This window comes from Talpa europaea, assembly GCF_964194135.1.
Source record: "Talpa europaea genome assembly, chromosome: 12".
Taxonomy (NCBI): Eukaryota; Metazoa; Chordata; class Mammalia; order Eulipotyphla; family Talpidae; genus Talpa; species Talpa europaea.
Window position 1 is genome coordinate 32,050,930 of NC_140079.1, and position 71,461 is coordinate 32,122,390.

Consider the following 71,461-nt stretch of genomic DNA (forward strand, 5'->3'; position numbering starts at 1 on the left):
AAGACCTCTGACTTCCCACCGATTGGCATGTGGACGTCCTAGGAAACTCACTAATGCTCATCCAATGGTCCGAAGGCAGGGGACAAAGGACATATGTTCCCTAGAAATGGCTGCAGCCCGATCACGCGCATACACCCACACCCTCACACGCCTGCACACAGCCAGCAACGTGTGTGTCTGGGACATCCTTGGCCTGCATCACAAGGAGAGAGGGGACCATATCCTTCCACTGCAGTTCTTAAAGGAAGGAGTAAAACAGCTCCTGGGGACGCAGGAAGGCTGCTGGCCTCCAAGGACACCATTGCAAGAAAGAACCCCTCTTTGGAGGAGAAATGAATGTGAGGCCACTGGGAGACAGATTGGCCTTTCCCGAGCCTGGGGCTGCCCCAGCACAGCTGCTACCCAGCAGCCACCAGAAAGCATAGGCTTCCCTAATTTGGTCTGAAGTGCTGAGGTAAGGGGCACTGCCAGAGAAAGGAACAAGTCAGCACCAGTGTTAGCACTGGGGACAGCTTGAGGTGGTGCATCCCCAGGGAACACACGGACAGCATCTGAGGCACCACAGTCCTTATAACATCCTAAGGAAGCAAAGCATTCCACCTCATTTTCTCTTCCTGTGAAACCTCAGGGCCTAGAATTCGCAGCATGAGGCTCAGAAAGCTTGGCCAAATTTTCCTGATGTTCTGCAGACCTGATATCTCACAATTCACATTCCAGCAGAAATCCACCTTGCTGGAGGAACCATGCTGTGAGGTTACAAAGGCCACCTGGTGTGAGACCCCACCTCCAAGCCTGCACCCCACAAGAGGTACTCAGTGAGTCATTTTATGTGGGCATAGTGGCAGAGGTAATGCTACCTCAAGAGGATGGAGTCTTCCAGCCTCTGCTTTTCCACTCACTGGAATTGCTGGCCCAGCAGTAATGTGAGTTGGACCCCCAGAGGAGTTCTCCCACACAGGCACCTGGCCCAACCTCGGGGAATGGGGCAGGAACTCTTTCGTTATGACTGTCAAGTTCAAAAATGAGCTGTGGTCATGTAACTTGCATGCAGTATCCCAAGGGTGGAGTTGGTCCCCGCTCACCAGGTGAGAGAAAGGAAGCACCGGGGTCTGTTTGGCAGAGAAGATTTCCTAAGATGGAAGCTCCCAGAAAGAGCAGTTCTGGGTTCTCAGGGCCTTCCTTGTCTAGGTCATTGGACTGAGCCATTGGCAAACTGCAGCGAGACTAGTTAAAGCCTCCAATGCTTTGACTTGGCCAATGTCCAAGCAGGTAGAAGGGGAGCAGTGAATGTCCCCTCACCCATTGAGACAGCAGCACCAAGAAGGAAATACTTCAAGGAAGCTCAGCGCCACCTTTACTGCAGGGCAGCTGGAAGGATGGCTCCTTTCACAGGAAGAGAGCCCATGCAGCCCCATCCCCCATCAGGGCCTCTGCCCTTTTCTTGGGCAGCACCATTATCTTATTGGAAGAATCACTGTAAGGTAACCTCACAGAAGCTCTGGGTGCTAACAGTTTGAACTAGAACAAGATTTTGGCAGAGAAAGGATCAGAGCCCATGCCCCCAGCTACCACCCCTGTCACAAGCCATCCCCATGCCTCAGCCAGGTCCACATAAATAGAACTGGACAAAGAGGGGGGGATCCAGAGCACCCCAGAAAACAGAGGCTTCCTAGCTTCGTCTGCTCCCATCCCATTGGAGCGTGGGTCCATGGGGTGGAGGAGGCCCCAGGGCAAAGAGGAGTCGGCAGGCGGCACGTGGAGAGCAAGGAAGGGAGCCACAGGCGGGCTCCCCACAAGTGGCAATTAATCAATCTGGGGAATTAGCTCCCACAAAAGAAAAGGAGGAATCCAATCAGCGGCTTTGGAACAGCACTCCAGAGGGTGCCGAGCCAGAGGCAGATATAAATAGAGCTGCAGCAGCTCAGTGCTGAGCACAGATGGTTCCAGAATGGGAGGCCCTTTGGCCACAAGGCCGCTGGCTCCGGCTGGACCAAAAGGGACTGGCAGATGAGCTTGGGTTTGGGCCTGTCTCTCAGGCCTACTCTGAAGCAACTTCTGCTTCTGAAGCATGAGCCAAATGGTGGAAGGAGGAAAGATGCCAGTCTGGCCCTCTGCCTACCCACCCTTTGTCATCCAGGAGGCAAGAAATAAAGGCTTGGTTTAGTTCTCATTGCTGGACCCCCAAAGCAGATAGCCAGTAATGGTGGGAAGCCCACACTTAGGCTCTGCATGGGAGAAGGTAGAGACAGAGAGTGAATTCGGCTGAGAAGGCATGAATTCTGTTTCAGGGAGAACAGCCAAGACAGAGACAGGGGGCACCCAGCCACAAGCCCCACGTCTGCTGCCTCTTCCTCCTCCTCTCATTGGCCACAGAAATCCATAGCACTTTGCTTCAATGTACATATATATACACATAGAGAAACCCACCAACTACATACATGTGCATTTGTATCTATATCTATATATATGTAGGGTCTGGAAGACCGCATGGAAGGCCAACCCACTTCCGAGACTTGAAAAACAGAAACAGAAGCAGAGAGCAGTAAAAGTCATTGCTTTCCTCTTCTTCACTTTCAAAGGTGTTTGAAGAGGTGAGAAAAACCAATCTAGTGAAGAAGGGAGAGGTGGGAGGAGGCAGATCTCCCTGTCCCCAGTTCACTTCTCGATCTCTACCTACAGAGAGAGCTCTGCCCCGAACCCCTGTCCTGGAAACGAGGACTCAGAGGAGACCCCCCTACTCTGGCAGGAGCGGGGGCAAGCTGAGGTCTAAGGCCCTCCTCTGAGAAGAAGGATGAGGGGGGGCAGCACACCCTTCATCGTACACCCCGCCTCCCCTCAGCCTGGCATCCTTGCTCTGGGGGCGCTCAGAATCGTGTGGTGTCACAGCAGAGTAGCGTGGCCGGGGTCGTCCTGGTCCATGCTGTTGAGAATTGCCGTCTGGTCTTCTGGAAGCTGGCGGTGATACAAGTCTGAGAGCCGGGCAAAAGGGTCAGGCCGGGAATGTCTCTTCTTCTTTCGGAGGCAGACAGCTTCTTCGGGCCACAGAACCTGAGAGTTTGGAAGCTGCTGAGCCTGGGAGGCAGAACCGTCTAGGAGAAGGGGTTGGGCACGCGGGAAAATGAAAAGAAAAGAAAGTGGGTGACAGGCAGAGCACAGCCTCACACACTCATCTCCCTCTGCCTGGGCCACTACTCGGGATGTCTAGCATTAAGACAAAGAATCCCGAGCGTCTGGGAGACCAAAGCAAACTGCAGTGAAAGAACCACCTTCTTCACCACAGTGAACCCACCTCTGCTCCACTGGCTCCACAGCCATCCAAGAAGTACAATGGACATGACTTTCTATAGATCCATAGTTCTGGTCAGTCAATATTTCTTTTCTATCTTTTATTTAGTATTTAGTACATTTATTTAAAATCTTTTATCTATCTTTTTTCTTTTAATAAAGAAGTATCAATGCCTACTACCAGGTATCACCCTAGGTATCAGGGGTCAGGGTTTCTAACAGGTGGGAGTGCAGTGCATCTTTTCCATCTTTTCCCAAGCAGTGATCAGCTTTACCCAAGACTCTCTTAAGTGCCACCAAGCCAGACCCTGCCCTTCCCGCACTGCAGGGTCTCCTCTCTGTCACATGGCCAGTCTTGAGACACAGTGGGACACCCTTGCTTTCTAGATTATACTTCAAAGTGACAGCAAAAAGGAAGAGGCAAACTGTAAAGACAAAAAAATACAAAAATAAAATTTTCAGATAAGAAAAGTGCTATGAAAAAAGACAAAATAGGGTCACGTGAGAGCAAATGACTAAGTCACTGCTTCTGCTCTCAGAAAGAGTAACACTTGAGTTCAGTCTTGAATATGCGCCTCCCGAAGATCTGAGGGAAAAGTGTTCCCAACAAAAAGAACAGTCAGAATGAAAGCCCAAGTTAAGAGCAAATCTGGCAGGTTCCCCCAACAGAAGGAAGGCATCACAGCGGAAGCAGAGAGAACAGAGGATGGTGAAGCAGAAGAGACTGACAAGTCATTACCAGAAGTTTGAAATCTGTTCTGGCTACAGCAAGAAGCTTCTGGAAGGTTTTAATCAGAATTGTGCATGCATATGTAGGTGCACGCATGCATAACTGAAAGAGAGAGGATGTTATAACGTTTCCTAAACATCACCCTGGTTGCTATGTGTAGAATATGCTGTAGAAGAAGCAAGGAGGAAGCCACAACAGTCAAGGCAAGAGATAACAATGACTCAGAAGTTAGTTTTAGCAGCTGAGACAGAAACAAGCAGTCAGATACAGAATACATTTTATAAATTGACCCAACAGACCTTACCAGGTGTTCTGGATGAAAGATGCAAGAGCAAGAACCAAGGTTGAAGTAGCCTGCACAACTGGGTAGGTAGTAGTGCTATTTATGAAACTGGGGAGGAGCTGAAGATAAACAGATTTAGAGAGGATAATCAATAACTCTATTTTGGACATTTTAAAGGCTTATAAAGCATCGAAGAGCATGTTCAGCAGGCAGCTAGAAACATGAGACTTGAGCTTAGGGAAGAGATCAGGGCAAAAACAGACTTATGAGAGTTGTTAGACCAGGGAACAGAACAGGAAAGAATATAGGCACTTATATGATGTGACCTTTGTAAAACAAAGATGACAGATAGACAGACAGATGGACCTTAAATTAAAATGGCTTTGCCTCAATTTCTCACACAAATTCTAAAAAAAAAAACACATTTTCTTTTTCTCTCTCAGCAATCCTGTCTGCAAAATAATAGGAAACAGCACCACCCAAAAGGCTAAGTGAGAAATAAGCACTCAGCATCTCCCGAAGCTTCAAGGAGCCTCTGGGTAGCATTTTTCCATAAGTCCATCTCTAAAGAAAGTCCCTCTGCAGGGGTCACTCAGATTGCAAGGATGCTGTTCAGCAGTCTCCTTTGACAGCCTATCACAACATGTCTGAAGCCACTGGTACAAAAGGCGTCTATGATAAACAGTGAGAAATTTTCTAGGTCTAGAAAACAACTGAGTTATTTTACACTATCTTAGAAGCTACCTATTACTGCTAGATAAACTTAGACATAGTTCAATAGAGGTGTCTTGTCTACAAGATAAGGAGATTTCACTTTCTCACTAAGAAAAGCCAACCTGTAGGGGTTGCCATGGTGCCTCGGCACTGAGTAGGGTCCAATAATCACCATGTCCAACAAGAAGACCCAAAATAATAAAGAAAACTATAAGGAGCTAAGCTGGAACAAGTCATATTGCTGAGCGAAAAAAATAAGATACTAAGAGACTACTTTCATTGTTCAAAAATAAAAATCCATTCAAAGAACAGGGTATATTGCATGTCTAGGATGTTCCTAAAAGGATGCACAGCACCAAGTGGGAGGAGACACAATCAGGAGGGCAATCAGAGCATTTAACTATATCCGCATTTTTATAGGAAAATTATATTGGAAAGTCACGTTGAGAAGAACAAGATAAGCTGGTGGATGCAATTCTAGAGAAAACCCAAGGTTGGGCTCCTGAGCCAATAATCCCATAATAATGGCAGGGCGAGGTGGAGAGAGGAGCAGGGCGCTTCCTGCCATTTACCGGATCGTTTCTTTGACTTCGAAGAGCCCTTAGATGACTTTTTGGGCTTCTTTATCCGTTGGTATTTCAGAGCCTCCAGCCTCTCAGGTGCAGCAGCATTCCCGGGTGCAGGTGGATGTGTTCTGGAAGGGACAATTAGAGAGGCACAGGTAAGCTCCCCAAGAGGGAGCTTTGGAAGAGAGGCTGGAAGGAATCCAACTAGTGGGCCCAGAGGAAGACAGGACAGTTCTGTGGGGTCCCAGGGTCCACGACGGTTCCTTGCCACCTGCCTTTCTATCACTCCTGGAAGGAAGAAAACCCAGTAGAACGTTCCAGCAGCAGGAGGCCTACCTCAGATGGAAACCAGGCTGCAGGGCAATCAGAAGACCTAGGAAAGGGAGAGAGACTTTAATACGAGCCCCATGGCGTAGAACTCAAGCTGCGAGGAATAAAGTCGGAGAAGGGAACAGCGCCAATGTCTGAAGTTCTTAGAAACCAACACAATCAAGACCTTTAAAAACGAAAAATAAAATGGCAAATTAAAGTGGGTGGTGATCAACCCCAACCCCAATTAACTGTCCTCCTCCAAACAAGAGAAAGTCAGAACTAAATAAGAAACCCAACGCCCAGTGAGATGGAGGAACCTCAAACCCAGTTTCAAGGGGCTTCTCCCTTCAGCCCCTGGATTTGGGCAGAACCCCAATAGCCAAGTGCAGCAAATCCTTTAGGAGGGGTGTCTCCCTGACCCTCTGCAGACAGGGCTGAGATTTCATCAGTCATGTCAGAGAACAGGAGAGGGTAGAAGCAGATTGTGATGGTTACAGTGTCCAAACCTGGCAACCTTGCAAAGCCCTGGCCATTGGTAGTGAGCATCCAGTGAACCTCTATATTTTAAGATTCAATGGAGAAATGGGGGTTGGTGGGAAGGGAGACCATATAGATGATCTCTTTCTCCTCCACTTAAAGAGTGGATGTTGCCATTTGCCTGACAGATCAATTTTGCATGGTTTAGACAAAGTCAGCACATTAGAGGGAGTCGTACAGACCAGGTAACAAAGGGTACCAGGCTGAAAGGAGGGACTGTCTGTGACAATCGTGCATATTGGAGAGAATTTTCCAAGAGTCATAAAAGAAGAAAATCTAGAAGATATGTTCTCAAAGCCATTTCTTGTCAAAGGAAGCCAAACTTGAAGCCTGAGGAATAAAAGCAGAAAGAGAGAGACAGATTGCTCTTTCTTTCCCATGGGTGCTGCCATTAGCACAAGGTCGGGGGTGCAGGCACTCTGCCTCCACCCCCACATCTCCCTCTTCCATCTCCATCACAACTGGTTTGGGTATATCCTGATTAATAGAAGTAGGCCAGCCAGCCCTGTGAGGGAGAGGAAATCCCCAATGTTGAGCAGCAGTCTGAGGTATAAAAAAATGACCAAGGGATACAAAGACTGCAGCCCCACCTCCCCAACACCAGATAGCTTTACTGGGATGAGGGAAGAAAAAAAAACTTACAGACTAATTGCAGACAAGCCTCTGGTCTCTGGGGGTTGACAATGAAGCAACCTCCATCTTCTTTGATGGATGTCATCATTCCACAGCCCTTTAGTAAATAAAGTATCAAGAATCTGCTCCAAAGTTCAGATCAGAGACAACTTCTGGGTTGGAAAAGGTCACCTGAGCGCACAGAGCTAAGAAGTCCCACCTACACGTGCACTGCACACGCACAGTCTCGTAGGAAAGTCATCCAACTCACCATTGGAAGTCAGGTCTTCCACCCCCATAGACCCAATCTGCCAACACCCCATTCCTTCCTCTTTCACAAACTCCAGAGTCTACCTACAGAGTCCTCAGCAGTGGCAGTAGCTGGAAGGGAGTTTGGAAGGTAGGCAAAGGATGAAGCTGGCTAGGGTGTGAGGAAGCATGATTTCCAATGCTGGTCAAATGTCCTCACCCCATTCTCATCCTTGACTATTGCTTCTTCACGCTGCCTAAAAGGAAAATCAAAGATATGAATCTATTGTTGATCTGTCCCCCAGGCCTGGCCAGCCTTTGAAGAGAGACATACAAGAAGAGGGTGACATCTGACCCGAGGAGACGTGTGGGTGCTACAACACAATCCGGGGTGGATGAGGCATGAGATTAACTGGCACAGGGCACCCCTGAAAGTTCTATGGATTCTCCAAGACATTATATTCCAGATAGGCTATTATTGTTACATTCAATATGTTATCACTATTATTATTTTTATCATGTAGCATTTATTCACCACTTACCAAGCCAGGCAATATTCTATGTTCTCTACAACCATTTTCTTCCATCCTTACAACTCTAAGGGGTAAGAACTACACTGACCCCATTTTTCATATTGAGACACTGAAATGGGAGTGGTTCAGTAGCTTGGCCAATCATCCATTATGTGATGGAGCCAAGACTCTCCATCCATTATGTGATGGAGCCAAGACTCTCTTCTAATTTCTTCCTGAAGTAATAGGCACAGCAGCCACACAGAAGAAAAGCACTGCATCCGCCCTCACAAAGACGCCTGCGGCCCTGGGCCCGCACACAGCAACCACCCCAATGTTCCCTGCGGCAGTGGCAGAGCCAGTAAGACAGACAGGGCTGGGGAAAGCTGGCTCAAGTTAGGTCTGAAGGCAAAAAATTCCCAAACTGGAATGATCCATCCAGGGTGGGTTGCCAATTTGTGCTGGTGAAAGAGCCAAGCTCCAGGCCTTCCAGGACACCTGCTGTCCACCTGCCCCCACGTTGGACCCAGTGCTCCCAGACAGGACAAAAGAAGACTCCTGGCTGTACCAAGCCACTCCCAATGCAGGAGAGAAAAATAAAAACAAGTTTCTGGCAGGATAGGAGGGAGGGAAGGGAAGAAGGAGAAAGAAAAAGGCAGGGGAAGGAGGGGACCAAAAGGGGTCTCTATGTTTAGCCAATCATACAGAAAAGACACAGGAAATGTGTTCCAACAGACTTTACCTGCAGCCTACAAAGCCCACTGGAATCAAATTGCCACCCTTTCTAGGAAGGGTGCCCATGTTCCCCAGTCAATGTCAAGCTCACCTGGGGAACTTTCCGGTAATGGAGTTTTTGGTGCTGACATGTCTCAGACAGTAGGAAGTTTGGGTTAAGCGACTCTATCCCAGCCTGGGAATAAAGCCTCAACGTGAACCTGGGACTGGCCGGTAGCCTACCCTATTAGAACATCACCCAGCCCTGGACAACCCAGGGTCACATTCTCTTCTGAGTCAACCTCAATTCTTCTAAAACATACAACAAATTCAGCAAACTCAGGGGTTCTCCTCCCAGGAAGTAAGAAAGGTAAAGTTTTAAAGCCCAGAGTGTGCTCTGGATCTTCCACAACATATTCCCCATAAATTCTCAGTCTCCATCCCACTGGTATTTCTTTACACACAAGAACTAGCAGTAAATGCCTAGAATTTGCTTTAATACTTGCTTTCTCTTTTCATAAAATCCATGCAAAACCCAAATCACAACTATTTAGCCCAAGAGCCCATAGCTGCTTAGCTCTCTGCTTATCCAGAGCAGCAGAGGCAAGACACAGCCAAGTTCACACTTGGCAAAAGCACAGGACAGAAAGTTCAAACTCCAGGGCCCTCGGAGCCGACCGTCACACCCGGCCACCAGGCAGAAGTGATTTAAAGAGCACGCTGTCCTCCTCACTGCCTGCTCACCTGTGTACTGTGGATGAGAGGTCGGGAAAGATCCCCTGGGGTTCGAGGTGCAGCCAGGACAAAGGTGAACCCATGGTCCATATCCAAAATAGAAGAACAGGACCTGCAGCCAGCTCCTGCCCAGTTTTGACCAGATGGCACCTTTTTAGTGGGATCAGGGTACAAAGCAGTGCCGGGCAGGGTTATTTCCCTAGGGGAAAATAACCCTTCCTAGGGCTCACCTGGTAAAAGGGGGCACAACCCACACTCCCAGACCCACCTGCGTCATCCAGGCCACGGTCGCTATTAACAGGAAAAGGAATTCAGGGAGATGTGAGAACAGGGCTGCTGCGGGCCTCAGACAGGGAGCCCAGAAAACCACCAGGCAAGGGACAGGGCCACGCAGTACAACTCCCAGGTTTGAGGTGGGAGTTGGGAAGAGGAGCAGAGGGGAGAGAGAAAGGAGGAGAGGAGGGAAACAACTGTGGGTCTGGGGAGAAGGAACAGGAGAGAATTGAAGGAAACAGGAACAGAGCGAGAACGAACGTAGACGAGACGTGTCACATCTCCAAGCCAGACCGAGTGGAGACACATGCAAAGGCGCAGCATGAAGACAGCGTCTGAAGAGGAGCCGGACGCCTCCCAATGGCCCCAGCAGCTACGGCAACCGGCAACCAGGAGGCTCTCAGCAAGCAGGTGAGCAGCGTGGCTCCTGCCGCCCAGCACAGGGATGGTCTAACCTGAGGCTGCAAGGAGGATCTCATTCTCCTAGGCTGGGGATGCTGGCCAGGCCCCGGAGGAAACAAGGCTCCCTCCTCGCTGCCCTTGGTTTCTGGGTTTGCCACAGCAGTGAGAGGACAGCTCGGCAGTCTCGGCGCTGGCGCGAGGGGCGAGGGGGCTCGATGTGGAAGAAGGGTCACAGGTCCAGTGGGGGGAGGGGTGGGGACGGAGGGTGACAATAACAGTAATAAATGAGAAGAGGTCCAGGTCCTTATCAGGACTGGAATGAGAGTGGTCCTGGGACATCACACCTCTGGGGGCCACAGAGGGGTCATAATTGGGGAACAAGGAGGGAGAGCAGGGGACAGGGGGGGCGGTCCAGTCACTGTCACTTTGGAGAGTCCAGCCAGCGAGATGCAGGAGCAGGTGGGCTCAAAACTATTTTCTACGCCCTCCATGCTCTCTCCAGTGCTAACAGCCACAATGCACCTGGTCGGCCTCGTACACAATCTCAGGCTTTTTCGGCTGCTGACAGTTTTATAGCTGCAGATCATAAAGTAACAGCAAGGCCGTCCTCCCTATGGGAGGCAGTACTTGTGACTGAAGGAGATTTGGAGTTTCAAGTTAGGATCACTGGCCTAGCTAACAGCTCCCCTGGGACCTCCAGGGAGGCTCTGTTCCCAGCCAAGTGCCCCGCGCCTGCAGCTGCACAAGCTAGGGTGTCCATGGCAAAAAGCAGCGTCTTCTTGGTCACCCTCAGAGACAGAAAGCCTCAGGGAGCTCTAAAAGCCTCCTGAAAAGAATTGACACCCTATAAAATGCCCATTCCCGAGACCTCCACTGGAAGGCTAGAGCAGGCATCGAGGAGGGCAGGCAGGGCCTCAAGTTTGGGTTTTTGTGCCTCTCACCAGCAAGACTTTCTTCTGCTTAGGAAGTCTGTTCTCTCCACTCCCCCAACACCCACCCAGTGCCTCCCAAGACCCTTTCCCTAAACTGTGACCCAAGGGCCTGGCCTGCCCCTGTCCTAGCAGGACTGCAGGGGACATATCCTGAGGACCTGGCTACTGTGGGAAGGTGCTGGGCCCCACCCCACCCCCATGCTCCTTGAGAGGGCTGAATATTGGTAAGATCCCAAGAAGACAGTGAGGGACCAGCAACCCCAGGGGAAGAGCTGGGGGATGGGAAGTGGGGATGGGAGAGGGTTAGGGAGGAAGCAGAGCACTCTGCCTGAGGCTACTGGGAAAACTAGGCAGAAGACGTGGGGGAGCGGTGCAGGTGTTTCTGGTCACCATCGTGGCCCCAGACAGATCTCCAAGGGTGCAGAGATGCAAAGCAGATCTCAGGCATTCTAGGTCCCTCAGGGTGCATGCAGAGTCCCAGGGGCCTCTGTGGGAAGCTCTAGGTGTGTCAGCAGCAGGATGGCGAGGTGTCTGAGTGAGGAAAACTGCAAGGAGGCTCCGGGGGGAGGGCTTGACATGGGGGTGGAGGGTCAGAAGCTGCAGCTAGGCAGTGCCCGAGCGTGGCCTGGTGGGGCTGTTGGAGCAGCATGATGTGGGGAACCCAGAAGCCATGGGGAATTGAGGAGCGGAGGCTGCTGCCCCCACAAAGGGGGTGAGGGGACATGGTTTGGATTCCCCTGTCAAGGAAGCGATGGCCCTGCCAAAGCCCCATCCGCCTGTCCACCCCCCGCCCCACCCCAGCCGTGGAGCTCCCTTACCTATTGAGCTGAGGAGAGGCTTGTCTCGACAACACTGCCCAGATAGCTGAGATCAATCAGAAACAAAGCAGTTATCAACACGGGCCATGGGGGGACCACCCACGCACACCCAGAGGGGAGGAGGGGGGGAGCACAGGGACCAGAGAACCGACAAGCGAGGCCAGAGAATGGGGTGAGGGGAAGGAGAGGAGAGAGACAGAAAATCAGACGGCACGATGGGACGAAGCAGATGAGAGCGCGGTACAAGCACAGACGACAGGGCTGCGCGCACAGCATCTCCTGCACAGACACAGGTGCCCGAGGCTCGGCGCCTGCCTGGGCGCCCACCTGGCTCTCCGCTGGGGCTGGAGCTTGCTGGAGCTCTCCTGTTCCCTGGGCCCACTCCCCTCTCCCCCCCACCAGGAGCAGGGTGGGGGTGGGAGGTGAGGCTTGCACTTCCAGGTACCAGAGAGGGTGGGAGTGAGTGGGGCAGGGGAAGGGCACTGGGCTCCCTCCTCCTCAACCGCCTCCCATCCTGCCTACCACCAGGCCGGCCTCCTCTGGAACTCTCTGCTCCCTGCACAGGCGGCCACATCAAGAAGAGACCGAAGGACTGACTGAACCAGAAAGACAGGGGGAAGGCTGAGGAGCACTACAGAGACATTGCAGGCTCTTCTGGCAACCCAAGGAAGACGGAGAAGGAAGAAAGACAGACAGAGAAAGACGGACTTGAGGAGGAAGGAAGGGCAGGAGGAGGAGAAAGGAGGAAGGAAAGGGAAGAAAGACAAGAGAAAAAGAGGCGCAGACAGGCGTCCAGGCCGACTCTGGGACTCTGGTACCTGGAATACCAGCTGCTACAGTTTAGAGTGTGCTCTCTCAGGCAGGCTGATCGCAGGAGTGTGTCTGTCTGTCTGTCTGTCTGCAGCTCCCTGCGAGGCACACAGGTTGGGGTGGGGTATGTGGCTCCAGACACAAGGTTCACAGGCCTGAGATTTTGTTCCAGCTCCAGGATGCCCTGGTGGAGAGGCCGTGGGAGGGGCTGGTGCCCACTGGGCAGCTAAGGGCAGCAATGGGGAACAGGAGCCCCTGGCCTGGGAAGTCAGGGAAGTCCAGGGAAGTCAGGCTTCCGGGTCCTGCTTAGCGAGGAGGAGGGGCCGGGGAAGGCAAGGAAGGCTGGACACGAGGTCTCTGTGCAAACCACCCCCATGCCAGGACCACAGGGATGTGAAGAACTATCACTCCAAGAGGAACTGGTGGACCACTCACTCGGGTGCACCACACTCCCCTTGTCCAAGTGTGCCCGCGCCCCATCACCCCAAGGCCTCTGAGAGCTCTGGCCTGGGTGGAGAAGAGCCCTCCAGCTCCTGGCAGGATACCTGGGCAGGTAAGCCCCACCCCCACCCCAGAAACTACATCCCACCAATGTGGAGACCAGAATCCCGTCCCCCCTCCAAAGGGATGCTGCAGCATGTCCAGACAAGCCCGGTCATTCGGGTTGATGGAGGGAGTGGAGGGCAGGGTAAGAGATGGGGAGAGGGAGATGACCAGGTGGAGGTGGGCAGGAGAAACCAGCACACACTCACCCTGAAGTAGGTAATGGTGGTGGGGGGGCCTCAGGTCTGAGCAGCTCCTCCCCCATCCTTCGAGGGGAAGGCGCCTGTCCAAACACATCCAAGTTGTCCCCAGGTCCTGTGGGACCAGGCGGAGGGGAGGGGTAGCCTGTGGCCAGAGTAGTGAAGCCCATGGTGGGCCGGAAGCTGGGGCTCCCGCTGCGGCTGCTCTGGGAGGGAGAGCCGGTGGACGAGGGCGTAGACTTTCGAGAGAAGCTGACAGCGGCCGGCGGCTGGAGAGTGATCTCAGACATCTCCGCCTGCTGCAAGAGCCCCGGGCGGGGCCGGGCCCGGGCGGCCAGCTCAGGGGAGCCAGTACGGGAGCTGAGGGGACTTTGGGTCAGAGGCGAGAGCCGGGAGGGCTGTAGCACCACTTGATGTAAACTGGGCTCGGTGCGCCTGGCCTGCCGGGGGCTGGGCCGGGGCCGGGGCTGGGGCTCATACCACCGAGTGTCCAGGCCAAATGTGCTGGGGCCACCGTGCCCCCCGGGCTCAGCCGGCTCGGGGTAAGGCAACACGGGTATGCCCATACCTTGGCTGGTATGTCTTAGCTGCCCTTGGCTCACCAGAGGTTGCATAGGTCTATCCTGCCACTTGGTGGCGGCGGGCACTGGGACGGGGCCTCTGCCTGGCGACTTGCCTGCCCAACCCTTTGGTGCCTCCAGAGACAGGATGCCTGGGTAGGCCGAGGGTACCTGGAGGGAGGAGGGGGGCAGTCCTCGGGGGAGGCAGGCCTTGGACTGCAGACTCTCGGTCACGTCACAGGGGTGCAGCTGGTGGGGGAACATCATGGCTGGGGTTTCCAGTCCCCCAAAGGGGAACTCTGGCCGGCCCCAGGGCTCAGGGGAGCGCCCTCCTGTGGGTGTCTGAGTCAAGGGCAGCGTGCTGTTCGAACAATTCTCTCCGTTTTCCTCGGGGATGGTGGGGTGGCCAAAAGGCCCCTCGGTGTGCAGGGGTGGGGAGGACATGACAGAGCTCAAGGGGCTGCCCACTTCCGGCATGTAGAAGGGTGGAGGCTCCACCTCCCCAGGGCTGCTGCTGCTCAGGTACCCATAATACTGGCCATGGTGGAAGGGCCGGGGGGCGGGGGGCCTGGCCTGGCCCGTAGCCTGGAGTCGACCTTCCAGGCCGCTGGGGCCCTCCAGCCCACGGGGCTGGAACCGAGGGCTGTATGCTGGTGGTGGCAGGTAGGACTCCTGGCTGGATGACAGAGGGGTCAGCTGGGACTTCAGGGCAGCCACAGATGTGGGCACTAGCGGGTCATCATTCTCCTCATCTGACTGGCGGAACTCGGGGTACATGTCCGTCTCCTCTGCAAAGGGAAAGCCCTCGATGCGCCTGCTCTTCATGGAGGGCTCCATCTCGGAGGGCTCCATCACAAAGCGGCCATCGGGACCTCTGCTGATCAGCTCGATGGGTGTAGTTGCCTCGGCCTCTGCCTCCGCCTTAGCCACGCTGTACTTCTTGCTGCTGATTGCCCTTTTGGTTTTCTTGTATAATGACAGCTCCTTCTCCCGGGTGGGGCTGAGCATCCTTTTGGCTGCTGGCTGACCTTGGTCATCGGAAGACTCTGATGGCGCCCGGAGTGTCCGGATGCTCTCGGGGCTCACCTTGCCAGAGGACAAGCTGTGGGGACAGTGGAGAACAGGACAAGAGAGGCACACACCATCCATTACTGCTTCTCTCCTCTTAACAAATCACAAACACAGGGGGAGATGAAATGCACATTTTGGCACAAAACACTCCTGCCCACTAGATATAGTCTAGATGCAAGGCCTGTTTGCATTCACATTTCTACTTTGATTCTGCCTGTTCCTGCTGCTGACCAGACTCTGCCTATTCACACCTCTAATTTCATCCCCAGGTTGCTTAGGCAATGCAAGTTCATTTCATATTCACTCAGACAAAACATACGAAGGCAAATCTACTGGGATGAAAAAAATATGATGGAAACATTTTCCAAAGGTAAGGAGAAACAAATGATCTGCTGTTTTGTATGGTCTACACTACTAATCCCACTACTGGTGTAGACCAGTTAAAATTGACACGTAGCTCAATCAATAGTGATCGCTCAGAAACACTGCTGTGTGCTGAGCCTGGTGGGCCATCCACTATCCTCTCCCTCCCACCCACACCACACACAGAAGCATCTCATGGTTCTCCAGGGACACTTACGGAGACTCTAGACTCTTCCTGCAGTGAGTGATGGAGAGTGGGGGGTCTGGAAGGAAAAAGAGCAGGTTGTCTAGGGATGCTTAAGAACATATCAATCACCCCAGGTGTCACCAGGCCTGCAGCAAAGCCACAGAGGGAAGCACTCCTTCCTCTGTTGGTACCTTTGCATCCAGTTCAGAGGCCTGACTGCAGGCTCCTCCCACCCACTGCCCACCTGCTCTGTCTGCATCAAGGCGCTGGTTCCATCAGACTCTCCCCACCATCCATGCTGCCTTTTCCCTGCTTTCAAATCCAGTCCCACTGCAGCTTTACCCACAAGATCATAATTTCCCTATTTTCAGGGGACCATGCTAAAAAGGAACGGTCACCTCTGATGAGGAATTGGGCCAGGTAGAGCAGGGGAGTGGTCAGGGACAGATACCCACCTTTTTTGCGCTTGAGCTTACGCTTGCGCTGCTTGTTGACGAAGCAGGCGGCCAGGGTGCTGAATAGGATGGCAGCCGCTAAGAAGCAGATGGTAGCTACGATTCCAGCCAACACAGGCCGCGCGAGCCCGTCGTCGGTCAGGTCTGGCTGTGGGAAGATGTCTGCGGGGAGGGCCGGGGACAAACAGGCCTGAGTTCCTCCCACCCTCCCAGACCCCTACCTACTCTGATACTAGTCCCCGTATTTTCCCTGACCTCTGTAGAACAGACATTAAGGCTCAAGCTCCATGGCCCCCTGTCATACTGATGAGGTTTGTGTGGCAGGGGAAGGGGAGAGTGTGCAAAAGTCAAGGTCCTGCCACAGAGCTCGGGTATCTCAGTCCCAATAAGTGATATGGCACCAGTCATGTCTACTGGCTCTGTGCATTATGCACAGTGCTTTGATGCACGGCATCACACATCATCCCCATGAGGTCCACAAATCACATGTCTGCTCCCACTCCCTAAATGGTGACACTGACTGAGGGGAGCATGTGTCGACTGGTACTCCAGGCCATGCCTGCACGGTGATGCCACCATCCAGTGGGGCCCTTTCTGCCTCATTGGGAAGGCACCTTGAGGGGAAAAAGTCATAGCAGGGGGGAGGGTCTATTCCTCTAGAACTCTGTCTGTCCACTTCTAACTTGTTACAGTGGAGGCCAGTAATCTCCACCAGGAAGATCAGGTTCAGATCACCAGGGCTGGCAGGGACGTTAAGTGGGGCCCAATGTCCTCTTTTGTAAGTATAGAAGAGACCCTCATTTTGTACCCAGATTCACAGAGTTCCTAAGTGACAGAACCTGAGTAGACCCTGGCCTATTATACCTCATAAGACAGTTATATTAGTGAGTTCTTTCTAGGTTCATCAAAAGGGGAATCCATATAGTCTGTACATTTCTGGCCAGAAATAATTGCTATGTCAATAATAACACTGGATAAAAATAATCCAAGTCATGCTGACTGACTGAATGGAAAAATGAAGGCTGCAGCCATTGGAGAGGGAGGCCTTCAATCCAGAGGATGCTGAGGTCACTGCAGCCTTATTTATCCAGGAGGAACCTTCCGATCACGTAGGTTTCCTCCTGGGAGTCAGGCATAAAAACTGCTGAATACAGAGCAGTTCACTGAGATGAGCCTGCAAAACCCTCAAGTCCTCTATGCTGGCCTTGGCTGCAAACTATATTCTCTGTTTCTCCACCTCGCTGAGTCTCTTCCCTGGAGGGAAGCCAAGACAGAAGCATGCTGGGTTCTGCTGCCTATACTTTTTTCTGTGTAAAAAGTATACATATATAAGTCAGAAGTCATACTTCACTCCACCCCCCACCACCTCCTGCAGGTTCTCCCCACCTGTCCCCGCATCTGCCCATTCCACCCCTACCCTGTGCTTCTGTAACTATAAGCCCTGCCCATGAACTTCTTAGCCAGTTCCTTGCCAACTGGTCCTAAGGGTTTTTGTGAGAGCAGGACCCCAGGACACTGCTACTACTTCATCACTAAGTACTAGAGGAACAACTTCCCTGGGGGGGGGGGGGAAGGGACCCTGCTAAGTTTTAGGAACTACAGCTGGAGAAAGATGTAGAGAATTGGGACCAGGGCCAAGAAAAAGAAAGATAAATGGAGAAAATGCTAGGGAGTTGGCTTTATTTAGCCTGGAAAAAAAAAAAAATCAAGGGAGAGGAAAGAGTGGAGGGAAACAACACCAAACAGCAATTTTCCAAATAAAACCACCATAATTATAAAGCAGTCTTATAATGGGCATTCAATAAATACTTGTTGACCTGTTGTCTCTTTGCTCCATCCCACCCCACCCCAGCACAGAGGACAGCACTGGAGGAAACAGAAAATAGATAGCAAAAGAACTTCAACCATGTGGATTTGATACTATCATGAGAAGACTGGCTGGATTCCTCTCCGTGGTTCTTACAGACACAGTCCTGAATGTGGGTCTTTAGTTGAACACACCCTGCCATCATTGGAGCAGAAGCACCAATCTGAGGGGCTTTGGCGGTGCTTTACCACACATTGTTCCAGCTAGAGCTCTCCTCTGTTCCCAGCCCAGCCTCTTTTCTCATATTAGCCATTTCACAAAGGGACTCCCATGTTAGAGAACCCCCACACCCCAAAGTACCTGTGCTGGAGACACCCGCGATGTTGCTGGGCTCGCTGATCAGATCCTGCATGACGGCCAGAACCCGGAACTCGTACCAGGTGTCCTACAGCCCCAGGGGTAATACCCTGTCAGCCGAGGGGCTGAGACCGCCACAGGCCCCACCGCCACTGACCCTGCAGTGATCTCTCATGGGAGAGGGCACCCAGGGCAGCAGAAGCATCTAACAACACGCTCTCTGCGTTTAAAAAAAGTCCTCACTGTATCATCTGCCAGTTTCTATGCTGTAAACACCCTCAGCATGACTGATTTCAAACTATAAAGGTGAGGCTGCTGAAAGCAAAGCTGGGAAGAGATGCACAGGTAGGTAGTGGGAACCCCCTGAGCCAATGCTAGCGTGAATTAACTGTCCAGGGAAGGGAGACAGAAAGACAGATGCGATTGTCTGTCTACATCTCTCCCACCAGGAAGAGACCAGAGTTTAAGGGGGATCAGCTGGGGTGGTCAGGCAATGTGGACTCTTCATTTGTTAATAGAGCCTTCCCAGGCAAGGAAGGTAGTCCTTCCAGGAAATTTTTTCCGTCCATCCCGCCCCCAGGTTTAACTCCTAGCAAGGAACTGAGGTCAGTGCCTGCTTACGTGTGCTGGCCCTGCCCTGGCGTGTGTCAATACTGGAACTCCCTGACTCGGTGGGGCTCCGTGGCAACAATCTGAGGATTCTAAACCTTGGAGGCCATTCTGGGAGAATACAGGAGCAGTGGTAGGTCAGGACTCCACCGGATCTCATACATCTGAGTTGGGTCACTCAAAACTTCTAGAAAGAGCCATGTCACTTGCAGATTTGGGACAAAAAAGTCAGGGAAAATCCAGGCCCTCACCTGTGACAGATCCTTAGCAAAGAATTCTCCATCAGTGCCTGGAATGGCATCATCTAAAGTCTCCCAACGCTCTGCCACGCGAAACTCCATGACGTAGCGATCGATGGGAAAGCTGTGGTTGGCAGGGGGGAGCCAAGACAGGAGCACACCCTGCTGGGTCCGATTGGCTGTGAGGCACCTCGGTGGGGTAACCAGCACCAGGGGTTCTGGAGTTGTGATAGGGAATGCTGTGCAGGGGAGGAAAGAGAAGGGAAGTAGCTCGGTGGGGAGCAGAGGCTGCTGTGGCCTCATCCACCCACATGCCACCTGCTGGCTAACCACCTGTCCCTGGGGACACCCTGGCCCAAGGTGGCAGTCCCATTCCCATGGCCTAGAGCAGGCGTCATTTCAGGGGCCAGGGGCAGCAGGCAGAGCCCTCCTGACCAAGGGAAGTAGCAGGGCGAGAGGGCACAAGTCTCACAACTCTGTTTTGAGAGTACTTATAAAAAAAAAGTATAGGGGATGGAGTACTTCAAAAGGAAAAAGGAAAGAGAGAACTACAGGAAGAACACAAAATTAAATGTCATTATCTTTTTAATAAGAGGGGTTCTCTGTAAAGATACCACAAAACATAGCTTTCATTCTCTTCCAAGGAAGGAGGATGATCTTCCAAAGCACACACTTGCTCTTACAAGTCCCTCATCGGCCCAAATAGAAAAAAAATAAGGCCCAGCAAGGGGCACTGCAGACTGGGGAGCCCTCCATCACTGCTCTCAGACCCTCGTGGTAGTAACGGATCCTGGCAAGGAAGGCGGTTGGTGCTGCCATTCCAGATGCCCGCTCTGGCAGCAGAGAGGAAGGCAGACAACTGCCACTAAATGAGGCTGAGGCCCAAAGGCAAGAACCAGCGGTTGGTACAAAAAAAGGAAGAAGGGCCCCAAACCCCCCTGTGAAGCCACAGGAAGATGCAAACATGTGGCCTATGGCAGAAGGGTAAAATTCAAAGTTTCTTCCCCAACAGCAATCTGGCTCATGGGATGTAGGATGAGGTACTTTGGTCCAGGCCACCCCTAGAAAGTGACAGGGCAAATCCTCATTGGAGATCAAATGGCACGATCACATGAAGAGCTTAGCAAGGTGCCTGGCATAAAAATGTCAGCTGCCAGGAACACCACTGCCACCCCTGCCTTAGCCTATTCCCATTGTACTAAGAAACACCATCAAGACATCTGCCCAGGCCCTCACCTAAAGTGTTCACAGTGACCACCTCACTGAAGGCGCTGGTTCCCAGCTTATTCTGGGCCAGGACGCTGAACTGGTATGCTGTCTCGGGCTCCAGGGTGTCCACCAGCAACCAGGTGGGTCCTGGTGGCACTGGCAAAGACAGCCAGTCGTGGGGCCCGAACTGTGCCCGCTTCATCCTGGCCAAAAGAAAGAGAGAAGATCGGGGGACAAGGGGGTGGGGTGGGTTACACTGGAGAGATGAGAATCCATGCAAGGTCCTTAGGGAGGTGGCAGTGGGCAGACCTGCCTTTCCAGGTTCAAGGACAGGAAGAGGTGATGACCAAGGTGGAATGACCTTCCCAATTTTGACTGTGCCAATCCTTACCGTGTTGGGTCCTCAGCCAATGCTGGTATCTCCTCTACGACAAGGGGCCCTTAGGGAGAATTGATGCTCAATATACTAGACAAATTACTAGTTACATTATGGGAGAATCTTACCCAGGGCACAACCCTAAGAGCGGCTCTGCCTTGGGAAAACAAGGACGCTGGGTCAAGGCAGGTACCATAGCAGCAAAGTGGGCATCTTGGCAATGGCTTAGACTAGGGAAGGAGCCCAAGTGTCCTCAGCTGCCCACCCTCCAGGGACAGCCAAAAATGGGACCTAGAGCAAGCCAGCACATTCATTCAGGCCGACCAGGTCTGAGTCACCTGGAGAAGTCTCCCCGTACTGAGGACTGGGATCCCTAAGCCTTATGGGTTAGAAATCACAATCAAGGTGAAGGTCATACCATGTATGGTGAATACTGGAAATAGGGGTGAGGGTTTCCCTGGCTCCGTGTGGCCCACCTAATTCCCCTGAGCAGCAAGGCGCCATCTACAGGTGCAGTGCCCAGCATCACCACAGGGAGGAGACATGATCCCGTGGGACTGACACCCTGGGAAGGCCTCTCCTTAAAGCCCTGAGCTTCAGTGGATGCCCACCAGGTTCCTGTCTAAGTTGAAAGGCTCACTACTGTGTATGCCAAAGAGGTTGAGCTGAGAGAGCAGAAAGCACAGCAAAACGAAGCTAGCACCAAACATCTGAGTCGGTGCATGGAGCATCGGAGGCAGTCAGGAACGCAGAGGTAAGGAGACCTCCCAACCTCTGCAACCGCCCTTTCCCACCCTGGGAACCAAAGCAAGTGAGCAAAGAGTGAGAAAGCGATGCAGATGAGCAGCAGCGTGGAGCACAGCCACAAGCAGCAAGGGAGACCCCCATCTGTATGCAGACCTTCCACTCGGGTACCCCCACCACTGTCTCAGCCATGCCATGTGCCCTTCCCTAGCCACAGAGTCACCCAGTCATCTTGTAGGGGTCACCCTGCCCCCACCCTGCCTCAGAAGGAAGAGATTGGGTGGGTAGGTAGATGTAGGGGGAGAGGGGATCCTGCTTGCAGCTCAGGGGGTTCCCCAAACTAGATCTAGTTTGCCAATCCAGAATTCAAAACAACTACAATACACAGTTCAAGGAAATGTCAAAACCACCGTGGCAGGAATGAGCTTTCCCTGCTGGCAAGAGGAGTGTCAGGGGCTCTCCCTGGCTCTCCATGAGGCCCCACAGGAGTACTATGCTTCCTCTTCCCCAGGCCCTGGGGAATACGCACCCACTGAGACAGGGCTGCAAAGGAGGAAGTGAGATGGTCCATCCTCCCCACTCAAGGATGCCACCCATGATGCGGGCAGTCAGCTCTGGGCTCAGGATAGGAAAGTGAGGAGGGAGGACCCCAAAAGGCATGGAAAGGAGGTCAGCTGTGGCTTGTCTTTCTGCCTTTTCTGTATTTCTTGTCCTCGGTATACTGTTGAGATCCCAAGGTTTGGGCAAAGATCTCAAATTACCAATTTGGTTTATTAATAACAAAGCTTTAAAATCAGTAAAGACACAGAGTCCCAGAGAGAACATGTTAGGTAGATGTCAGGGACAGGGCACCACTTCACTCTGGTTTCTAGAACCACTGGGGAAGAGGCAGAATAAAAATCAGATTCTATGCCAGGCTGGGATATTTCAATGCCCTGGAAGATTAAACATCCCTTCCAGACTCCAGAGGACAGAGGAACTCTGAAGAATGAAATAAGGGGCAGTGAGCTGAGCTGGAGAGAGGCCTGCAGAGGCATAGTCAAGTTAGCAACCACCAAACACGATCCTGAACCTTCCCTAGCCAGGAACACAGGACTCCAGAGCCCCTTGCAGACACATCCAGCCCCCACAAGAACCTACTGTTGTGTCAACACACCTCGCCATCTGGAAGTGTGCCAGGAGGAGAACCGTGTCCTCACAATCTCCACCCACCCCGGGGCACTGACTGGAGTGGGGGTAGGGGGAGAAGCAGAGAGCAAAGCATGCGGGGGTGACTCACAGAGGTCCGTACCAAACTGAGAATGTCTGCTCGTATCCTCCATCATAGCCTGGCTCCCAGGACACGTTGGCAGTTGTCATGGAGACCTGGACCCGGACACTGGCCGGGGCATGGGGGCTGGTGCCTGGAGACCAAGTGGAGACCTCTCAGACCGAAAAGAACTGAGTCCAAAAAGCTGGGCACCCTTATCTCGCTGCATAATCACAAAACGCGATCCCCCAAGTGGAGTGATCAGGGATGAGGGTGTCCTCTGGGGAGTTGATGCCCCATCCCTAATAGGTAGCAGTGCTGGAGAAGGAAACCCGCCCCACAGTGCAGTCTAGTCACCTAGTGAGACAAGGCGTGAGCCTCAGGAATATGGCCCAAAGGGAAACTAGAACCTCATCATCCAGGCCAAAGCGCACATGGGGAGCACAGAAATACTCCCCCTTAAAATCACAGGCAAAGCCAGAGTCCCTCTCTGGCCTCGAGAGACAGCCATATTCCACCCCAATGCCAACGTGGGAGACGGCGCAGCACAGCAGATAGCAACTTCAGCTTGGGTTTGAGTGATGTCATGCTGGCCGGGTCCCCCCAACCCCCACTCAGTGACCGGTACCCTCAGGAAATACCAGCTGCTACTCAGAAGCATAAATGATGAGGTGCCACTGGTGGTAAATGCTCAAATATTGTAGCGCTTGTGTCCCCAGAAGCAGAGGTCGGGAGGACATACACTCAGGCAGAAGAAGTGGGGGCAGAAGGTGGGCACCAGACATGACCCTTAGACCTTGGCGAGGGAACCCTCATCCCCGACTCTGGCCCTTCCAGCTTCCCACCAGCCCTCGACAGCTCTGAGCGGTGGTGCTGGCCACGCTGGGGCTTCGGCTCTGTGTCAGGGCAGCAGCAAGTACATCTACCTGTCCCTGTCAGAGGAAGGTTTCCCAGGACGGGCTCCGTGTCACCTTCCCTGACGCAGAGTCCACAGAGGGCTGGGCTGCGTGTGGCGGGCTTCTGGTTTGGGGGTGGACTAACTCCAGAAAGATGCCCACAGAGAGCGTGGGTCCCTAGTCCCAGATCACAGCCCGCCAGCCCGCGCCCCGTACCGATGACGGTCAGGTGGGTACTGGCAGTGATGCTGGTGACCACGTTGGTGGCGATGCACTCCCACTCCCCGTGGTCCTCCTTACTCAGGGCTCGAAACTGGAGGCTCCCGCTGGGCAGGGCGTTGTGCTTGCTTCTGCTGGGCTTCCCTACCTTGGCCAAACAAGGGGGCAAGGAAAAGGGCAGGAGCAGGGCGGCAGGGGAGGACCAGGGCAGACAGGGAGGAAGAGAAGCCACCAACACCTCAGGCATCTGAGAAGAGGGGGGAGGGGGCAGTTCCAGAGTGCTCAGCCTGCACCCCTCCTGCCCCGCCTCCGGGATGCCCATCATTCTGGGGGTCACCCTCAGCACTCAGCACATGGCCCAGTCAGAACAGAGCCAGTTCCTGGGTTTTTGCCCGCCACCATAGTCCCCAACAGCTCCAGAACCCAGAGGTACCTTTCTCCATGTGATGACAGGAAAGGGGTCCCCTGCGGCAGCACAGGGGATGAGCAGCTCTCGGCCGGCCTCCTGTCTGTACTCCCAGCCTGGTAGCACCGTAAAGTAAGGGGGATCCTAGGGAAAGCAGAGCAAGGCTCTGATTTCAGACTTTCCGTGCACCCACCCACACTGAGGCCACTGGTGGCCCAGACCTCACCTTCAGGACAAGCCTCGCAGGAGCAGACTGGCCCATGGTCCCCAGAGTGTTGTAAGGCACACAGGTGTAAGTGCCAAGAGCCTCCTCTGTGGCCTCCTCAATGCGAATGGAGCCATCTTCCATTAAGGTCCAACCCAGGTTCTGCTGAAGCACAGAGGACTGAGTGGGGAGCAAAGGTAAGGGTGTGGACATGGGGACAGGGCTGGATCGCGCTGGCCAGCTGGGCAGGTAAGGGCAGACATGGGTTAGTCTCGGGGGTGATGCCAAGCACTGGGAGAACAGGACTGCAGACCCACAGAGGAAGTCACACTGTTTTCCCAGAAATAGGAGGGAGAACAAAAGGAGTCTCAGCAGGAATCAGGAGAGCCAGAGACTCTGAGTCAGGAGGGCCCAGCATGCATCTCTCTAGCACCTTCTCGACCTGAAGCGGGCGGCCATCCTTGTTCCATTTGACCACGGTAGCCGGTGGCTCTGCATCCACAGGGCAGCGGATATAACCATGAATCCCCACAGGCACATAGATTACCGGGGGCATGTTGAGCACACGGGCTGGGTCTGCAGAGGGATAGTGTGGAGGAGAAGAGAGACACGAGAGATATCAAAAAGTGAGAAACCTGGGCAGGCGGCCAAGCCACCGCCAAACCCCTGGGGTCCCTCCCAGACACTTGGGCTCCCAGGCACCATCTTTCACACCTACTCGCCCATTCAGTGAACATGTCCTACATGTGTCCTCAGCACCCCACATAGAGCTAGGGTGCCAGACCATTTGTCAGTAATAAGAACCACAGACTCTAAGACTGACAAGCCCCCAGTTCGAGAGCTTATAACCCAGAAGCCACATCTGTGGCAGGCTGCAGGCTTCTTCTGTCTGTCCTGACTAACGTGTTCTTAGGAACTTCTTTTTTTTTATTTATTTATATTTTACATCATTGTTCATTTTTAAACCAAATTTGCTTTTCCGCCCTCAGGTGTAGTCCCCATAGAATTTCCTCCACCAATTCACCAGTGCACCATCACCACAATCCCCTGTGCTCCTCCCTCCCTCCCTTCTGGTTTGGATGCTTGGAGGTCCTCAATGGCATATTCTAGTCTGCCCCAATCTGCGGTAGCCCTCAAAGGCTTCTAACTCATGGATTTCAACACCAGGCAAAAATCCTCATGGTCCTGCCAGTGGTTTCATGCCTGTTACTCCCAGTCTGGTAAAATATGTAAAGTATAGGAGTCCTAGGGAGACCAGAGCCCCCACCTCCAAACCTGGAAGCCAAAGAGCAACCACCTCCTCCCCTAGCCACTCCTGATTCCATCTCTCCTGGACACCAAGCAGCCCCCTCTTACACCTAAGCCAGTTTCACACATAAGGTGATGAGGACACAGCCATGGGGAGTTCTTTTCTCGCCTTTTGTTGTGCTAGCAGTCCAGCTGCCCAGTCCTCAGTTTCCCATCTGTGCTGCTGGAACACAGGCTCAGCCCTGGCCTCCGAAAGATGCTCTCAGGAGAACAACTCTGCGTGGGTGAGTCATCACCTCTTGATTCTCCCCAGTTTCCCCTGAGGGCCACTGAGGAGAAAGATCCAGAACTTCCAGGGAGGCTGTAAGGATGAATGAGCTGCTATCTTTTAAGCATTTGGAGCTCTTCAGAGAACAGCATTACATAAATACCAGGCCGAGTTATATATTTAGACATAGCTTCCTACTTTTGTATGGTGGAGTTTTTTTTTCCCTCCAAGGTTTTCAAAGGGTTTATGAATGGGAAATACTCTGAACACTTCTTTTTAGCAGAAATAAAGATCCTTGTCTCACCCACCTGAAAACCTCACCCCCTGGATTCTCTTTGAAGACAGGAAGGAGATTTAAAAAAAAAAAAAAAAGGACAAGAGAGATGGGGAAACCACCCACCCCTCCCAGCAAAAAGGTGGCCCATGGCCTCAAAGATGGGGGGCCGCATCCTGACTTGATTCACCAGGCTTCTGAAGCCACCCTGTGGGCTCTCTCCTTCCACACTGCCACCTACTTGCTCAGGTGACACAAGTCAGATGAGATACTGCTCCAGGTGGAGTGATCCTTCTGCACTGCTTTTCACCTGCAAATATGCACATACACACGCACATGCTCATGCGCACACACACACACAGCCGGCTACAGGGGTCCCATGGAAACTGCCCCCACACTCGCTCTTTCTTTCTGCCAGTCTGGGCCGGATTGACCTGATATCTGGGGTCACACCGTTTTCATGGACCCCACAGAAATCATAGGAAACTGAAAGTCCATTTAAGTTGTGGACAGCAGAAGTGGGGTGACGGTCCCTATGCCCCACCAGCAAAATCATCCCATAGAGATGAGCAAACAGTGAGCACGTAGGGTTAGGAGTTGAACGGGGCTCCAGGCCCCGCCTGGCTCCACGCTGCACCTATCACCAGTGGCTGAAAATATCCAGCTCTGTGGGCAGAGAGGAGATAAGCCCTGCCTCCAGGGTCACCCCTTGTCCTTCCACTTGTCCTCAGTTCAAATGCCAACTCCTCACCATGTCTCCATTCCTCACCCTGCCTCTCCATCCCTGGGGAGGGAGTGGTTTTCCACACCAGCCCGGGATGATGGACAGCCTGTCACCTAAGGCAACCAAGTGGGGCCTTTGTTGCCTGAGTGACGGGGCCATCCACAAATCAAAAGGAAGAAATTAATCCTCATTACTCATCTGTCTCTCTCTCTCTCACAATGCTCAGCCTGCCAGGGGGTTGGGAGAGCAATGACTACGCTGAAGTATTCAAAATTAGCAAACTGAATTATTGTGCTCACACAAAAGCCTTCGATTGTTCTGGCATGAGGAGCGGCTCATTCATCTGGGTCTCTGGCAGCCCTAGAGATGAGCAAAGAGGAAGCTGAGAGAGAGCCAGGTGCTGGCAGAGCTGGATCTAGTCACCCAGAAGAGGGCTGTAACCCCCTGTCCACAGTGGGGTAAATGAAGCACTGACAGGAAAGCTGATCTTACGCCTGTTTAAGCTCACTCCCTCACAGACAGAACAAGGCACCAGAGAACATCTCAGTCAGGGTACAGGCAGAGGTGCGCCGAGCCTTCAGAGAAAGGACAATTGTTCAGAAAGGCTGCCTGTCCTTGAAGCCAACCTAGACCAGCTGATGGATGGATTACCTAACACACCCTGTGGTGCTGGCCCGAGGAGAGGCCCAGCCAGCATTGGTCAAGCTCCCCGAACAAGCTCAGATCCCATCTCCTCCCTCAGTCACTGCTCTGCCCACATTCTCTTGAATGACAGTCTCTGTGGCTCCCCAGCTTCCAGCCGGGTTAATGTGGCCAGAACCTTTCAGAACTCCCACCAAAAGGGGCTCTCACTCCCCTACTCACATTGCACCGTCAGGTACGCTGAGGCAGAGGGGGAGCGCCCCAGGCTGTTGCTCGGGACACAGGTGTACTTTCCGGCATCCTCAGGCTTCACCCGGAAGATGATCAGGGTGCCGTCAATCAGGATCCGCACTCTCAGCTTCAGGTCACTACAAAGACAAGGGAGGATAGGTAGGCGGGAGTCCAGAGCAAGGGAGCAAGGTGCCCTTCACCCATAGACGAGGTAAAGAGACCTGGATCTTCCTCCCATACCTGGGTCCTTCAGAAGACCCCTATGTGCAGAGGCTGGCCTTAGCACCCAGGAGACACGGACCTGACCACACCCTCTCCAAGCCCCTGGCTCCCTCATGGAGCCCCTGCTCAAAAACCATACAGGGTGGGGGGAGGCCTGACTGGTGATCCCAGCAGGGCCAGGTGGTGCTCACTTCTGGAAGTAGACATTCTCGTCCTGCCAGTACCAGGTGTAAGTGAGGTTGCCGGGATACGCCTCGGCCCGGCAGGTGAGCAGAGCATCCTGGGAAATGTTGACAGTGATGTTCTCAGGAGGGGAGACTATGAAGGGAGGCCCTGGGGAAACAGGAAACAAACATGACCTCACCTGGTAAGGGAGGGGGAAGACAGGGCCACCTAGAACACTCTGAGATGTCTCAGGAAGGGTACCCTAAACCCTGGGAGAGAGAGCTAGGGGTGGCACTGGCCCAGGGTGAACAGAACAACCAGGGCAGTTGTCATGGAGATGCTTCCCTTATCAGTCTCTGTTCTTATTCTCTCTACAAGTCCCAGAGATGCAAATAGTCCTGGGGTGTGCCCATATTATGCGCCACCCCCTCCCGAGAGCCAGCAGCAAACCTGTATCCACCCCGTGCACAACCCCACTATATATCCTGGCTCCCCAAACTAGGCATCTAACCCCCTACACACACCCATGCATGCCTGCACAAAGGCGTGCACCCACATACGCAGCCCTTCCTGCCCACCCTTCCTTCCAGCGGAGCCCTGAGCAGGAGACATGCAGGAGGGACAAAGGCCGCTCTTCCAGCCAGAGCTAGGAATAATCTTGTCTCCAGAGGAGTAAGAGGCTTGTGCTGCTTACCAACCAGAGGTTAAGAGGGCAGCTCAGGGGAGAGGAGGCAGGGGGAGAGCAGAATAAATAGAGGGTGAAATTCCAGCAGTCCTGGTGCTGGTTTCCAGACAGGACGCACTGCCACCTGGCCCTCTCCTCAGAGGGCAGCTCTCCTACAGGCTGCAGGGGCCTCTGGCCATGCTGCAGCTCAGCACTCCAAGTTGGGAGGAAGCCAGAAGAGCTTGCACCACGGCGCCTGGCAGACCAGACAGCTGGACAGCTAGAGAGCTAGACAGCCGGACAGCCACCACCTATCCTGTGGTTTCCCCTGCAGGTGGTGGTAGAGTGGGTGGCCTGACTCAGTGCAGAAGAGAGAACCTACCACCCAGACACCACCCTTTCTCTTCTGCGGGACTCTGGGCCCCAAGGAGGCACTGGCACCTCCTACTGCTGATCGTACATACCCCACTCCTGCCAAATACCCTTGGCGTTATTTAAATATTTGGGGTTTGGACTGGATTCTTATCTTTATTTATTGATTCCATCACTAATGGTTGGAGACCTGAGAGAGGTCTTATTCCCTGGGGAGGGTGGGGGCATGGCAGGATACTATCTGGACAAACAGAAAAAGTGGAAATCACCCAGCATGGAGCCACCCATGACAGCAGGCCACTGTAGGAGCTCCAGAGAGAGGTGCCCCACCCAGCTCTTCACTCACTCCCGTTGTACTACCCGTACCTGGGGCATGCAGAAGCCAGAGCGATTGTCCTACCTTGGACAAGCAGGTGGGTGGTGTGGATGGCCTCCCCCTGGATGCTATATGCACGACAGGTGTAGGCTCCTCTATCTTCCCGACTCACTGATGTCACCGTCAGGCTGCCGTCACTCACCTAGGGCCAGGAGAGATGGAGCTCAGTGCCCAGGGCTCTCTCCAACAACCGCCTTAGGAGGAGATGACCCAGGGCTCTCACATTTGGGCACCTGGGGATATGGAGGCAGGTACCTCATTTTCCATCCCTCTCCAACAACACAGACACCAAGCCTGTGGCAAAGTCAGGATGCCTGATGTTTTCATGCCCACTCACACCTTTACAGTGCATTCCCAGTCACATGAAAGGAGGCGGGGAATACCTTGGAGACAGAAAAAGGGGCAAAGGAAAGCTGGCCACCAAGGAGCAAGAACAGAGGCCCCAATAGAGAACAATACTCACCTGGTATTTCCCACTAGCACCTAGGAGTGTCCCCTCCTTGAGCCAGGTGACAATGGGCTTGGGGTTCCCAAAAGCTGTGCAGGTCATGGTAATACTGCCACCCTCCTTGGCCTCAATGTACTGGGGGGGTGTTTCTGTAAAGGTAGGAGGAGCTGCAAAGAGACAAAATGCAGGTGGAATAAGCCAGGCTGCCTGCACATGGCTCCTACAGCACAGGCACTGGGTCTGGTGTGCTCAGGTGTAATACAAAGGGGAAGGATAAAGGAGAGAAGGTGGAAATAGGCAAAACCCTGCCCACACACTCACAGCAGAGGAGACCTAGAATTCAAAGTCAGATTGACTGGATCCAAATTCCAAACTTTTTCTACTATAGTTGGCTAAGTCCCAATAAACTAATTTTTTTATAATGTTCTCTAACATCTTTTTATTTTATTTTATTTATTTGTTTTTGTGTAGAAGAGTTGGGGTGCAGGTCAGAGGTGCAGGGGGGTGAGAGGATTTGCCAGAAACACAGTGGGGAGCAGAAAAGGCAGATCTACTGAAATACACTGCTAAAGGGAGCAGCAGACAAGACAGGAGAGGTCTCCTGCACCATGTGGGTTAGCTCCTTGGCCAGGGATCGAACTTAGGCCATCATCATGGTGATAGTGCTGAGACTTAACTCCTAGGGCACCAGAGAGGCCCCCAATAAACTAATGTTTTATGAGCATCTATTGGGAAGTAAGTGCTCTACATTAGAGACATGGGGACAAATAAGACAATGATCTCCTGGCCTTCACTAGCTCCACAGATGTTTCATCATCTTTCACTCTTTTTCTTCACAGTCACTTAAGATAGAGAGGCTCCTCTTTCCATAACCCTTAGCCCTGCCAGGCCTCATATTGGGACCTGCACCATCTGAGCCCCATCTAAGCCTGCAGATCACAGGTCAAGATTATACAGAATCTTCCTTTTCCAAGATTCTGCAGAGAAAAATCATTCCCCTTCCTTCCCATCAGGCTTCCACTGTACAAACTTCCCCCTTTTTAATCCTTTGATATGCCAGTGTGTCTCACTACCACTTACATTGGAGTTTTGACTAAAACTCCAATAATCAGTTTTTAAGAGACTTGTCATCTGCAATTAATAAAGATGCATCAAATATATATAAAGCAATTATTGCAGACCTAAAAAGAGACATTTACAGTAATACAATAGTAATAGGGGAGTTTAACACCCCACTTACATCAATGGACTGATCAACTAGAGAGAAAATCAACAATAACCTTAAACAAAGAATGAAGGCAGATGGGTTTAACAGATATTTATAGGGCATGGCACCCAAAAAAAGCTGAGTACAGGGCCTCCCCTGGTGGCACACAGTTGAGCGCTGGGCTGCAAAGCTGCCCACAGCCTCTGCAACGCTGGTTTGATCCCTGGCCACTGGGCGAGGGTCCCATATGGTGCACAGACCTCTCCTGCCGCCCGCTGCTCCCCTCAGCAGTGTACTTCATCAGTCTGCCTGCTCTGCTCTCCCCTCTGGCTCTGGTGAATTCTCTCACCCTCCGGCGCTTCTGATTGTACCCAGTGCTTGTATAAATAAATAAATAAATCTTTAAAAAAAAAAAAACTGAGTACACATTCTCCTCAAGTGCACATAGACCACATGCTGGGTCATAAAACAAGTCTCAATAAACGCATGAAGTTTAAAATCATATCAAGTATCTTCTCTGACCACAGTGGTATCAACCTAGAAATCAACCACAAAAAGAAAGCAGGAGGGCCTCCCCGGTGGCGCAGCAGTTGAGCGCTGGGTTGCGAAGCTGCCCGCAGCCTCTGCAGCGCCGGTTCGATCCCCGGCTGCTCCCGGCCACCGGAGGAGGGTCCCACATGGCGCGCAGACCTCTCCTGCCACCCGCTGCTCCCCTCAGCAGTGTACTTCGGTCCTTCTGCCTGTTCTGCTCCCCGCTCTGGCTCTGGTGAATTCTCTCACCCTCCCGCGCTTCTGACTGTACCCAGTGCATGTATAAACAAAACGAACGAACAAACAAATAAATAAATAAAGCATGCCTCTATAAAAAAAAAAAAAAAGAAAGCAGGAAAAGTATCTAACAATACAGATTTACAACATACTAGGAATGGAACAAAATGAAATCAAAGGAGAAATTTTAACTGGAAACAACTGATAATGAAGACACGAGCTATCAGAACCTATGGGACACAGTAAAAGCAACACTAGGCTGAAGTAAGTAGTAATAGAAAGCCTACATCAAGGAACAAGAAAGATTTCAAATAAATAATCTAATATTATAAGGAGCCAGAAAAAGAAGAATGAATGAAACCAAAAGTCAATAAAAGGAAGGTAATAATAAAAATTACTGTGGTGATAAGCAAAATAGAAATTTTAAAAAAAGATAATCAATGATCAAAAAGACCAAAAGCTGGTCCTTTGAAAAGATAAACAAAATATGCAAACTTTAAATAATCTCACTTAGAAAAAGAGAGAGAGAGAGCACTAATAAATAGAATCAGAAATGAAAGAGGTGTTACAATAGTCATCACAGAAAGACAGAAGAGCCTAAGAGACTACTATAAGCATCTTTATGCCAATAAATCCAGAAGAACTGGACAAATTCTTAGAATGATATACTATATTAAGACTACATCAGGAGAAATAGAAAACTTGAACAGACCAATAACAAGCAAATAAACTGAACAATAATCAAAAGTTTCCCAAAAAAAAAAACCAAAAGCTCAGGACCTAATGGTTTCACAAGTGAGTAATCATCAAAGATGAATAAATACCTATCTTTCTCAAAGTCTTACAAAAAAAATAGAAGAAAAGGGAATGCTTACAAATACATCTAAGAGACCAACATTATCCTGATATCAAAAGCAAAGACATCAGCAAAAGATGAGAAAACTACAGACCAATATCCCTGATAAACATAAACATAAAAATCCTCAACAAAATTTTAGCAAACTAAATTCAACAACACACTAAAAGATTCATACACCATGACCAAGTGGGATTTATTCCAGGGATGTAAGAATGGTTTAACATTTGCAAATCAATCAATGTAATTCATCACGCCAACAAAAAGAAAGATAAAAACATATGATCCTATTGATAGATGCAGAGAAAGCATTTGACAAGGTCTAACATCCATTTATGATAAAAACTCTCAATAAGGGGTGATAGAAGGAACATATGGCAATATAATAAAGGCCATGTATGACAAAACCATAGCTAACATCATTCTCAGTGGTAAAAAAACTGAAATCTTTTGCCCTAAGACAAGGACATGCACTTTTACCGTAACTATTCAACAACATATTAAAAGTCCTAGCCAGAGCAATTAGGCAAAAGAAAGATATAAATGGAATCCAAATTAGAAAAGGAGAAAAATTATCACTATTTGCAGATGACATGATAATACACATAGAAGATGCTAAAGACTTCACTAAGAAACTATTAGGAACAATAAATCTTTACAGTAGAATGGCAGGTTACAAAATCAACATACAAATGTCTTTGGCATTTCTCTACACCATCACCTAAAAGGGAAGTAAATCAAGAAAATATCATCATTAATAGCCACATCAAAAAGAATTAAGTGGCTAGAAATAAATTTAACAAAGGAGGGGAGAGACCTGTACAAGGGAAATTATAAGGCATCCTTAAAAGAATAGAAGACATATAGAAATGTAAATATATCCCCAGCTCATGGGTTGGAAGAACTAACATTGTTAACATGGTCATCTTACCCAAAGCAATATACAGATTCATTCTAATCCTTATTAAATTTTTTTTTTATAGAGGCATTTTTTTTTTTATTTGTTTGTTCGTTTGTTCGTTTTGTTTATACATGCACTGGGTACAGTCAGAAGCGCGGGAGGGTGAGAGAATTCACCAGAGCCAGAGCGGGGAGCAGAGCAGGCAGAAGGACCGAAGTACACTGCTGAGGGGAGCAGCGGGCGGCAGGAGAGGTCTGCGCGCCATGTGGGACCCTCCTCCGGTGGCCGGGGAGCAGCCGGGGATCGAACCGGCGCTGCAGAGGTCGCCGGCAGCTTCGCAACGCAGCGCTCAACTGCAGCGCCACCGGGGAGGCCCTCCTTATTAAAATTTTGATGGCATTCTTCAAGGAAATAAAACAAACATTACTGAAATTTGCATGGAACCACAAAAGAGCCTAAATAACCAAAACAATCCTGAGAAAAACAGAATGGAGGTATTTACTATACTCCCAGACATCATATATACTACAAAGCTATAATAATCAGGACAGTATGGTATTAGATAAAAACAGACACAGACACCAATAGAATAAAATTAAGAGCCCAGAAATAAACCCACATTATATGGACGGTTAATCTATGACAAAGGAGCCAAGATTATACAGTGGAGAAAATAAAATCCTCTTCAACAAATGGTAGGAAAACTAGACAGCTACATGCAAATGAATGAATTTTGACCACTATCAGATACCATACAAAAAACTAACTCAAAATAAAGACTCAGATATAAGACCTGAAACTGTATAATACATAGAAGAAAACATGGGAAAAACACTCTACAACATTGGCTTCAATGATGTCTTTGGAGCCTTAACTCCAATAATAAGGGAAGCAAACACAAAATAAACAAATGGAACCACATCAAACTCAAGTTTGTGTACCGCAAAAGGAAGGTGGAAAGGGCCGAATGGACTATGGTTAAGGACTATTGGGGATCTGGTTGTGGGTGTGGTGTGGTGACACACATCTGAAGAGATATGAACCTAAACCCCTAAAACAAATAAAGTGCTGTAAGCCAGTATTTTCTCAATAGAAATAAAATATTATAAATGAATGAATAAACTGATGAATGAATGAAAAGAGACTAATGTCTCATGTGTCTGTGTTGCTTATAGAAGTGATCTGAAGCCTTGGATTGTCAGTTGGTAGTCTCTGAATTGACGGCCCAAATCAGAACCCCAGCCTGGAACTGCACAGTCCAGCTAGAATAGGTCACTTAGCTCATCTCAAGTACCCACTTGCCAGGCTCCCACTTATTTTGTACCCTGAGCAAGTTACTCAGCCTCTCTGGGCTTCCTAAATCCCCCACCCTCCAGAACTGATGTGAAGAGTAAATGAGATAAAGATTATGAAAAGGATGGTGTAAAATGTAAACATGAAAATGTTGGTTATTTTGCCATTACTATCTTTATTACCATCTCCCCAGGAGCCTCAGAGGCACAGATGAAAAGCTTTGAGAAGGGTCTCTCCTCTCCTGGCAGCCCTGCCCTGAGAACTAGTCAGAGAGCTTTAGATTTCATCACCCATTCCGAAGCCAACCTCATCTTCGATCACATTTCCCCCTTTGCTGTGCTCTAACCGCAGTGGTCTTTGTCTTCCTTTGTCTTCCAAGAACATCCAGCCTCAGGACCTTTGCCCCTGCCATTCTCCCCATAGGGAATGCACACCCAGATCACATTCCTTCAGTACGTGACTTTGCTGACATGCCATCTCTGCTTTACCCAACCAGTCTATCCAACATGGCACTCTCAGCATCTCCAGCATTTTAGACTTATTTTCTTTAAAGCACTTGTCACTAACTCTCCTTCAGAGCAGATACTTTTCTGTAAATCCCACTGCATGCCCAGCTTCTAGCATAGTGCCTGGCATGTAACATTGTATTCAACAAACATCTGCTGAATGGACAAAGGAGTAAAATGAATGAAGATGCACATGTACCTCCAGGCCAACACAAACACATGGAAGTTCGTAAGAACAAGACCATGACAAGAGCACTTTCTCTGACAATCCCCAAAGCTCTTAGCTCAGTGTGGGCACAGGAGGCACTTGGATAGAATATTGAATGAATTAAGAAGGGCACTCACACATACACCATCTTCATGAAATTCAATTCTCATCCAGTATCTAACACACTCAAATCATGGCACAAATCATTCCAAATCCTTTCAAAAGAATCCTGAAATCCTAACATCCAGGCCTCCCTCCCTATTATGGAATGTCAGCTCATCTCCAGTGGCACCTCCTGCCAACCCTGCCCCTGAAACACAGTTAACACAGCCACAGCCTCTATTACCTCTGGTGTCAAGCTTTAAAGAAAAGATAATAAATTAAATTACGTCCTGAAGTGACAAATTAATTACTAATTACATAATTACTTTATTATTTAGGTGCTAATCAGGAAAGTACTTTGAACAATTTCGAGTTTTCAGGAAAATAATGGTTTGACTCTCGATTATTTACTGAATTAGGTGTTAGCTTGCCAGCTGCATTTCCAGGCTTAATTCTTTTTTACAAGTGCCCTATAATTAATAGTGTAGGTTAGAAATAGGCTGGTCTCTCCTCCAAGTAATTCATCGACCTAAAGCAAGGCTTGGCTTGAGCTTTTTGGGTATTTTAGATGTGATAAAGAAATAATTAGGTTTGCTTCCACCCAACTGGGCCTTCAAGAAAACAGAGAAGGAGGAGATCACTTGTAATTCTAATTTTCACTGGTCTTTCATTTTCCAAAGGTGATCCCTGTCAGGAGATGCCTGACATTGAATGCTCTTGCTTGGAAGCAATGGAATGCTGGTGCTCTGGTGTGAAGTTCTCCTTCGATAATAAAAATATGAATGCTGCCAGGAACCTCCAAACTTCGGATGAAGGGGAGGAGGAATAAAGAATAATCTCAGGAGACAGGCTCCTCAGGGAGGGCAGAGAACTCTCTGAAGAGCCCTGGTTCTACAGCCCAGAGCACGTGGTGCAGTCAGCTTTTCCGCCGGACCTTCCTTATAAGCAGCCTATGTGCTCTCCCCTCATACACCAGCTCTCCTTCTTCTGGGCATCCAGACACATGCTGTTCCCTCTGTCTGGAAAACCCCTCCCCAACTCCAGCGCCCACACCTGGCTAACATCTTTTCCCTGGTCAGGGGTCTGAAGAGTGATCCCTTCCTCAGAGAAGCTCTTCCTCAGCTGTGCTCCCAAAATCCACCCTGTGTTGGTCTCTGGTCATGGCTGCTTCTTGAAATCTAAAGAGAGTTTGGCCTGGTGGTGTCTATGGCAGTGTCCCCAGAGCCTGCCACAGAGTGGACATTCATGTGTCTTGAATGAATAATTATTGGTAGATGCACAAATGCCCTCAAAAGACCACAGTTCTCTGCCTCTTCCAGACTGAGGTCCATTCTCTGTTACTTCATCCCTGCCACTACATTTTCCTCTGATTTAGGCTCTTCTCTCTGTGGAGGAGGAGATGGCCAACAACCTCTTACACATTATTACCCACGCATAATTATGGTTCCAGACACGGTGCAAGACTCTTTCTCACAGCATGTCACTGAATCCTCACAACAGCCCAGCAAAGAGGGTTTGTTTTCCATAACTGAGAAAATCGAAGTTTAGAGAGATTTGAGTTGCCAAGGATCACATGGAAGTGAGTTCATGAAGAAGCCAAATCTTTTCAGGGCCTTGTACCAGGCCTATTCCACTCCAAGCAACTAGGAATTCCTAGACAATTACCCACACTGGTGCAAACTAAGACAAAGTCCAGAAATTCCATTTCCCCATTCTGGGAGTGCCCACTGACCACTGGACAACTCGGACACTCAGGCATCACTGGCAGCACTGTGCATGAGGAAAAGGCAGTGGAACTCGAAGGACACTTCAGCCAAGTTTAGGAATGGGCATGAGTGAGAAGGAAAGTGACGTGGGGACTCTTGGCTTGGTTTTCATCAGCAAAGCTTTTAGCAGAAGATTTACCTTCCTAATTATGTTTTGCTTGGGCTAATATTAAGATGAGTTTTCCTTCCTGGCACACACACAACAGCTGGCATCAAAAGGAGGTGACTCAAACCTTTGGAGTGTGGGGACAGCCTACCAAGGCTTAAAATAAGCTTCCAGTGTGCCTCTTGGGACTGGCTGGTGGGAGCTGACAGCATCTACGGGTCAGTTGCTTGGACCGACATGGACCTAGGCCACCATCTCAGAGTTTTCTTTTCCAGACATCAGTGCTCTTGTTCAAATACTCTGTTCTCCCAGGATCCGGAGTCGGTTCTCAACCCAGGAGAGCACAACTTGACCTAACCCTGGGAGGAAAGACTAAGCCTCACAAGGTAGAATAGGATAGAGTCATCCTTCAGGGCAAGCCAATACTGAAAGAAGCTTCCAAGGCAGGAACAATATCAATTTCTCTCCCAACCATAGACCCTAAAGTCACAGGCATTGACCCTAAGGACCCAAGCCATGTATGGCACAGCCAAGCAGAGAGGACTATGTCCATAAGGAGCATAGCATCTGTGACACAGTGGTGGCTAAACTCATCCTGCCATGAAGCAAATGAAGAACAAAGGTCTGGTTGGAAAAAGAAGGCAAAATAAAACATTTTACTACAACCTCACTCTGCGGGGGGCTACTTCAAATTCTCTCCATGGTTTCAGGCTTCTCCGGGCTCCTCCAGAATATCTCCTCCTACATAAGAGCTCACAGGGACACAAGGGGAGAACCCAGGCCCCCACCCTAGGCCAACGCTGGGAACTCAGCAAACTCATTGGGAGTCCTCGGCGAAGCCCTCCTTCACCATGGCAGACACACAGCACCACTCACTTCACCTAAGTGCTCAGTAAGCGAGAGCCATTAAGCTGTTACTCTTGCAGGTTTCTCCCATATCATCACACAGCAAACCCGGCACAAGCAAGGGCCAAGTCGGGCCTCACTCATTACAGACTTCCCACGATCAAGGGCGCAGCCTGGCACTCAGCAGCCCTTCACCACAATTACTCAAATGAGTGTATTTAACAAGGAACCAAAATAGAACCTAAAAAGGGAGACGGGGGGGGGGGGGATTGGGGGGATCCAGGAATTCCACTGGAGAGGGGAAGCCTGTCAGGGTTTTGCCGAGCCTGGGAATGGGTACCTTGTCACCACAAAGCCTGAACCCTCCTGGTTGCAAGAACCAGCATCCCATCTCCCTCTCCAGACTCTGGTACCACTAACCACAGCAACCACCCCACCTCCCACCTAAGAACCCCACACACCCCACTGACCACAGGCACTGCCCTCTCGCACACCCCACTGACCACAGACACACGAAGAGGACCCCCGAGGGTCACAGGGGGTGAGAATTGTGATCTAAAAGGCAGGCCTGACTGAGGCAACTCTGCAGCAGGAGTGTGGGGCAGGGCAGGGTGTGGCCGGGAAGCTGTTGGGTCAGAGCGCAGTCCTGGGGCAGCCCGGAAGGAGGACGCACGCACCGTTGATGGTGAGGTGCACCCAGCTGCCGTTGTGGAAGGTGTCATACTGCTGGTCCAGCATGAGCACTTTGCACTCGTACCAGCCCTGGTCCTCAGAACGAACCTGCTCCAACCGCAAGGATGCTTTGTCATGAAGACTCGCCCGGCCTGGGGGAACAAAGTGGACAGAGGCCATCAGGGCCAGAGCAGCAGCACATCACTCCCCTGCCCAGCCAAAGGCAGAGAGGTCCAGTGGAACCTTCAGACTGTTTCCCATGGCAGAGCCCCAAAACACAGTTGGCACCAACCTCCGGCAGCAGGTGGCAAAGGAAAGGGCATAATAAAGCCTTGGCCATGGAGCTGCCTTGCCTCACCGGCCCTCCAGCCTCAGCAGGCCCCACCCACCGCAGCAGCAACTCAGGCTGGGAGAAAAGTCTCTATTCCTTACAATGCCCCATTCTTTTGGAGATCTCTTGGGACAAAGGAAAGGCAGGAGGGTTACAAAGTTAGGGGGCTGGGGGCAAGAGAGAAGAGGAGAAAGAGGATGCAGGGGAGGAAGGGGAGGAGAGGAGGAGAGAAGGATTGTGGAGGGAGAGGGAAGGTGCAAACCAAAGAGGATGTGGTAGGGTGGTCCCTGGCAGCCCCTGGAGCACCTCCATTCAGGCTGAGTAGTTCCCACCTGGGGCCCCAAGACTACCACACCCAGTACCCCCCTGTCCGGCTTCCCATGGTGGAGCAGAGAAGGGCAGATGGGGGACCAGGGTGCTGGGTCCCCTCCCAGTCCCACTGCCAGTGCCAGTGACGACTCCTTTGACCAGAGCCCAGGCCGCAGAAGCTGAAGTTGCAGGGAGCACAAGGATGAGGAAGGGCTGGCAGGCAGAACAAAGAACCTCAGAGCCACCCTCAGCTCCATCTTCTTCATCCCTTGTGGTGAGGAGAAGGGAAGAGTCGCAGAAGCTTTGGACTGGCATCTCCCTTCCTCTGTGACCCCAGGAGGCAGAAGGCAGAGTGCCCCAGGGTCCTCCCTCCCCGCACCCACCACCTTGGCTCAAGCCTCACCCCATACCACCCCTTCTCTGCTTTTCACCTTAACAACGGTGATCTGCCTAAAAACCAGACTATCAAAACTAACTGTGGTCCAAAAAAAAGAGGGGAGAGGGGAGACACAGACATAGCAGGGGGGAGGTGGAGGGAGGGAGAGACAGAGACAGAGAAAGAGATGGAAGCTCCGAGGGACCAATGCAATTCAGGTCTCAGAAGTCAGAAGTAAAGATAAAAGCAGTGTCCCACCTACTGCCTCTCTTCCTTTAAGCCCCAACACACACACACACACACACACTCTCCTAGGCATGCACTTCCATGCAAACACACACTCCCACACATGCACACTCCCACATGCGCATTTACACAAGCACGCTCACATGCACACGTATATGTAAAATCATACATGCACACTCCCATGCATGCATGCTCACGCACACTCACACTTACATGCACAAAGCCTATACTTGCACTCATGTGTACAGTCACGTGCACGTGTGCTCATGTGCACATTCACATGTGCACACACACATGCACACTCCCATACATGCACACTCAAGCACACCTCTCCTGGCCTCGCACCTTCCTCCCTGGAGGGCAGGCACTGGCAGTGACTCACAGTGAGGCCTCTGCTAGCAGGAGTAATTGCAGAGAAAGACACCAAGGGGCCAGGAAGAGGGAGGCTGGAGCAGTGGTGGAAGCAGAGAGCAGGCGCCCAGCAGTGGCACAGTCTGGCATAGACAGCTAAGAGGTTTACTTACTTTCAGGGATGGGATGAGGTCCCAACTTCAGAGCCAGAGGGAGGGAGTGGGCGAAGCCAGACAGAACAAACCCTCCAGCGGCTGCCAGCAGCCTGGCCCAGGATGGCAGCTCTGACTCAGCTTCCTGCCTGCACAGAACTGCCCTCCTGCCTGACCTCACTCTGTGTCCCTGATGCCTGCCTCTGCCCCATGCATCCCTGGGCTGTGCTGCTCAGGAGGCTGCATGCCTACATCACTTACCTACTCCTCCCTCTCCCCCTGCCACTTAATTAAAACCTAATAGAGCTCAAAGGATGGGAGGAAAGAATCAGACACCATGGAAAACAGACATAACAGACCAGTGAGAAGAAGGCAAGTGGCAACGGAGATGAAGGCAGAAAGAATGTGGTCATGTGACCACTGGGAGCAGGAGGGCCCAGATGGAAGAGGGGGCTGTGCCTAAAGCAAGGAGAGGAAAGGGGTGTGCAGGGAAGCCCCCACTGGTCCCAACCTTACCTGCATACTCTGGGTCCACATGGGGGGGATAGTAGCCAAACTTGATGAAGATAGGGATGGGCACCCCAAACTTGAACCACTCTACAACATAAGGCGGGGGCTGCCCCGTCACCGGGTGGATCACGTCGCATCGCAGGACCACAGCCTCGCCAGCTCTCGCCGTCACAAACTCGGGCTCCTCTCGAAGGCCGTGGGCACCTAACAGGAGAGCAAAGTGGGAAGGCAGAAGAGGAGGCGGCAGGAGGTCCTGCCCAGGCAGCCCCGGAGGCAGCCCCTGCCACCTCCAAGGCCCTCTGCCCCGGCCCCTGGCCCTCCTCCCTCACTCCTCAGAGGGTCCCCAGTGCACGTGACACCCCTCTTCCTTCTCTGATCACATTCCCTAAAGCCCTGAGCCTCCTCACATCCAGGAGCCTGAGGAGGAAGAGGAGAAGATAGACAAGGAGGAGGCAAAAGGGAAAGATCCTCTCAAGTTCCACACACCAATCCCAGGCAGAGCCGTGATCATGCTCTCCCCTGGGATGTGCGGCCTAAGAATTCTGAGAGGTCTGGTCAGTGAGAAGGTGGAGGGCCTGCGCCTCCACGCTGGGGACCCATGGCCAGAGCCAGAGCCAGGGGAAACATGGCTCCCTTCCTGCCTGGGAGGAGCCAAAGAGCCAGTGGCCTTCTCCGCCCCACCCCCAGCTCAGCCTGATGTTTGCGGCACAAAACAAGAGTACTCCACACAGGAGCAGGGAATCCCTGACAAGCAGAACCGAGGCTGCTCATGGCAGCACCAGAGGGAAAAGCCCACAGGCCTGAGCTGGCCTCTCCAGGCCCCTCCTCCTCTGTCCTCAAGCCTGCCTCAGAAAGAGGGGAGCAGGAAAGGCCTGCAGCTTTCTCATTCCCCAGCCCCAAATCTACAGACTGAGGAGCCCCACATCAGCACCATTAGGATGGCAGGCACTGGGAACAGAGGGGGGGGGGCAAGAGCTAAGGGAAACCATTCCATCTCTGGCAGAGGACAAACCACACAGGTAGAAGGGATGCACCAGACCCCCGGCAGGGGAGAAGGGGAGACCAAGACAGACCCAATGCAGCCCCCAGCCACAAGCGGGCAGATGCAGCAGAGAAATTAACTGAGACATCACTTCAGGCACCTCACTCCTGGTCCCTCAGCAGCCCAGTTCCACGGCTGTAGGGGAGGGGAGGTGGTTCTAGACAGAAATGCAGCCCATCTTCTGGTCTGACACTCCTCTCTCCCACACCAGGCCTCTGTGCCCACAAAGCACCTTGTCCAGCTTATCTGCCAGTGAAAGTGAAGTCACCCCCTCCTGCCTGTCTCGCACTACACAACACAACCCAGGCTTGCTACAGCTTTCCCCAGGCTGTCCCTCCCATCCCAGGACCCGCCAAGCCTTCCAGGCAGCACCGAGGACAGCAACTGCGCCACTGAGGTTCACCGCCAGGGGGCGCTAGCGCTCCCACCACAGATGAAGCAGGAGAGGATGCACCTGTCTGGGGGTATGTCGGTCTGGGGTGCCTCTATGTCTGACACTTATTGCATCTCACTGGTTTTACTTCCCCCTTTCTCCTGTGTTTCTCTCCTATTCCTGCTCTTGTCTCTCTTTGTCTCTCTGAGTCTCTGTGCCTCCTCAAGTCTCTGTGTCTCTGACTCATTCTCTTTAGATCCCACTCTATACGGGTGATTCTTTCTACTTCCCTGTCTCTCTCCTTGTTTCTGTGTCTGTCAGAGTGTATGCGTGTGTGTGTGGTGTTTGTACTGGGGGAAGATGTGGATTCCTGTCTTCCTGTGCGAGGGGAAGGGATTCTGCCTGCTTGTCTGTGTGGAGGGGCCTCTGTGTGCTTGTGGTCCCTGTGTCTGCATCCCTCTCGTGTCTGTCTGTATGTTGTCTGTGAGTCCCTTTGCTTCTCTTTCTCTCTCCCCCTCCCCCTCTCCCTCTCTTCCCCTGCAAGTTGCGGAAGGAGGAGGAGGCAAGCCCTTCCAGAAGCTGATTGGCTCCTGGTGACATCACTGTTTTCTAGAGAAAGAGCTAAGATCACAGAGTATTTTTGGAGCAGAGCAGAGTGCTGCGCTCACCTGCCAGAGGCCCCAGCAGGTTTCCTGGCCCCCACCCCTCAACCCTGCTTCAGGCTAAGTTTGAATCCTAGTCCCTCAGGGAAAGCGGGAAGAGAACCCAGCTGCGGCAAGCACCTCCCCCTCCACCCTAGGGGCACCCCGATAGGGACAGAGCCTGCCTCCCAGCATCCAAGAGCACAAAGGCTCATCCTGGACCCAGGAGAAATGGGCACATGCAGCGGATACTGTGAGCAAATGAGCAGGGAAGCATTCGTGTGTGCATGTGTGTGCACACAGGTGTGTGTGTGCACATGTCACTCTTAGCAGAAGGATGTGTGGGTATTCGTGTGCATACATGTGTCACTATTGGGAAAAGACCTGAGTGTGTGTGTGTGTGTGTGTGTGTGTGCTTGCAATATGGGTGTGTGCAGCACAGACTTTTGAGGAGAGGAAAAGAGGAAATACAGAAGCCTGGGGGAAGAGGATGGAGTCATTACCAGAGGAAAGGGCCAGGGTACCTGGTGTGGTGGAGAAGCTGTCCACAAAATGATCTGGCTCCTTCCCAGATCATTGGCCCTAGAGCCTCAGGCAGGAGCAGGAACTGCCATATAACTGGCTACTGATTGCCTGCCTCTGACAGAGAAATTATTGGGGGGTAGAGGGGGGTCCTCTGCCATGGGTTCCCACAGTGCTGGCTGCTCATTTGCACCTAACGCTGCCTCATTCTCACTGCATGACAATGAGCAGCCTCTTTCACACCTCCCTTCACTGGCAGTGGCTCCAGGTCCCCTCCCCCATCCCAAGCCAGTCCCTGCGCTCAGGGTCCAGAACCCCAGTCAACCTCACAGGGGACCCTTTCAACCCAGGAAAAGCAGGTGAAGAGGGGAAGGTAAGATAGGTCTCCCAAAGATGACAGGCAAGGCAAAACGAGGCATGGGGAGGAGGGGCAGAATCCTACATCCCAGCCTTGAAACTCAGACTAATTCCTCCTGGGTTCTGAATCCTGAAATATTGATCAGGTTTCTTCCCCATTTCTTCAACACACACACACACACACACACACACACACACACCATGTTCCCTCACTCTATCACCCACAGGCACTTCTCCCTAAGCGTGATCCTTTCTGAGCCAAAGCATGTCTAATGAAACACTTTCTCCAGAAAAGCTCCATATGAAAAAAAAAGTAAAGAGGCTGGCAGTAAAGAGGGAAAGGGGCTTGATGGAGGAGAACAGATAAACTCAAACTTAGGAAGACACCAAGGCCAAGTCTAAAAGTGAAAGATTCAAGCCGCAATGAAGGAGACACAGGCAGGTCTAGTGCTTACTGGAGACAGGCAGAGCCCCGTTCAGGGAGAGAGAGAAGCCTGCGGAGCACAGAGGACTCAGGCACTGGACCTAGAGCAAGAACCCAGCCAGGGGTCAGAGCAGAGGCTGCAGGTTCAGGACACGGTGGGCTTCTTCCAGCAGAGCTAGCTTCCAACAGAACAGGAAGGAAGGGGTGGGAGGGAGAAGCAGAGGATGGGTCATAGCCTGGAGTGGGGAGGGAGGGGCTATGAGACCCTTAGAACCCTCAAAGAAGCCTGCAGCAGCCCACAGGGATGAGGCTCTGACTTCAGAGGGAAAACAGCTTTGCAGTGGTGCAGACAGGAGGGGCAAACGTACCCCAGATTTCATTTTAGAGAACGCAGGAATCAGCAGTACCCTGAGCGCAGCAAATCTGTATCTTGGGGATCTGCCCAGCCCACTTTGGAGTTGTTCTGCCCCAGCGGGAAAGACAAAGCAGGAGGGTAAAGGAGGGGGTGGCCCCTGTGGTCTGGCTGACCTTTTGGGAAGCCCATAGGGTACAGATGGGCTCTCTGGGCCAGGTGGTACCCAGCAGGCAGCCAAGTCCAGGCTGCCAGTGGTCTCCTATGGGCACAGAACCATGAGCATCCATCCTGGCATGGCCCCACGTCCCGCATGTGCAACCTGGAGTTCTTCCACACAAGCAGGGCCAGGGCAGGAAGCGCACCAAGAATGGGAATGACACTAAATACCAGCAAAGGTAGAAGAGCTGGGCAGGGAGAACCCCAGGAGGACCTAGGCTCTCTAACACCTATTGCATGTGGCCTTGGTGCTGCAGGCCCGACACAAACTTCATTCAACACCACAGCACCCACCTGGCTGAAGGACTGCCCTCTCTGTTTTACAAATGAGCAAACTGCAAGACTACCTGGCTAGGCCATGTGCCTCAGGCAGCATGTGGGGGTTCATTCCTCCTGCCCTACCCTGGGCTCTCCCAGCTGCATCCCTCCCCTTTCCCAGCCGCTGGGTTGGGGGCCAGCCCTGGCCCACCACACTCTCTGGATGACTCTGACAGGCAGACAGACCCCTGCTACCCAGGACGGGAGAAAGATCAGGCTGAGCCTCTCTCAGAAGGTGCTGGCCAGCTCCTGTGGTTCTGGACTGAGCACCATTCTGCTTGAGACCCAGAAGTCTCTGCCCAGGCCTGGCAGTAGCCATAGTGAAAAAGGACTGGCCATGGGGTGAGCAACAGCCTCCATCACTCATGAGTACCAGTCCTCACTGGGGCTTCGTCCTCTTCCTCCTGCTCTTCCTCCTTCTCCGGGCACCAGACTCCCAAACCACAGGCCTGTTGTCTAATAATACCAGCGACAGCCACCACCACCTCCATCTGCTAGCCTAAAAATAATCCCTGCTGAGTCCAAAAACGGCCCAGCCCCCCATAGTTCCCCCAATTTCCCCTCCCTGAGAAGCCAGGAGGTTCCAGGGAATCCCACAGAGCCTCCCACGGAGGTGCACACCCAGAGGGTTGGCATGAGAAAGACAGAGGACAGAATCCCTGTTACCCAAAACAAAGCTGAAGACCACTCTCCAGTCCAAGATGCAGAGGAGAGCTGTGTCCTTGCTGACCTTCGCAGAAGGCAGTCGGGCTAGAGGTCACGGCAACACCAACCTGCCTCCAGCAAGGACCCTCCACGCCCAGCCTAGGCAGGTCTTAAAAGAAGTCCCGACCTACAGTCTCCCCACTGGTGTCCTCACAGTCCTTCTGGCCCCGCTCCACATCAAACCTCTCAAGGTCAGAGATCAGTGATCGGACAGACCCTAGCCAGGAAATATTCTCATCTGCTGTAGAGCATGGCCCCAGGTAGAGAAGGGCAGAAACAGCAGGCCTCCTTCTTCCTACGGGGGTCTTTCCCCCCAACCCTCTCCACTGGGCTCCCCCAGCACCCACAAGGCAGCAACGCTATTACCAACCTTAATTTCCTCCAGGCCAGATTGTATTTCCCAGAGTCCTTTCCCCATGAGCCCCTGACAGGAAGTAGGCAGTAATTCAACCTCTACCCTGTTCCATTAATGGCTCCTCAGCAGAAAGGCCTAGTCACACCCCTCCCTACCTCTCCAACACCTGAGCAGAGGACACCTGCCCCCTGAATGAGCATGCAAATTCTCAGGTGTGTACACATACGTGTACATGTCCAGAGCATGTGTGTGTGAGGAGCCAGCTGGTCAGATAAGGGTACCAGGGGCCCTGTCCACACAAGGCCACACCAGTGGGGGTGGCGAATTCAGCAGGAAATGGAAGCCCCATGTTCACTCACAACGAAGTGTCAGCATTCCCTACGCAGAAGCCAAGAGATGAGGACAGTGGCTCACCTTGCCATTTGTGAAGCCCAGCCTGTGCACCGGCTATTTACCACAGACCTTTTCAGGGGGGCCTGTGAACAGGCAGGAGGTAAGGGAGAGCGGGGTGAGGGGAGACAGAGGACAGGTTGAGAGGAGTTTATCCCAGTCCCCTTTCTTCTCAGGAGAGTGAGGCTGCTGGGACTCCCTCAAAGCCTTGGGGGAATTGTTCTCTAGAACCCCATGGAAGTCCATCTCTGCTCACCAGTCTCCAGCTTATTCATGCCAGAGAGAACAGAAAAGCAGGAAGATTCCTAAGAAAAATAGGTCAGCTGCCTCAGGCAGATGGGCTTGCTCCCGCGAGCAGTGCCCCTGAGGGGACCAAGCTCCAAGCTGCCTCTGCTCCCCGCCCACCCTCTCCTGTCTCCCCAGAGCCACGCCTTCTCCACTCAGGTGTGTTGGGCTCCCTGATGCCACGGCCCCTCCTGAACAAGACACAGATTTTCAGCAACCCCAGGACCTCTGCCTGTGTTTGTCCCTCACTTAGGCTCTCTCTGGGAACTCAAGTATCTCTCAATTCAAACCCTGGGCTAAGCTTCCAACTTTGGAAACTTCTGGGATGCCTAGACTCAGGTGCAAAGCAGGGTGATGAGGAAAGCAAGGGGGCATTCACTCCAAGAGGAGTCTCCCTGTGCTCCACAGCCCTGGTGGGGGGGGGGGGGCAGCAGCTCCCGACCTCATGCCTGGAACCTAATTGTCCCCGTCCTGCTCCATCTCACGGGTGCACACACAAACATGCATACAGGTGTGAAGACACAAACACCATACATGCACACACATAAAGGCATGCATACACATGCACATGTGGGCTAACATGATCACGTGTGCAAGCACACAGAGACATGGGCATGCACACAGATGTGCACACACAGTCAGGCAAGTGCTTACACCTTCAGACAGCTCGCGCCAATGACAGCTCTTTTCACAATTCAGATCCACTCTTCACACAAGCTGCTTAACCCATCTTAGGGAGCAGAGAGAAGCTCTCCCCTGAGATCCTGGTTCCGGGCCTGAGAAGGCATCAGGATGTGTGGGGGAGGGAGGAGATGTTCATGGAGAAGTACCTTCGGTCTCAGACCTACTCCACCTACAGGCTCACCTCCCTGCCCTCACTCCCCTGGCACAGCACCCAGGAAGGCTGGGACAGAGAGCCAGCAGAGCCAGCACCCAGCAGACCGAGGAGAAGTAGCGGCAGCAGGCAGGCTATGAGGACCGCACCCTGGCTGGGGACCGGGCACCGGGAAAAAGCATGCCAGGAAAGGGAGGGGCAGAGAGAGCTGCTAGGTTGCTGCATTCCCCAGCTAGGCAGCCTCTGCTCTGAGGGTAACCAGAGCCTGGTTTTCTGTCTCAGAGCTGTAATCATGAAACCAACCAGTTCTGGGGCCTGACAAGTTCAAGTCCAGCAGATGCTGGGCCTCAGGCCAGCAACTGAAGATGACGCCTCCTGCTACCCCTCTCTTGTGCCATTTCTAACACATCACTCAGCTTGCCCCAGGATGCACACACTAGACACACCCCTTCTTGCAGCACGTGTGTGGCAGATGAACACACATGCACACACTGCGCAGCTACTTCTCTGGTTCTGAACCTCCCCCCTCGTATCTTCTTTGCCAAAGGGACGGAGGAAAGGTCACAGCCAGGCAGAGAATAGAGGGTATTGGCCCAGCTACCGGCAGGAGCTCGGGATTCTGTAGTCAGAGATAATCCAACCACAGGATCTGGGGTAGACAGGAGGAGGAAGCCCAGACTTCCCCTTCCCAATCAGCCTCAGAGTCCGTCCAGCAGAAACCAGTCCTCCCCCAAGCTTGCTCAGCAAATCTGGGATGCTGAGACTCCAAACCGTTTTCCTGGCTCCAGATATCTTTGGTCCCTCACCATGGACTCAAACCAGATACACATAGTTAAAGTCAAAAGAGAGAGTCCATTCCTTTTTCTGTCTCAACCCTACACTGCCCAGGGGCCATTCTCTTTCAGCCCTCTACTGGAACAGACCCTGCTTCAGTCAAACCTTAAGAGAGAAATCTCAAGCCCCTCCCCCTCAGGAATCTCCCAGAAGTCACCTCTGTCAGTTCAGGGGGAGAACAGCTGAGCTCTCACAGGGAGCCAGCAATTTGAGCACTGACGGGTGTTTCTCTCCGAGCAGGCCCCCTCTTCCTCTCTCCAGAGGCTGGGATGCTATGAGCTGCCGGCCAGCTGGACGCTCTGCGTCCTTCCCACAAGCCTCTGGCCACCGATGAAACTCCAGTTATGCAGATCTTTCAAAGGATTTCCAAGCAAGCCCGAGGCCTGCTCACTCTGCACATCTCCCTGGGAGAGAGAGGGATAAGAGGTTCTCCCCAGACAAGGTCAGCCATGAAAGGGGGCTTGGTTCCCGACTGAGGCAGCCTGCTGAACTTCCCCCAAGACACTCCCAGTTCCCGTTACCCTAAATGGCCAAGGACAAGAAATTGAGAAGGGGCCTGAAACCCCCGATATTGAAATAACAATAATAATAATAATAATAATAATAATATTTATTGAGCATTTACAATGTAACAGGTAGCCATTCAATTCTTTATAGGACTTTATGTTCACAAAAAATCCTGTAAGCTCATACCCCATGTTCCATTGATGCCAGTGATATTTAGAGAGGTTGAATAATGTGTCCAAGGTCACAAGGCCAGGAAAGTGACAGAGCCAGGATTTGAATCCAGGTCATTTGACTCTAGACATAGGTGCTTTTCCATCACATGTAGAGCCTCCTTATACTACAAAGACCCCAATACCAAAAGAGTGTGGCAGGCATGTCAAACCATCACAGACAGCAGGACCTCTTCATGCCCAGAAAGAAGGTATAACCTTCATGCCCAACAACCATCAATATGGGGAAGTCCTTCTTTTGGTCTTGCCATTCTATGTGTTGCTGCAATATAAACCCACTTGCCTTTACCTTGTGCCCAAACTTGCAAAAAGCCCATCCCCTCACCCTGACTTCTTGGGTTTGGAGCCTAACTCAGGGCCTCCCGTCAGTATCTTTTTTATTCAAAGATCCCAGCACATCCTTTTGTGCTTTCAGTGAGAGTCCCATGGCAGGAACATACCAAAAACCAGAGGGGAGGAAACCTAGGGCACTGGAACTACCAGGCTTTCGGGGAAGTAGGAGGCTCAGGCTAGAGACAGATTCTAACTCCCAGCCCCATTCCATGAGCGCTGTGCTCATCCTGATGTCAGTATCCCACCCGACAGCTGGAAAGGTTTAAATCATCCAGGTTAAGGTAACGTTTAACAAAATCCCCTTCCCTCAGCCCTCGGAGTCTGTTTACAGACACCACCCCCACCCCCAATAGCAAGGGAGACATATTCCATTCCAGAAACTTTCTCAAAGCACCTTCCCTTCCCCCTACACATCCCCAGAAAAGGTGACAAGCGGCTCCGGTAGAAGTCACCTCCTGCCAGCCCCTTTCCATGGAGCTGGGAGCAGGTTTTCCGGGTGGCAGGTCCTCCTAGCTGACTTCACCCACCGACCGGGTCTCTCCAGCAGGCATCTCCTCCAGCCTCTGTGGACTTGCCGCAGCTGGGTTGTGTCTGCGCTCTGAGAACCGTGAACTCACAGAGTCCTGGCACCCTCCAGGCTCCGCTCCTATTTCCATACAAGGGCCGAGAGCCTGGGGTGCCACCCAGAGGCTTGCTTGTCGCTTCGCCCGTCTCCAAAGCAAAAGCCCGCGCGCTCGCGCACGCAACACCCAACTCACTGGCTTCTCCCTTTCCTCTTCCCCAGGTCAGACGCAGAAACCGAAAGAGAAAAACCTCTCCCGGCTTCGTGAAGCAGCCATGGGGACTCCCCCCGACCAGGTCTCCCTCCCCCCCCCACCCCCCCCGCCAGCTCGGCCTCGCAGCGGGGAGGGCGGCCTGGGGTCGGCCCTGCTGGAGCGCGCTCCCAGGGAACTTTTGCCTGGCCCCGGCCCAGGTGCGGTTGAAACAGGCGCGGTTGTCAGAAGGACCAGCCCAAAGCTGACCCTCCTCGGAGCCGGTCGAGGGACCCCGGGGCTTAACCAGTTCTTCCCCTCTCCGGGGTTTTAGCCCCCTCCCCCCCAGGAATCTGACCTCCCGCAGCTCTAATGTAGGGACAAGGGGTGCGAGAGCTGGAGGGTCTGCGCCGCAGGGACGACGATTTCATCCCTGAACCGTGGGTGCCAAGAGTCCCGCGGCTCAGGGTCGCGTCTCCCTGCAAGGGCTTTTCCGCGGAGCGGCGGCGCTGAGCGGGGCTCGAGCGTGCTGCAGCCTGCCGAAGACCCTCAAACTCCCGCAGCCAGAGTTAGGCAAGGCGCCGAGTCCCCAAGCCGGGAGGAGGCGGCGACTCAGGCAAAGGGCATCCGTCTGGGCACGCTGATGTGGGGCCCCGCGGGTCGAAGGTGAGCGCAGTCGACCCGGATCCCAAGGCGTCTTTTCCCAAGTGCCGGGCAGCCCGTGAGCTCGGGTTCCTTCCCGGCCCGCCCCACCGGCCCGCGGCCCCCCCACCCCGACCCTCCCGGCGGTACCCAGAGCGCGCCTGGCCCGAGACCCAGCCTCGTCCGCGGAAAGGCGCGGCGCTCCGCAGGGCAGGGGCTGGGAGCGCCAGGGAGGGGCAGAGAAGGGACGCTGCACTTCAACTCACCTTGAGCCGCAAGACCTCGGATGCTGATCACACTTGCTATCAAAGTGGCCACATACCAAATCATAGTACTACCGCGCGCCAGCCAAGAGCCTCATCCTATCGCAAAGTGCTCCTGCGCCCGCACGCTTCTTGCGCCCGAGCGCCCACTCACGCCCGCTCGCGCCCGCCTACGCCCCGCGCCGGTGCTCCTGCAGCCCGGGTGGCCCGCTCTCCATCCCTCCCCAGCTCCGCTGGGCTCGGCGCGCAGCCTCCCCGGCCCCCGGCGCAGCGGCACCTGCACTACTAGCCCAGGCGGAGCGCAGCCAGCTCCAAGGTGAAGCCTAGCCGCGCCGGGCCTCCGGGACCGCCCCTGCCACCCGCCCATTGGGCGTCACCCACCAGCCTGGGGGCCGATTGGCTCGAATGTCTGCCCGTCGCGACGCGAAGGAGGCGAGCCCATTTCAAGGTGCGTTGAAGTGTGGCGAGCACAGAGCCGCAGAATCATGCGCATTGCCAGGAAAAAGGCGTTGTAGCGACTCGGCTCTGTGCTGGTCTGTGCTCACTCTGCATGGCAAGTTTGTGGGGAGGGAAAGGGTAGCACCTGGGGCTTGCTAACGGGACCCTCGGGAGTCTCAATTACCCCTGACAGGTCTGAGGGGACGTCGCCCCCGCCCACCCCGGGAACCCAACATCCGGTTTCCATCCAGCAAAAAGCAGTTCCCGGAGGACGACACTGATTCAATGATGGGGAAACCCAGGAACCGGCAGGCTGGGAAAGCTTGGGAACGTCCTTCGCTGGAGATCTCAAAGAGGTCACGCGCTACCTTCCCCACCCCCACTCCTTTCCACACCCGGACTCTCTTTCCCTCAGCCAAGCAACCCCTCCTACCCAAACGTGATGTTAAGTGAAGCTCCTTCCTGCCTGAAGGCAGGGGAATGACTAAAATGACCTCTCAAAGTCGCTAAGAATTAGAATGAGTCATCGGCTGGGCTCACGAGTGTCACAGACCCCCTCTGAAACACGGGTACATTCACACTGCACCCCCAGTGTGCTGGTCATCCTTGCTCATCATTACTAAATCTCCAGTTAGAGCAATAAAAGTTTTTTTCCCCTCTTCTAAAACAGGCTGCCTCCTCGTGCACAAGATTCCTCCCCTGCCCACCTAACTAGGTAGCCAGCCCTATCTCAGCTGCATGAAGCCAAGGTGGTTTGGGGTGGGCTTGGGAGGGCAGTTGAGGGGTTGGGATGGTGGGATCCATGAAAAAAGAAGGTGGGATTCTCATTCCTACAGAGGAATATAGAGGAGGAAATTGGAAGCTCTTCCTATCTCTCCAACATTCCCTCATCCCCTCCCCCAATACAGTTGTATTTGCAGAAGAAATAAATGAGTGTCATGGAAACATCTACAAACAATCACCTCACACCAGCGTTCTGAGGCTGCAGTGAAGATGTTTGTTCTTTCAAGGAGTGGAAGCAATGGAGAGTATGGCGCAGCTCCCCAGGGTTGGCCAAGGAAGACACACAGAGAGGCAGCAAAGGAGAACTCGGGAATTTTGCCCTCTCAAATCACTTATTAACCACAAAGCACTGACTCTAGGACAGAATGCTCCCATAAGAAGGAGAGGTGCTTCTGGGAAAACACACACAACATACACTGAGAGTGGTCTTGAACACTAGAGGAACAGACTTCCGGGAAACCTGAATCCTCTTTAGCCAGCAGATGGCTACTGTCAGCCAGCAGATGGAAGTCTGGGACCCCCCCAGCTGAACAGGAAATGCACCTTGTGAAGTCTTAGCATCTGGATGTCATCCAGGGAACCTGAGCTCTTGAATACCCTTCTACCCAACTCACCCATTCCAGCCATGCATGTATACATAAGACCCCTACCTCTGGGACATCTTTCCTGAGTCACTCTTGAGGTTATTTTTTTTTCTGGCAAGGTGCCTTTCTTGGGAGATGAAATGAGTTGGGAGCTCTAGACCCCTTATGATAAGCTAATTCCTAGCTGAGGACAACAGCTCCATCATCAACACATACACACAGACACACACACACACACACACACACTTTCTCAGGCTCCTAGGGCTGTAAAGTCTTACTGAAATCCATTTGCAGAACTGATGATAACAAGATTCTTCTTCCAAACCCTTAGGCTGCTAACTGGCCTAGAGAGATGCTTGATCCCCAAGGGCTACCCCAGTTCCTAGTCCTTTATAGGTATAAACAAAGCAGAAGAATGAGAGCATCTGGGCCCAGAGAAACATCCTTGCAGTGGCCTGCAGAGTAAGCGGGGAGGATGAAGCCCCTCTAATAGTCACCTTGACTGTATTTGCTTGACCATCTATTTTGTGCTATGCTGTGTATTTGTTTTTACTATGGATTTAAAACTGTCACACTAGAAGGGAAAAAATAAAACAGATAAAAAGCTTAAGATCTTGACTTGGTTTAGGAAGGATTTCCAAAGGAACTATCTAAAAAGGAGACTAAGTTTCTTCTGGTTAAGTCTATTAGAAACAGTATAACAAGTGAGCTAAGGCAGAGAGGATAGAGGAACATGCTGAGATACGAAGGGAAAGTTGGCATCATTATCATAAGGTGTATCTCAGTTTGGTTTCACAGCAGCTCAAAAGAGATGTGCTGTATCAGGTCACCGTGAAGAATGAGGGTCATTAAATATCGTCCTCATATGGCTAATCTCTGGACCCGGGAGGGATAGACACTCCCCAGTACCGTGAACATCCATTGGGGTGTTCGAGGTGAACATGGACCTCAGCTGTCCAAGAGGGACCTGTGGGAAGGGTGTAAGACACTCCAGTGAGCAGTTCTCAGGTGTACCTGACTAGTGAATGTCACACAAAGGTACACCTTCTGATGTCAATAATAAATGCCATTCACATATCAGGTATGGGGGTATATGTCATCCCTCCCAGTTTTTGGAAATCCAAAATCCAAAATAAAGTCTCATTAGTTACTTCATGAAAAACCCTATCTAGCCACCTACCCACACATCCCTGGAGGCCCTTGAAAAGTGCTGGCCAAAGCTTCCAGTGTAGAAAGAGAGGACACTATCCTTACTCCTTCCTCACATCCACTGAACAGAGAGGACTTAAAAACAACAGTTCAGGGCTTCCCCGGTGGCGCAGCGGTTGAGCGCTGGGTTCCGAAGCTGCCTGCAGCCTATGCAGGGTCGGTTCGATCCCCGGCTGCTCTGCTCCCCAGCCACCAGAGGAGGGTCCCACATGGCGCGCAGACCTCTCCTGCCGCCCGCTGCTCCCCTCAGCAGTGTGCTTCGGTCCTTCTGCCTGCTCTGCTCCCAGCTCTGTGTCTGGTGAATTCTCTCACCCTCCCGTGCTTCTGACTGTACCGTGTTTGTATGAATGAATAAATAAATAAATATTTTTTAAAAAAAAGAAAAGAAAAGAAAAGAACAGTTCACTCACCTGTTACCTCTCACCTTCCTCAGCAGGCCCAGACTTCTTTTGTAGAATCTAGGTTAGGGCAGCTGCTTATCAGGAAAAGAAGCAGTTCTAAGTAAAAGTAATTTTTTTAAGATTTATTAATTTATGCATGCAAGAACTGGGGTACAGGCCAGAGGCGTGGGGGGTGAGAAGATTCGCAAGAGACAGAGTGGGGAACAGAACAGGCAGATTGACTGAAATACACTGCTGAGGGGAGCAGTGGGTGAGACAGAAAATGTCTGCTGCATCATATGGGTCAGCTCCTTGACCGGGATCGAACTCATGCTGCAGTGGCTGCAGTCAGCTTCATAGAGCTGCGTCTTAACCCCTTGTGCCACCAGAGAGGCCCCCAGTTCTAAGTTAAAGTAATTTACTCAAAATGAGCACTAAAGAGAATGTTTAATGTTTATATAATTAGGGAACTATATCCGTTATCTTGCCATGTAAAAAAATCCATCCCCAAATGTAGTTTAAAGCAAGAATGGTTTATTTGCTAACAAATCTGCAACTTGGACAGGACTTGGTGGGGACAGCTCTTCTCTGCTTCATATGGCATCTGACCAACTGGGGGAGGGAATTTGTACTTTCAAGATGGCTCACTCACATGGCTAGCAAGTTGATGTTGGCTGTTAGCCAGGGCTGTAGGCAAAGCTGTACTTCTTTTCCATGTGGGCTTCTCCACAGGCTGCTTGGGCTTCCCCACAGCATGGTGGCTGCGTTCCAAGAGCTGGCATCCCAATAGAACCAGGTGGAAAATGTATTACCCTTTATGTCCTAGCTTTCGAAGATGCCTCGCATCACTTCACCAGAGTCAGAATCTTTGCCCACTTCCAAGGCAGAGAATGAAGTTGCCCACCTCTCTGCAGAAGCAGTATCCACGTCACATTATAAGAAGAGCTGGTGGAATGGGAGTAAAGATGGCAGTCATGTGGAGGTGATGCAATCTGCCATGGAAACAACCTCTACAACTTAGACAGAAATGACTGATCTCTAAAGGGAATCCCCAGGGGGAAAATGGGGTTGCAAACAATATCCAGATTTTAGGATTTTCTCACTTTAATTCAAGCTGCTGCTACCAGGCCCAGGCACACAAGGGTGTGAGCTTTACACTTTAAAAAAAATAGGCGAGCCCATTGGTGAAGCAAATCTTTTCACCTGTTTTCTCTTAATACATCAGAAACCAGTCAGCATGTCTTAACAGAACTTGGAAGCAGAGAAAAAAATAAACAAAGGAAATTGGATTTCCGAAACATAAATATCTAATCTTAAGATCTGAAGCAGGAGAAGTGGAGAACTGCTTTGCAGGATTCTCAAACCTTCTTATCGTAAGAATTTTCCATCCACGCTCAAAACACTCACAAAACTTTTCAGGCACCTTGCTCAGCAGCTTCCTTCTCTCCCAGATCCTTGCTTCCTCTTTTGGGTGCGTGACCCTTGGCCTTACATTGTTTTTCTGGACCTGAGTAGCTATTCTATCATTCCACTTTGACACCCTCCCCCAAATTCCTAAGGACCTCTTCTTATTAAAGCTGAAAACTTCATCATGATTCAAATGTCCAATACTGTTCATTGCTCCCCCGGCCAGTTGAAATTCCCCCTGAAGACCACATCTTGCTTAGATGGTGGTGACTGATCCAGAGACAGCTGGTCCTTCCTGGCTTAAGATAATTTTTGTAATCACCATGGGGTTATTTTATGATCTCTCATCCAGATGAGTATGCAAGCACAGAAGGAGAGTCTACCAGCACCCTACCCAATACAGAGAGAGAGCATGACATTGCTGCACACCCACACCTACCCCCCAGCCAGTGCATGAGGTGGACAGAGCACGGCGGAGCAGGCGGGAGAGGACACTTCCACCTGTGAATCAGGTGTGCACACACACACCTGCAGAGCATAATTTTCCCATGTTGATTCTTAAGTGCAAGTTCTTTAAGATGTGTTTGTGGCATCTTACATAGAAATTAACTGATCAAGAAACCAGTCTATGGAATTCTAATCAAACTATATTCATTTCTTGTTGGACTGAAAAGGGAATAAGTTTTCAGAAAGCAGTCCATTTAACTTGGTTCAATGTGTCAGAAAACTAGATAGGTAACTCTTTCAGCCACACCAGCCCCTCTCCTTTGTCTTCATGTCTGTCCAGGATGGTTCTGAACAATCTCAGAGAAGTCATGTTTCTGTGGCTTCATCTAAGAATGCAGGAGATTCTCAGCTTTACATCAGATTTGTTACACAGAACTCAGGAACCCTAATGACAGCCCTCCTGGGTGGGGGTGCCTAAGCATCTGCTCCCACTCTCTGTGCCAACCCTCCCCTTACCGTGGGCTCTGGGCAGCTCTGGCCCACTTGAATATGTCATTGCCTGCCCAGGGATGAAAGCCCCAGCAAAGTAGTGCTGGAACAGAGGGGGAGCAGTGGCCCCTGCTTCTGCACCCTGCCATTCAGGGCTCCACTGAGATATCCCAGCTCTGGCCCTAGCACGCCATGGTCTGGGTCATTCTTTTGTCTGAGTTGTGCTTTCTGTTTTTGTTTTTGTTTTTTAAGATTTATTTATTTATGCACACAAGAGCTGGGGTGTAGGCCAGAGGTGTGGGGGAAAGGGGTGAGAGGATTCACCAGAGACAGAGTGGGGAGCAGAACAGGCAGATTAACTGAAATACACTGCTGAGGGGAGCAATGGCAAGACAGGAGAGGTCTGCTGTGCCATGTGGGCCAGCTCCCTGGCTGGGGAGTGAACTTGTGCTGCCATGGCTGCTGATTCCTTCATAATGCTGAGACTTAACCACTTGTGCCACCAGGGAGGACCCAGAGTTGTGCTTTCTCATCTTTAAAGAGGACTGTAGAAGACAGCGCTAATAAAGGAGCTCAGCATCTACTTGAAAGATGAGACTGATCACTTGGGCCACACTTAACGACATCTGTTGACACAGAACACAGAGAGATGCTAAACCAGGCTTGAGTTGCTATAGAACCAAAGAAGGTGGGGATGGTGGAGATGAGTGAGGACTGAGTGGAGGGAGGGAGGCATAAGCTAAATCTTAAATAAAGGAGAAGAAGAGAGAGCTTGGATAAAAGGAAGCACTGCAGGCAAGGACAACTTCTGGCCTGTGACTCCTGAGGCCAAAGAGCTGCTCCCCCTAGTTCTTAGACACCTTCCTGGTATCTCGCAGGCAGTGGGGGTTAAACAGAGCACTGTGGGAAAGAATGCAGAGAGTGGGGAGAAGGCGATATGGCTGGCATGTCCATGGCACAGGAAGAGGCCTCCATGTTTAGAGTAGAAACTCTGTTAGGGGGAAATGAGGAAATAGGTCAGCAAGAAAAGGTGAGAAGGAGGAGTAGGCAAATAGGAGTAACACGAGGGAGTGTGGGGTTCATTAGAGAGGTAAGAGGGAGGAGGTGAGAAACAGGTCTAGGCCTAAGGAAAGGCTGAGGAGAAAGCATCTTTCTTGACTCAAATAAAACTGAGGCGAGAGAAGTGGGGGTGGGGCCTGACAAGAGGCGCAGGCAATAGTGTGGGAGGGGGCCTGTGCTTCTGCTGTAGACCCACAGATGGATAGTCTGGGGAGGGGAGAGACTAGGCTCTGGAGCCACAGCTGGAGGGCTTTAGGGGTCTATTTTTGGCACACATTCGAGCCCCAGACTCTCATTCTTGGACCCCTCCAAACTTAATTTTCAACCCGCACACAAAAGGGCCTTGTGTAGGAATGCTAGGAGATGCCAACTGCATCTTTATTCCATTGCCTCCTCCCTCCACCCCTTCCCAGAGCCTTGGCATGAGCTTCATTCCACCAGGTGCAGGAAACAGGAAGAGAGGGCTGGGGACCAGATAGGAGCCAGAGGTTGGGTGGAAGCATCAGCCTCGCCCTCCCAGCACTGTGATTCCCTGCTGTCTCCTCTCTGACTACCCACCCCCCCACAGCTCCCCTACCCTCACCTCTGCCCCTCTGTTCAGGTCCCCTCCCCCCTGCTCTGATTGCCTCCTCTGTCAGGAGACCTCACTTCTCAATTTTCTCTCCTTCTCCTCCTCCCTGTCCCTCCCCTTGTTGGGTTTTGGAGTGGTATGAAGAACCTAGAGACAGAACCAAATTTATTCTTGGGAAAACATCCATGACAGAGAATACCACAGCAACAAATTTCCATGGTGCTCCAACATGGCAGGAAGGAGAGAATTCTGTACTCTGAGGCAAAAAACCTGAGTCCCATCCCTGCCTTACAGCTCCAAGATTATGTCCTTAAGCAAGTTGTATAATTTCCTTAAGTCTCATTGGGAATTTCATCAATTTCCAAACACTTAACCAGCAGCTGTCACCCACAAATAGGTATTAAGCACCTAATGTGAGCCAGTCACCCTACTGGGTGCAGGATGAGTCATGCAGACCTGGCCCTTGCCCTCGGAGAGCTCACAGCTCATAGCCAGTGGGGTTTTTCAGAAGAATAGACAAGCTAAAGGGTTAGCACAGTGGCCAGTCTGTAGTAAGTGTCAAGGAGCTACTAGGTACACAAGGTATACCAGAAGCCTGGTGAGGAGAGCAGTCTGGCCTCCATATTCCCCAAGGGGTGCAGTTACCATAGCTCTGGTTAAAATTAGAAGGTATTACAGAATCCCTAACCTTGTTTGCAGTCCAGCATCTGTTTCGAGGTGGTTAGAAATTGGGGAACAAACCTGAGAGAGTGGAGACTCAGTCACACAGGAGACAGGATTGCCCAGTCCAGGAGGACACCACCGTATGTGAGATGCCGGTATGTTGAGAAGGGTGTGTTCCTGTGGGTGAGATGGAAAAAATACTAATAGATAATGAAGGATGGGGACTCTTGGACAAAGGTGAATTCATCCAGAGCCCTGACTTCTGAGGGCTTGAAACTCTGCTGCCTCCCTTCTCCCTTTCTAGGAAACCACCTTGGAAAAGCCTTGGACTTTGGGATGGTCACAGCTGCCAGAGAAGCCCAGGGCAGGAGGGTTTTGTGAGAGGAGACCCGTTGAGCCACTGAAAAGAGAGTCTCATAGGGAATGAGGACAATGAACTGATAGAAGGAGGCGTGTGGAGAGAAGGGGGACAGGGAGGCAGGCGGCCATGACGCTGCTGTCCTGGCAACTTCCCAAGGTTAATCGAGGGGCACAAGAAGCCTCTGCAACATTCCAGCAAGAGGGGAGCTGGTTTGAAAAGAGCATTTGCTGTGGGGAGAAGGGGCCTTTCTCTACCCTATGCTGCTGTTCTTTTGTGGAGGTTCTTTGAGGCATGAGCCCTGCAAAAAAGCAGGGTGGGGGCGCGGAGCAGAGTGGGTGATTTGCCATTCATCATTCAGGCAAATGGTCTGCCCTCGGCAGACACGAGGGAGGTCAGTGGCCAGTTCAGTTGCCTTTGGCCCCCTAAGGTGATGGTAGCTGGGAAGCTCTATACATGGAATTCCAGACTCATTTTGCTCCCATGAATGATGGGTATTTAGAGAAAGGCACAAAAAAAGGGAAGGGAGAAGACTGAGCATCAACTGAAAATTAGTCAGTGGCTTTAGGGGAGGGGACATGAGTTAGTCACAGTGTAGGAGAAAGTGTTGATATTCTGTGAGGTCAGGGCCCTGTGTCTAGGTTGAAGGGCTTGGCAAGATAAGAACACCAAGGATTTGGTCACCGGGTATGTTAATATGACTCTCCACAAACAAACACACTCACAGGAAACACACTGCACACACACCCATTGTAGAGACTCACACACATGTGCACAGTCATGCACATAAAAATGCAAAACACTCTTATGTCCACAATCACAGGTAGAACCTCTTCAGAAAACTACCCGTATGCTATATTTATATCTGTATATACCTACAGAGCCCTCACCCTCTTCACTGCCCACATGGGCAAGTGTTTGCCATAATCTTTCACATCACAAAACCAACACACTAGCCCCGTACTTCGTTTTTTGGGATTTCCTCCTTCTAAAAACCAGAATTCCCAGCATGGATACTCTAGAACATTCTTCTCTACTTACAAAGTCAGGTCCCACATGGACTTTCCACATGAAACCTACCTCCCTCAAAATCACACTGAGTCCAATAATCAGGTTGCCCTAGGCTTCACCCCTACCTTTACTCCTATCTTCAGGGGTCCCCACTCCCCTGCCTGTGACCACCACCTGTTAAGGAAACTAAGTAACAGCCACCAGCAGGTGGCGCTAGCAGGAGACATCATGTAACCAAGATTGGTATTAATGAAAACAAATTCACATCTCTGTGAGGCAAAGTAGTTATGGCAGTGTGAGACTCTCCTTATTGTGTTCTGGGTCGAGACCAGTAAATGGAGCTACCAAGAAGAGAAGGGCTAGAAAATCCACCTCCAAGGGAAAGGAGGCAGAAGACGAAGATGGGGCGCTCCACAGAAGGTGGGAACTCAAGATGAGGGCCAGAAAGGAGGAAGGGACAGACGAGAGCCAGCTTCAGTGTGTACGTTCTTGCTTTGTGTGCACATGTGTTCTTGTCTTAGTGTCTTTTTTTAACATTTACTTTTTTTTTAAAGATTTATTTATTTATTTATACAAGAACCAGGGTACAGGCCAGATTCGTGGGTGAGAGGATTCACCAGAGCCAGAGCAGGGAACAGAACAGGCAGACTGACGAAATACACTGCTGAGGGGAGCAGCGGGCACGACAGGAGAGGTCTGCCGCACCATGTGGGACCCTCGCCGGCCAGCCAGGATTGAACCAGCGCTGCAGAGGCTTCGGACAGCTTCACAGCCCGGTGCTCAACCACCTGCACCACCGGGGTTGGCCCTCTACATGTCCTTTTGAGTGCTGTGCTATAATGCTGGTGGTTACTTGTGTATAGCAAATACGGGAGAAGTATGAATAGGCTTGAGAGAGTGGGGTGTGTGTGTGTGTGGTGTGTAGTGTGACTCAGGAAGGGATAAAGATGAAGCCAAGCAAACTAGACTCTTCACAAGTACAGCACCACCAGCAGCACACACAGCACAGTTGTTAGCCCCCTCCCACACACTCTTCATACCACATACACTCCAGGGACATATACACACTCTCGCACCACCCACACAGACAGGTGCGATGATGCCATGTACGGACCTGGCTGCCCACACACTTTCACACATCTATACGGGTTCTGCACAAAACACATATAGATGCAGTCAACACGCGCGCTGACACCCCTGCATACATTGGCTTTGCACACACTTGCACATGTGTACACACTTGCATATTTTGTGATGTATCTGTACATTCTCAGCAGCCCCCCATTCCCAGGAAAGGGGTCAGGAAATGAGGTATCACTCTCATTTCTGAGCTGTTAGGAGTCAGCGTGAAACCCAAGTGTCCCCTATGTGAGGGCTGTGAGGTTGCAGAGACAACCCATGTGAACACGCCTCTGGCAGATCACAAGCAGCTGCGTGGACCCCTCAGCACTGTGGACAGCGCCTCCACTAGCAGGGACCTGGAGCCCCGAAGCAGTTCTCAGGGGTACAGGACACTGAAGTTCCCTTAACAGCAATCAGAGGAGCAACTGGAGTCAAATATTTTCAAGTCCCAACTCCTTTGATTTTACAATCTTATAAAAGAGAATACACATTCCTGCCTCTCAGGGCTAAGGGTAAATGACTTGAAGATCATAGAGCTCCCAGCTCTATCTCCACGTACATAACTGCTCTGACTCACCTCCCTACACACCTCCAGATCAGGAGGTGAATAGTCTATGAAAAAAATATTGATTTGCTTGGTAATATTGCGTTACCTTGTTGTGCGACTGTGAGCTGGGTGATCTGGGTTCAGTCCTCAATCTTGACAAATTTTACCTCTGAGACTGAGACACACACCCCATCTGATCCTCTCTCCCCTTTTACTGACCTCTCATAATAACAGTGAACATCGATTGAGTTCCCTACATGCCCAGCCCTGTTATAAGCACTCTACAAATATTCAGTCACTGAATCCTCATGACAGAAATGATCTGTTATCATCCCCCGTTTTAAAGAAGTGAAAGCTCTTGCCTACAATCGTGCCAATAGTAGGAGCAGAGATGGGATTGGAACCTTTGGCTGTCTGCCTCCAGAATTCATGTTCTTAACCGTGACTTGTTGCTTCACGATATGCCGACTGCATCGTATGACATCATGGGTATAAAAAGTATTTTGAAGACTGCAAAGCATTACACAAATGTTAAGGTACATTGTTATGCATCGCAGCCTGGCTCATGCTATGAGTAATTGCACAAGGGGAACTGAAATGAATAAGGAAACAGGATGGAGACGGGTGCCATCTGGGACTGGGGTGCCACACAGGAACAGCAACGGGTAGAAGATGTGCCCAAAGGGACAAACAGCCCTGAACCTCCTTTCATGACTTTGCCTCTTTTCCTTTGTCCATTACTCACTTGAAGGTCAAACTGCTTTGTGGAACATTAAGATCATTTTCAAGTCACATTGAGTTTTCTTAATTGTAACTATTGTCTCACCAGCAAAACTTTACCCTCCATGACCTCCATCATCACTCCTCAATCACAGGTCTTAGTGTAGAACATGTCACTTGCTCAGTGACATTTTTGAGACTCATGACTAAAGATCCACTGTGATAGCCCAGAGCTTCTTAGAGCAGGTCTCAGAAGTACAGTCCAGTACAGTCAGCAGACCCTGTGAATTAGAGAAATAAGTTAGAAGGAAAAGGAAAAGTATCCGATTATTTCGCTTATAAGAAGAATACAGGGAAACAGCTCAGGTTTTTTTTTTTAAAACAATATTTGCTTCCCCCCACCCCCTCAGATTGAATCCCCATAGAATTTTCTTCCCCAAGGCACCCGTGCACCATCACCGCAGTCCTCTGTGTTCCTCCGTCCCTCCCTCAGATCCCTTTCCCTCCTCCTCCCCTGCAGAATGGCTCTGATTTATAATTGTCTGTTTTTGCTTTGTTGTTGTCCACTGTGGAAAGCTGTCTGGAGATTCCTCAGTCTACTAAAAATGGAGCTACCATGAGATCCCTCAATTCCATTCCTAGGGAACTACCCAAAGGACAAAAAAACATTGATTCAAAAGAGCACCTGTACCCCTGTGTTTATTACAGCACTATTTACAATAGGTAAAACCTGGAAACAACCCAAATGCCCAAAAACAGATGACTGGATCAAGAAGAGGTGGCATATATACACAATGAAATATTATTCAGCAATCAAAAAAGATAAACTCATGCCATTCACAGCAACATGGATGGAGCAAGAAGGGATTATGCTCAGTGAAATAAGCCAGAAGGAAAAAGAAAAATATCTGATGGTTTCACTTATAATAGGAATATGGGGGAACCAAATAAGACATCAGTGTAAAAAAATAATAACAACTCAGGTGTTTTTTTTTTTAAGATTTATTTATTTATTTATGCATACAAGAGCTGGGGTATAGGCCAGAGATGCGGTGGGTGAGAGGATTCACCAGAGACAGAGTGGGGGACAGAACAGGCAGACTGATGAAATACACTGCTGAGGGGAGCAGCAGGTGAGCCAGGAGAGGTCTGCTGTGCCATATGGGTTGCTCCCTGGCAGCCTGGGGGATCGAACTCGTGCTGCAGAGGCTGGGGGCCACCGCTTCACAGTGTGGTCCTTAACCCCTTTCGCCACCAGGGAAGCCCAACAGCTCAGGTCTGAAAGCATTGTCATGCACCCTTCCCGCTGTGCACAGGGCTTGCACTCACTCCCACTCCCCTCCATCCCCCACCCTCCAGCTCTGTCCCTTCTCTCCACCTGCCTCCAGCAGACAGGATGCTCTGTTCGTCAAGTTTCCTCTCAGTGGTCCCTTGCCTTGAGCTGGAACTAGCTGAATCCTGACACCATCCCTTCTCCTTTCTTCTTCCTTTTTTTAATGTTGTTGTTCTTTTTTTTTAAAGATTTATTTTATTTAGGGCCTCCCTGGTGGTGTAGACGGTTGAGCACTGCACTGTGAAACTGTCCACAGCCTCTGCAGCGCGGGTTCGATCCTGACCGGCCAGCAAGAATCCCACATGGCACAGCAGACCTCTCCTGTCTCACCCGCTGCTCCCCTCAGCAGTGTATTTCATCAGTCTGCCTGTTCTGTTCCCCGCTCTGTCTCCGATGAATCCTCTTGCCCTCCCACGCATCTGGCCTGTACCTCGGTTCTTGTATAAAAATAAATAAATCTTTAAAAAAAAGTTTATTTTATTTATTTATGCATATAAGAACTGGGGCGTAGGCTAGAGGTGCAGGGAGGGTTGTGTGTGTGAGGAGTCACCAGAGACTTAGTTGGGAGCAGAACAGGCAGACTGACTGAAATACACTGCTGAGGGGAGCAGCAGGCGAGACAGGAGAGGTCTGCTGTGCCATGTGGATCAGCTCCCTGGCTGGGGATTGAGCTCAGGCCACAGTGGCTGGAGATAGTTTTGTAGCGCTGAGACTTTAACCTCTGCGCCAGCAGGGAGGCCCCCCTTCCTCTTCCTTAAGCAGCTTCTCTAAACATCTCCTGGGGTAACTGCTTTAGAATTAGCTGGGGCGCTGTTAGAATTTCAGATTCAGGGCCTCACCCCAGAACTATGGAATCAGAACCTCTGTGGGCAGGATCTGAGGACTGGCCCCCTACACACCCTCCTAGTTGGTGGGCAGGCACTTCACAGTCTGACCAACAGTTACTGCCCTAACACAGGAACCAGCCTCCAGATTTGTGAGTGTTACACTCTTTCCAATCAAGTTTTGCCCCAGATGAATAAAAGTCTTCATGCACTTGCACACCCTGTACCTTACTTGAGAGTCTCTGGTATAGGAGAAAAAACCCCTCTGACAGCCCAGAACTGGGTCTGGACTGTCTACCAGCTCTCCTGCTGACTCACTACGGGGGCCTTGGTGAGAGACCTTGATGTGTGCCTCCATCTCATTATCAATAAAATGGGACATGAGCCTTTTAATAATTATGCTGTGCTCCAAGTGAGAAATGAAAGTGAAAGCTTATTGGAAAGCTAGAGGTCTTCAATAAATGATATGTGTTTTCACTGGGATGTGAGCAATGCATGGGAGTAAAAGACATGGCGTCAGTAGCTGTCAGATATTCTGCTTCCATGCTGCAGATCAACAAGGGCCCAAACCCAAGGTGCTTGGTCTCCAATCCCCTCCAGTCCATGGCTCTCTGCTCAGAGCTCGTCCTGAGTCCAGTGAGGAAGGAAAGCTGACTTGGATCAAGGGAGAAGCGCCTGGGTCCCCATGCATGAGTCTGCTCTCCCGCATGCCCGTCTTCCCTGAACCACTGGCCCCATCAGGGCGGTGAGCCCAGCCCTCTGCATCAGCTCCTTTCCTTCTAATTACTCTTCACACACTCTGGCGCCAGGCCCTCCAACCAAATTACAATTGATTCTTCATTCCTCCTGGATCAATGCCATCGACCCTGAACAGGGAGGACAAACCCAAACTCACCTTCTGGGAAGCAAAACCCAGCGAAGAGACCTGACCCCCAAATTTTGCATGTGCGTGTACAGTGCACATGTGCACATGACCACACATGTGCCCAAGAAGGCATCTGGATGGGTTGGACACAGAATGCACAAAATGCACACCGAGATACCCACAGTCTACTCTGCTTGCCTGAGAGCATGCATGGGTCTCAACATGTGTGTAGGGAAGAACCCTCACACTCACACATGGAGACACATACACATGCCACAGACTAGAAGAGGAGACTTAGGGAGTCACAGACACATGTTCTGGCTTCTCCACAGCCCGCTTCCACCTGCCCTGCTGAGCTGCACACTCTCGACCACTGCCTGCCAGTCCTGGTGCCATGAACCCCACATGTTTATGACACAGGTGGGAGCAATAGCTCTTCTTGTAGGACTCTGGTGCCCATGCCTCTGGAATGTGCCCTGCCCACCAGCCCTTCAGGATGCTGGAGGAATGCCCAGCCACTGCCATACCACATAGAGCCCATTATAACTCAGCTGGGCTCTCTCTGCACCTCCATTCTCAGAGGCGCTCAGAGCACATCTGCACCTGAGGCCCCAAACATTAGGAAATGAGGTGCAAAGCTTCCCAGAAAAGGGATGGCCGCCAGCACTCCCATCTGACACAGATAAGAGGGTGCAAAGAGGAGAGGGCAGGATGGGACCACCCACTCTATATGGCAGATGCCCAAGGTCTCAGATTACACTGCCCCCTTCCTTTGTGGTCAAGGTCACGTACTCTCCCTCACACACACCCAGGACATGGATCTCGTGCCAGGTCCATCCGCGGTTCAAGTCACACAAACACAGAATGTCAGAAGTAGAAAATTCTTTCGAGATGATTAAGCCACCCTTTCCACATTCTCTAAATGCCCAAATTTCCTTAATAACCTTCTCAACAAGAGACCATCCACAATACTAAACATGTTCGCTGGAACATCTTGGGAGCAGAAAACTCTCAAGCAGCCAGTTTCCTGGCTGGCCAACTCTAAAATTCTCCCAAAATAGAGTCAAAAATATTCTTCCCTTTAATGTCCACCGATTGGCATGAAGAAGACAGAAAGCCATTTTAATTATAAATGCTTTGTCATTCTACGGAAGCCGCTTACAGGAAGGAGAATTATTTTACATCTGCACTCACAGATCTCAATAAGGGACTGTGCAGAAGTTGATGACTGAGACACAGGAGTAATCTGACCCTTGGAAGGATATGCAGGTGATTTGAAACTCCCACTTGCAAGGGGAGATCTTGAAAAAGTCCTAGACAGCTTTCAACCTATGGAGGAAGTCCAGTTTTAGTTTGGTCTTTAATTGTGTCTACTAATTTTCCTATATGACAGTGGCAAAGTTCTTCTTGGGCCTCTGTGGGTTCGGCTTCCCACAAAATAAAATGAATCAATATGATGATCACAGGTGATGATATATCTAAGTTCAGAGGAGACCATTTCGGTGCTGTGTATACACACCCCAAACCTTGGCTAACATTAGAATCTGAACCTTAGCACATAAAGTGGGAGCCTTTGAACTCCCTTTCTCCATGGGCACATTTTGAAGTTTCTCCACATAATCTATTGCCTCCCCTCACTTACAGAGAGCTTTTCCAACTCCTCCCTTGAGGGCCTTAAGACCATCAACTATGGCCATTGTGACCTCCACAACCCACTGGCTATAACTGCTCAGAATGAGGGGGATTGCTTTATCATTCATCAGTCACTTTCAGGCAAAACAACAGAAGGTCCATCGGATCAAAGAAAGAAGCCTGTGGGAGATCCTGAGAGCAGCTCTATCCCCCCCGTTTCATTTCCCACCACCACCCACCATCTACAGGGAAAGGTCAGAAAGCATTTCCCAAACCATCTTGCAGCTATGCTTCCGGGTGTGAATTAGTTCCACCCACTGCATGCACTGGCACAGGGCTTGGAAGACACGCAGGAGACTGAGATATCTTCCCGCAGCCTTGGCGGTGAATGTTAGCGTGTTCCTAATAGTCTCGCATGAGTTCCCAGTGTTCATTCTTCATTTTCCAAGTTTTAAAAACAGTAGCAACGGACTCCCCATCTGAAAGTCTAATCCCTGCATTTATTCTTCTATCTCAAGTCTCCAGAGACTTCTCTGGGGCCAGTGGCAATTCCAGCTTCTACGGGCTTCACCCCAATGGCTGTCTGAGTTCCAGCACTTCTGCATTGTTCTGGGAGTCATTCTCATTGTCTGAACATTGAAACTGTTTGTGTCCTTCCAACAATGGTGTACACCCCTAAGTTTCTCTAGTAAAGACTTTTCTGCTTGAAACCACTCTAGTAGAAATCATGTGCAGTATTGTACACTAGTGTGAACTCAATAAAGAAAAAAAAATCTCTGCAGTAGAGATTATTTCCTTCACTGAACCTTGACAAACAAAGCAAATGTGGGATAAGAGTAGGTTGGGTGTGAACTCAGTTCAACAAGTATTTAATGAACACAAATGATTTTCCCCGGCACTGTGCCCATGGGGGCTACAAGGCATCTAAACATGCAAGCATGTCAGGAGGTCCTGACAGGGTGGAGATGGCCAGGTCAGGGGGAGGAAGTTTTAGGGTCCCCCACCCCACCCCAAGCAAGCAACAGAGAGGTACATGGGGAAAAGGCAGCCTGCAGGGAGAGACAGACAGGGTCAGAGCCCGCCCCAGTGCTTGTCACCAAATAAACAGGCAACGTGCCTATGCTCTGCCTCAAGCTCAGCTTCTTTGCTTTGCTCTTTATCACTGATCCTCACCCTAAGGTCTTCCTCGATGTCCTCCTCAGTGCCTCTGCTAGCCTTCTTTCCACATGGTTCACAGCAAGTGTTCTGTGGTTTCCCATTCCAACACTTCTTCTTTAGCGCGTACACACACACACCGCACTGGAATAAACTATCAGTTTTAGGTCAGGACCCCTAAATGCAAACCTGAACCTAAGATACAGATTCTTACACAAGGGCGTTATTGAGGGAGGGCTCTCAGCAGGACTCTGAGAGCAGTGAGGAAAGTAGAACAGGCAGGGGAAGAAGCCAGGGGAGGATGCGCTTGCATCAGAAGTCTACCTTCAGCCTCCTTTCCCCTGGAGTTCTACAGCAAAAACTCCATGGGCCCAGAGAACAGTGCCACCTTGAGCAAAGAGGGCTGCTTTAGTCAGTCATTCTGGGAGAACCCCACCCCCATCCCCAAGTGGGGGAAGTAGCCTCCCAAGCATTCTCCTGCAGGAAAGGGTGCTGCCATGACCCACTGGTGGCCAATACCAGTAGCTGGGGTGGGTGTCTCAGCCCAATAAAAGGATCTGGGAGAAAGCCAACAGTAAGAGTTAGAAAAGAGCAAATGCACCATAGGATTCTTAGAAAATAAAAGTTGGGCAGATGGGGATCAAGGAAATGACAACAAGTTTCTGATGGAGTCACCTTTCTCCATTGGTTGAGCCACTGTTGGGTGAAACAGATTTTCGCCAAGACAGTGACAAGTTCATAACAAAGGATTGGTTAAGTTTGCAGGTTTTTGGAGATTAATAATGAGCTTATTAATTAAGTAACATAAAGCAGCAGGGTGTATTTTTTATTATATGCAACAAAAGGAGCTGTTGTTCAGACTGCTGTGAGTTCTACACCATGTGCTGGGACCTGTAGACCAGAGGGCACAGCAGGTGGGAGATAGCTAGAACTGGGCTCCGGCAAAAGGCATGTCCCTCTGCCTGAAATGCTGTCCAAAGACACATTTGCTTAGCACCTCCCAGGAGGCATCAGAGTGACAAGACTGTGAGGAGCTGTCTGTCCTTCCTCCCTCACTGAAGGCATTGCCGTTCCTTTCGGAAGCCCAGGATGAGTAAGAAAAGCCTTGTGTTAGGAACATGGTAGCAATCCTGGCAAAGCAGCATGCGGCAAATCCTTAGTGAGCCAGTCTTTGGTGGTCCCACAGTCCAGAATGAGCCCCCAGAGCCGACCTTCCCTTGCAGACACAACCCTGGAGCCTGCAGGGTGACCTGGATCCCTGGCCCTTGGCAGATAGAGACAATGCCAAGGTGACCCAACACCTGTAATAATCTGCCCAGGGGATTGACATCAGGGCCATGTGCAACCTGCCTTGAGGTGACTCTCCAGACTCGGTATGTTTGTCTAGTTTACCTCTAAGCCGGGTATCCTGAGCCCTGTGTCCCTACCACAAACTCTTGGGAGTCCAGACTCATCCAGCGAGGAAAACAAGTACTCTGGGAAATGCTGTCAAAATCTTTTCTACTCTGGCCTGCTTCCTCTGCCCTCCACCTCCCTTCCTGCGCTCCTCCCTCCTGTCTCTACCTTTTCCTGCCCTTGCGGAGCAAGTGGATTCTTCTCTGAGCAGAATTGGCCCAAGAGAATATCTCCCCTGACTGAGAAGAGAGCAGTGGCAATGGGCCTCAGAGAATCTGTCTCTCTCTGGAGGCGTGAGATGGCAGAGCAGTGAGACCCACACCCCACTCACTAGGCCAGGTCCCTGGAAGGGTACCCCACTCCTGTTCCTGAGGAGACAAGACAAACAGCGGGTGCTACGCACTAGCTGGCACCAGAGGTGCAGCCTGCAGATAGCATTTGCTCACAGGGAGCGCACTGCGCGGGAGCTTTGAAAAGGGGTCATGTTGACAATGCTTGGGAACATTCCCGATATAGTGAGAAACAGCTGGAAATGAAGGATTAGCCAAAAAGATGAGACTCAGTCACCAGGAAATTAAGAGAGATAAAGATGGTGGGACAGAGCAGGTACTAGTCTGCTTGGATCAACTGGCCAACCCTGGTCAGCCTTTCAGGCTGAACTCGCCCTTACTGCCCCTTTCATTCCTCTTGTCTTTCAGGAAACGCCACCCGCTCTTCAGCCTCTGGGATATGGCTTCTGCCATGGAAACACAGCATGGGCTCCACTGCGAA

General features: G+C 51.4%; 1 protein-coding gene across 2 annotated transcripts; it reads right to left on the reverse strand.

The window, feature by feature from the left end:
• Nucleotides 1-2,880: 2,880 nt before the first annotated feature.
• IGSF9B (immunoglobulin superfamily member 9B) lies at nt 2,881-51,765 on the reverse strand (the record flags this gene model as incomplete). 2 transcript variants are annotated; one of them, XM_084249076.1, is made up of 20 exons in its annotated part: nt 2,881-3,089; nt 5,585-5,706; nt 13,237-14,889; nt 15,439-15,484; nt 15,864-16,025; nt 18,031-18,115; nt 18,888-19,114; nt 20,112-20,287; nt 22,496-22,607; nt 23,566-23,716; nt 24,002-24,118; nt 24,201-24,341; nt 24,613-24,755; nt 27,558-27,703; nt 27,980-28,121; nt 29,390-29,507; nt 29,829-29,980; nt 39,050-39,196; nt 41,326-41,523; nt 51,702-51,765. In XM_084249076.1, 20 exons carry the CDS (start codon nt 51,763-51,765, stop codon nt 2,881-2,883), a joined length of 4,311 nt encoding a protein of 1,436 aa, XP_084105202.1. The 2 variants fall into 2 exon arrangements, with proteins under 2 accessions (XP_084105202.1, XP_084105201.1); XM_084249075.1 differs by having other exon boundaries at nt 22,484-22,607.
• Nucleotides 51,766-71,461: the final 19,696 nt, after the last annotated feature.